The 72,089-nt window shown below is 34.2% G+C and overlaps 2 protein-coding genes across 4 annotated transcripts; one reads left to right on the forward strand and one right to left on the reverse strand.

The window, feature by feature from the left end:
* The first annotated feature begins 6,879 nt into the window (after window positions 1-6,879).
* Window positions 6,880-11,774, forward strand: LOC131646663 (protein Brevis radix-like 1). Its single transcript, XM_058916646.1, has 6 exons — window positions 6,880-7,217; window positions 7,933-8,059; window positions 10,289-10,635; window positions 10,757-10,886; window positions 10,968-11,290; window positions 11,483-11,774. The coding sequence occupies exons 2-6, from the start codon at window positions 7,946-7,948 to the stop codon at window positions 11,559-11,561; spliced, it is 993 nt and encodes a 330-aa protein (XP_058772629.1). The 5' UTR covers window positions 6,880-7,217; window positions 7,933-7,945; the 3' UTR covers window positions 11,562-11,774.
* Window positions 11,775-16,539: 4,765 nt separating this feature from the next.
* On the reverse strand, window positions 16,540-22,704 carry LOC131651843 (cyclin-dependent kinase F-4-like). 3 transcript variants are annotated; one of them, XM_058921555.1, is made up of 18 exons: window positions 22,568-22,704; window positions 21,825-22,081; window positions 21,698-21,748; window positions 21,083-21,612; window positions 20,904-20,982; window positions 20,755-20,823; window positions 20,538-20,627; window positions 20,308-20,446; window positions 19,852-19,954; window positions 19,709-19,761; window positions 19,525-19,591; window positions 18,934-19,042; window positions 18,700-18,765; window positions 18,543-18,611; window positions 18,270-18,438; window positions 17,634-17,665; window positions 17,364-17,448; window positions 16,540-17,096 (listed from the first exon to the last, which is right to left on the reverse strand). In XM_058921555.1, exons 4-18 carry the CDS (start codon window positions 21,088-21,090, stop codon window positions 16,849-16,851), a joined length of 1,386 nt encoding a protein of 461 aa, XP_058777538.1. In that variant the 5' UTR covers window positions 21,091-21,612; window positions 21,698-21,748; window positions 21,825-22,081; window positions 22,568-22,704; the 3' UTR covers window positions 16,540-16,848. The 3 variants fall into 3 exon arrangements, with proteins under 3 accessions (XP_058777538.1, XP_058777537.1, XP_058777536.1); XM_058921554.1 differs by lacking the exon at window positions 22,568-22,704 and adding an exon at window positions 22,397-22,561 and having other exon boundaries at window positions 21,878-22,081; XM_058921553.1 differs by lacking the exon at window positions 22,568-22,704 and adding an exon at window positions 22,397-22,561.
* Window positions 22,705-72,089: the final 49,385 nt, after the last annotated feature.

The raw sequence follows: 72,089 nt of genomic DNA on the forward strand, positions 1-72,089 counted from the left end.
TTTTATCATTTAAAATTTATTGTAATTTAAAATAAAATAAATATATTTTTGTTGTATAAATAAAAATTCAAATTTTTCATTAAAATAATTATGAATTGTGCAACTTTTTTCCATTCTTTTCCACCCAACCTTCCTCCATTCTCTTCCTCAGCCGATTTTAATGCTCTTTATTGTTGTTTACTCATATTCCATCGTTTGTTATCTACTATCAAAATTTATATATGTGTAGAATATATTTTAATATTATATTAATTTTATATATATACAGTGGCGGAGTCAGAAATTTTAAAGAGCCTGGGCAAAAATTTTACACTTTATTTTTACTAATTTTATACCCTGTTTCTACTAATTTTGCCCTTGATTTTGTCTAAAAAATTTGTCATTGATTTTGTCTAAAAATTTTGCCTCCTGTTTTTACTAATTTTGCCCTATATTTTGTCTAAAAAATATTAATTTTGCCCTTGGTATTGTCTAAAAATCGACTATTAGGTGGGGGAGTATACAACGAAAGGAGGGATTGAACCCGGGCGTGTGCCCGGGCTGGCTGGGCTATAGATCCGCCCTATATATATATATATATATATATATATATATATATATATATATATATATATATATATATATATATATATATATATATATATATATATATATATATATATATATATATATATATATATATATATATATATATATATATATATATAATGGCTTATATGTGTTTATTGTAATGTTTAATTTTACTAAATAAAAATTAATTTAATAACAAAAATATTGGAGTGCTAATTCACACATTTCAATTAATTGATCAATACACATCATTAAATATAAACTATCAACTATTAATCACCCGCTAATTTATAAAATATAAATTATTTATAAATATAGAGCCTAAAACAAGAGCTTTGTCCGACCCTAAATATATTATATGTATTTATCTGTATATTCTTTTAAATAATGATATTAAAATTATATATTTTCAATGCAATTTATTTTATATGTTGAAATACACGAGTCCACCAAAATATACATACTTTATATTTTATGTACTAACAATAATGTGATATATTGGATCGAACTCTAGTATGGTCGAAGGGTAGCTTCTTAGTTCGACAGGGTTAAGCATGACGTCGAAGGTTGCTCACATGCTGGTGTCGAAGTGTGCATGCTGTAGTCGAAGATGGGTCGAGCATGCAGGTGTCGGAGATGCTAGGGTTGTTAGCATGTTAAATTAGGTTTTAGTGTTTAAACCCTAATTTGTTAAGTTAGCTTGTTTATTAAGTTGGCTTGTGTAATGGGCCTTGCTGAAAAAGCCCATTAGTTAGTATGTTAGGTTTTATTATAAATAGCATACTAGTCTCTCATCATTGTTAAAGTGCAAATCCTAATTTAGGGTGAGAGAGGTTATTTGTTATTCTTGTAAACTTATAATCTTGTTTTAAGAGAAAGTGAAAGAATAACAGTTATAACCAATTCTTGTGTTCTTCTTCTCCTCCCCAATTCCCTATTATACATTGTTATTGGTATCGTTTTTCACAACAAATTGGTGCGGTGAGCGTGGAGAAGATGCCTTCAACAAAGTATGAGATTGAAAAGTTCACCGGAGTGAATGATTTTGGTATGTGGTGCTTGAAGATGAAAGCCCTACTGGTTCAGCAAGGTTGTTTGGAAGCGTTGAAGGGAGAGGCAGCCATGAATGCTGCATTAACGGCAGCGGAGAAGACAACTATGATCGAGAAAGCACACAGCGCAATTCTGTTGAACCTTGGTGATAAGGTTCTACGATAGGTATCAAAGGAGACGACGACATCAGGGTTATGGGCGAAACTTGAAAGTTTGTATATGACCAAATCACTGGTAAATCGACTCTACCTGAAGTAGGCTTTGTATTCATTCAAGATGGTTGAAGACAAAGTGTTGGCTGAGCAGTTGGATATGTTCAACAAGCTGATTCTTGATCTTGAAAATATCGATGTAAAGATTGATGATGAAGATCAAGCGTTGTTACTATTGTGCGCTTTGCCTCGATCACATGCTCACTTCAAAGAAACTCTCTTGTATGGAAGGGAGTCCCTGACGTTTGAAGAAGTTCAATCAGCCTTGTATTCTAAGGACTTGAATGAACGAAAAGAGCATAAACCTTCGACAATTGGTGAAGGTTTGGCCGTTAAAGGAAAATTCTTGCGAAAGAATGGTAAGTTCGACAAGAAGGGAAAAAGCCAGTCGAAGTCTTACATTGGCGAAGCATCTGGAATTCGATGCTATCATTGTAAGAAGGAGGGTCACACAAGAAAGGTGTTACCTGAACGTCTGAAAGATTATGGAGGTAAGGATAATGGCAATGCACCCATTGTTCAAGATGATTTTGAATCATCTGATGTTCTTGTGGTTTCAAGCAGTGACTCGAGAAGATAGTGGATTATGGATTCAGGTTGCACTTGACATATGACTCCAAACAAAGACTTGTTCGAGGAATTATGTGATCAAGATGGTGGATCAATATTGCTGGGAAACAACAAGGCTTGCAAGATTGCAGGTGTTGGATCTTAGAGATTCAAGCTCCATGATGAGTCAATAAGGTTATTGGCTGAAGTCAGGTATGTTCCTGATTTGAAGAGAAATCTGCTTTCTCTTGTTGAATTCGACAAGAATGGATATGTTTTTCAAGGAGAGAAAAGTATCGTAAGAGTCATGAAGGTTTCGAAGGAAGTCTTGAGAGGCGTAAAGAGACAAGGCTTGTATACCCTTGAGGCTGAAGTTGTAAGTGGTTCTACAAATGTTGCATCCACGAAGCCTTTGTCGAAGACAGAAATCTGGCACATGAAATTGGGCCATGTCAGTGAAAGGGGTCTGGTCGAATTAGGGAAACAAAATCTGCTTGGTGGAGACAAAGTCGAGAAGCTGAAATTTTGTGAACCCTGTGTACTTGGAAAATCTTGCAGAGTGAAGTTCAACAAAGGCAAACATAGAACACATGGATCCCTTGATTACATCCATGCTGATCTTTGGGGGCCTGCAAGGTGTCCATCACATTCAGGAGCAAGGTATTTTCTATCCATAGTAGATGATTATTCCAGAAAATTATGGGTATTCATCCAGAAGACTAAGGATGAAACTTTTGAGAATTTCAAAAGTTGGAAGACTCTGGTTGAAAATCAGACTGGCAGAAAGGTCAAGAGGTTGAGAACCGACAATGGCCTTGAATTTTGCAATGAGGCATTCGACATATTTTGTGCTGCCTCTGGTATTGCAAGGCACAGAACTACTGCAGGTACTCCATATCAAAATGGTTTAGCTGAAAGGTTTAATCGAACTATTTTGGAGAGAGTCAGATGTATGTTGACTAGTGCGGGGTTAAAGAAGGTGTTCTAGGCTAAGGCTATTTCGACAGCAACATATCTGATAAACATATGTCCTTCGACAACGTTAGATATGAAGACACCTGAAGAAGTTTGGCCGGGACATCCACCAGATCTCGACAAACTGAGAGTATTTGGCTGCGTAGCCTATGCTCACATTAGGCAAGACAAGGTCGAACCTAGAGCTCTGAAATGCATGCTCATGGGATACCCTGAAGGAGTCAAAGCTTATAGGCTATGGTGCCTAGAAACAAAGTCGAGAAGCTAAAATTTTGTGAACCCTGTGTACTTGGAAAATCTTGCAGAGTGAAGTTCAACAAAGGCAAACATAGAACACATGGATCCCTTAATTACATCCATGCTGATCTTTGGGGTTGTTAGCATGTTAAATTAGGTTTTAGTGTTTAAACCCTAATTTGTTAAGTTAGCTTGTTTATTAAGTTGGCTTGTGTAATGGGCCTTGCTGAAAAAGCCCATTAGTTAGTATGTTAGGTTTTATTATAAATAGCATACTAGTCTCTCATCATTGCTAAGCTGCAAAATCCTAATTTAGGGTGAGAGAGGTTATTTGTTATTCTTGTAAACTTGTAATCCTGTTTTAAGAGAAAGTGAAAGAATAGCAGTTATAACCAATTCTTGTATTCTTCTTCTCCTCCATAATTCCCTATTATACTTTGTTATTGGTATCGTTTTTCACAACAAATAAAATATACATATTTTATGGATCCTAACCATAAACAATGGGATCGCAACAAAACTGTACAATTGTTTTCATCTGAGACTGCTAATAATATTTTGTAGGTTCCTCTTGTGGATTATGTAACAGAGGATTATCTTGTTTGGAAGGAAGAACGTAATGGAATATACAGTGTAAAAATAGGTTATATGCTCTGGTGGCAGGAGAAGTATAAGTTCAAAAACAGAAGGATTGATGATGAACGTGAGAGTTTATGGAGAATTAAAGCGCCCCCGAAATTTAAAAATCTTCTTTAGCATTTATGTCGGGGCTGCCTTCTTACTAGGAAAAACCTCCGGCAACATTATGTTTCGTGCCCACATAGCTGCCAATTGTGTAATGTAGAAGTAGAGCACGAGTGACACATTTTCTTTCGATGTGTGTTACCGATTAATTGTTGGAATTGTGTAGGTCTTGATCATGTTATTAGGCCGCAAATTGCAATTATGAATTAGTGGCGAGAAGTGATCCAAGACATATGTAGTAAGGAATATCCCAACATAGTTTGGGTGTTGTGGAATAACAAGAATAATTGGACATGGAATGAAGAGAAGCTGGACGCCAATCACCTAGGCTTGCATGGCTATCATTTGTGGCAGGATTGTTTTTGGCCCAAGAGCCACTAATTGACAATGCTAATAGGATCAAACATTATGACGTTTGGCAACCTCCTCCAAATGATTGGTTGATATGTAATGTGGATGCTGGGTTTAACGCCCAACTTAGCACGACTAATAGATGATCGTGTGTTTGAGATTTTGGTGGGGGCTTTAGGGTGGCAGGTACATCGTGTGATCATGGTCGGTATTCTATTGTAGAAGTGGAGGCGTTGGCTTTGAAGGAAGCTATCCAAGGGGCAAAATACTTAAACATGAACAATATCATCTTTGAAAGTGACTCCCAAATAGTGGTTCAAGCTACTCATGCAACTTCAACCGATAATTGAATATAGTATAATTATTGATAGTATTAAGAATTTTCTAGTTTCTCAACGTAAGTTTGAGGTTAAGTTTGTTAAGCGTCAAGCTAATTGTGGTGCTCATAGCTTAACTCGAGTGGCCAATTCCTGGTCTTGACGCATGGTTCTTTATTTAAGTCCTCATTGTATTGAACATTGTTTATTTAATGATATGAGTTGAATTTGTTTTTGTCTAAAAAAATGTTTATACTAATTATACAGTCATTAACAACATTTGATATCAAGATATCTCTTTGAATTTAATAAGATATTTTATGTTTGAATTTAATCTTGAAGTTAAATATTTTAAAGAATTCTTTTTTAGTTTTTGCCACTAGTATTTAGTCTATTGAACCGTCTAATTTGATTCGAGGTTAGTTCTAACATCAAATAATTTTAACTCATTCTCAACCGTAATTGCATAGATCGAACTCTAGTCTTCTCAAACAAATCCAATTTCAATCACTACTGTAAATATGCAACAACTAACCACTAATTAAAGAATAATTTTATTATTCCCTGTGCTCCTTTCCAAATTTCTCCATTTATGTAAAATGATGAACTAAATTGTGAAGCGGAGAGAGTATAAATTATAATCAATGCTCATAAAAACAAAATAAAAGTAAATTGGATTTAAAAATTTTGATGTGAAAGAATCATGCATCATAAATGTTTCGATATTCATTGTAAATTGTAGATTCGTTGGAAATGAAATTGTACTTCAAACAAATTAGATATCATGATTTTGTATGGCCCCCACAACAAAACTTACGAATAAGGTTTCTAGGAATACGAATGTTTGTTACGATGATTACGATAGAAACCCAACAGAAACAAAAACATCATCAAACAAACAACATACAATCTCCTGAGCGAATCCCAACCATCCATTTTCATCAAACCCAACTATAACCTTCACCGCTATGTAGGCCCCACTTATACTCTTGAAACATTTGTGTTTATTGACTTGTGATTTAAATGCACATTTCAAAAAATTAGAAAGAAAAAATAGTTGGAAATTACAATTTTAAATATGTGAAAATTTGAAGTACACTTTTAAAATAATTAATTTACATTTATTTTTTAATATTTGTTTACAAGATATTCATAAAATTTCTTATAATCCATATAAAATTCTTTTTTATATTAAATTGTTTTTTTTTTTGTATTCATTAAATATTTTTGTTTTATAGTAAAAAATTTGATTTTGACTAAATTGATTATGTAAAATTGATTTTAATTTAAAATAATTTGAATATAAAATGATTTATATTAATAAATTTATAGAAAATTAACTTAAACGATAAATATAAATGTTAAAATTATTTTAACTTAAAATTATAAATTTTATCTTTGCGTTTAAAGATGGTGCACCGTGTAAAATAATTGACACATACAACCAATCAAAATACTTTAATTTTCCATTTAATTTCAGTTTTTTAAAATTAAAAATGAAATTTATTCTGATGCATGTCTCTCATTGATTAACAGTATAAAAATACTTTAGACTCTCGGTGTATTTCCTTTTTTTTATATATCTTTATGTAAAATAGTTTTACATAATAAAAAATAAACATTAAGGGAAATTATCCATTTCATTCAATGTTTATGAATTAAAAGAATAGTATATTAAAAATAATATTATTAAATAAAAAACATATTTTTTCTTACCAAAATTTAGAAAGAGTATATTTAACATTTTTACACTCATTAATTATTTATTTATTTATGTTCATCTCTTTAAAGTGTGAATGTCTCGTTTAAAATTAAATCACCAAAATATCGTCTCTCACAAACATTCATTCATCTCCTCTCTATATAGTGTCAAAGTGTTTCTTTCCTTCTTCTCCTGTTAAAGTAGCATTTCCATGTAACTCTCAACCTCTAAATTTTCCTAGTATCATAAACTTGATTTTTGTACTTATATAGCAAACCAAGCATTATGCAAGTTATGGTCATATCCATAGAGCATGCAAATAACGACAACAACAACAACAACAACCTATGAAAAAACCAAACACATTGTTGTCACTGTTGTTCTTGTTTCAAATTCTGTATATACAAACCTCTCCTTAAAATGAGGTTGAGATACGGAAGAGACGTCAAGAGGAGACAAACCTGAACAACAACAACAAGAACAAGAAGAAGATTCTTTTGCAGTTTGGTAAAGTCATTTTCTATATTACTCTTATGTTCTTTTCACTGTAGCATATGTTTTTGTTTCTTGTTGTTCCTGGTTACTGTTTTTTTTTTCCATTTTTTTTATTTATCTTAAAATTAATAATATTATGCAATTTATTTAATGATACTAGTAATTAAGAACACTATACACCTTTTGTTTTTGGGAGAATGGGGATTGATTGTGATTGTGAAAAAAATCAGAATCAGAAAACTTAGCCTCATACACGCTTTGTTTCGTTTTTTTACTTTCTCTATTTATTTAATTATTTAATTTTAAATTTCACATACATGATCATCATTACATACATGACATGATAGTATGATAGTAGTAGCCATAGTCATAGCCATAAACCATAGCTATAACATACTACTAGCATTCTTCATCATTGATTCATTCTTATTCTAACGAGAATGAATGAGCCTTTTTCCTTTTTCTTCAGATTTTGTTTTATTCTTCTTTCTTTTTCTCTGCAACTCCGAACCTCATTCAATTTCAATGACTTTTCCTTTTCATATTTTAAGCTAAGGATCATTTATTCTTACTTTAATTACCATTTAAAGTAAAAAAATTAATTATTTTTCCTTCTTGCACTGCTTTAATTTTTCCTTTAAAAATTTTCATATAAAAATATATTATGCATTTATTGTACACTTTTTCTTACTGGTTTTTGTTGTGATTGTTGTTGATGATTGTGCAGTGAAGGAGTAAAGATGTTTGAATGCATAACATGTAATAGGAAGCAGACGGCGGAAGATACGGATGAGGAGGTTGGTCAGAGTGGCACGCCGACCACGAAGCAAGCCGTCAAAAGCCTGACTGCGCAGGTTTTTCTCTCTTTCTTTTATGTATGAATCATTTATGAATCAAGTTTGCTTTTGCAGCTTCTTTTTCCATCTTCATGATGAAAACAAAAACTGAGTTAAACCCTTTGAGGTTGGTTACTCCATTTGTGGGACCATCTTTCCAATCTTTTGTCTTTTACTACTTCAATGTTACTCTATGTAGCTTTGTAATCCTTCCTTTTTTTATTTGATAATAATAATCATAATATTGTTTTATTGCTTATGCTTTGAAATCCTTGTATAAATAAATGATGTTATACGCATTGCTTGCAAATCTTAACTAGAAAGGCAGAAACCGATATTGATAGGTAATTTATCACGATTCAAATTTGTGATATTGATATTTTTGTGTGAGTTTTTAGTGATAATTAATATTTTTTTACTTCAAAAAAATTTTAAACTCCTCTCGATCATTTCACTCATTTATTTTTATTTTTGAGTGAGCAAGTTTTAACCGGGTGGACATGAATGTTTTGCCACATGGCACAAACGAAGGGTGGTGAAATAGGTATAGTCTATTGACCATATTGAACATGGTCGTTTCGCCTCCATTTTTTCATAAATTAGATCAAGGTTTTAGGTTTGCGTCATTTACTATTTTTGTCATGTTTCAATTTTTGGCGATATAGACATTTATGGGTTTTGGACACATTTTTAAATTTAGAAGTGCATAGCTCGCTCATCTAAACCGCCTCACATTTGTTTGGGTTTTAGAGGGAGTGGTCCTAACAAGACGGACATGTTTGTTTTGCCACCTTGTACAAAATAAAGGTGGTAAAACAAATCTAGTTTGTCGAACATATCCGTTTTGTCCGTATTTTTTCGAGAAATTAAAGTTTTAAACTCACTCTCTATTATGTTTGTTCTGCTTTTTTTTTTTTATTGATTCAAGCATTAGGGGGATTATGAATTTTTACACTTTTAAATTTTCAAATTTTAGGAGTGCATAACTCCTCTAATCCACTCCACCTTCATTTTTTTCAGATCAAGTGAAGGTTTTAGATCTCATTTTTTATTATGTTGGTCTCGCATTATTTTCTACTAATATTTTTTAAATATATGAATAAATGTATTGGTTATAGTAACTAAGGTAGTACTTGATGTTTAATATTAATAAAAACTATGTGTCACACTCTAAAAATAAAGTGGTCACGCACACGGGTACACTAGTTATCTAGGCAGGGATTGATTTGTTATAGGATGACGTAAATGTGTTGTAGTGTTTTGGACACTTTATGTTGTTGATGGATGGTCCACTTTTTTTCTCCTTTCTTTGGACTTTGCTTCGTTATTTCTTTTTATATTTTATATGCTGATGTGACCACCATCATCATCAACCAATCAACTGACTTCCAATCCTTTATTCTTTCTTCACTTACAAGTCGAAGAACCATTTTGTTTAGAGTAGTTTTCCAGTACAATCTCTGTTTCAAGGGGACAATCTTTATAACGCTGCGCTGACACCTCTGAAAAAAATGTGTTTGTGTCTGTGTCGGTATTGTGTTTTAGCCTATTAGGTATCCGTGTTTCATAGGTCACAACATGCAATGCAATAATGCAAATACCATTTTAATTTGTCTATGTTTTAATGAAGTGTCTGATTCATGATGAGAACATGAAACAACATGTTCCACATTCATCAATTTAGTTAATGTTGAGAAAATATGTCTAGCAAAGAATAGAATGTGCCATATTGGTATCATCATGTGGTCCATCCTTGAATTCTTGTCGTTCTTATGTTTTTTCACAAGTTTTTTTTGTTGAATAGGATTGGTTTAGTAGGAAAATACACATGGATTTCACTCAAATATAGTGACGATTCAATTCTTGTTTTCATTGTAAATGCTTATTACTTACACCTCATCTTCATGCTATTCCTTGTCAGCAACTTTTGCATGAAACCTTGATTGTGATGTTCTTTCTGCTACCTATAGCAACTATTTTGAACCAAATGTTTCTCATTTATATGTGAATATGTTGACATTTCAGATTTGGATTGATATTGTTGGAACTTTCCACAAATAGGAAATGCTTTCTATTGAATATGTTGTTTCTTTTTCATCCACTTGCTAATACAATATTAGTTGTCATAATTATTTTTCTATTTCGATTCTTAGACAATATTGGTACTATGGTACATCATTAAAACTTGTAATGCATTAACGTTAATTTGAGAATCTAATGTTTTTTCCTGCACATGTGCACATGCAGATAAAAGATATAGTACTCAAGTTTACTGGTGCTTCCTGCAAACGATCCGGCTCTTACAGAAAAGGACTGAGATCTTCTCCAAACTCTGTAGAGAGCACGGAAGGGGTTCGATATCCTTATATGGGAGGTGTAACCTCAGGTTCTACTCCTCCTTGGGAGTTAGGTGCCGGCTATAATAATGGCAACCTAACTCCTAGAGTGCAAGAGCAGGTTGTAGCAGCAGCTGAAGCAGTGGTGGAGGAAGAGATTGGAAACAAAATGTGGGTGGCACAAGTGGAGCCAGGGGTTGATGTTACCTTTGTGTCTCTTCCGGGTGGTGGAAATGATCTCAGAAGAATTCGATTCAAGTATGTTAACAAATTATTTCAAACTTTGATTCTTTTTTGCAATTTTAGTTCTATGAAACACTGGCACAGTTAATATCCTAAAGGAACAATGACTCACAGTAGTTATTGATTAAATTTGAAGCCGAGAAATGTTTGATAAATGGCAAGCTCAAGTATGGTGGGGAGAGAATTATGACAGAATCAGGGAGCTGTATAATGTCCAGAGATTTAATCGTCAAGCTCTCAACACTCCTCCGCCATCTGAGGATGAGGTATACTACAAATTTTTACATTCTTATGTTATCGAGACTCGATTACATATCTTTACTTATTACATTGTTGTGTTTGAACAGCAAAGAGATTCTTCTGACCCAAGGCATCAACTAACTACAAGAGATAGCCCTGTGGCTGCATGGTTGAACAATGATTCAATGCTAAGGAATCAGAATTATAGTCCTTCAGGTTTTACTATGAGTCAAGAAAGCAGTAGCAACCAAATCATGCATGCAGCAGGGTCATCCATGGAAGCATCAAGAGCCTCTTCTAGAGATGAGCTGTTTTTCAGCAATGCGGTTGGAATTGAGTCAGAATGGATTGAGCAAGTTGAGCCCGGTGTGTTTGTTACTATCAGGCGGTTGCCTGATGGAAACAAGGAGCTTCGTCGTGTCAGATTCAGGTAACATGTTTATGTCTAAGTTATTTCTATAAGATAATTGTCCCCGAGTAACAAACACACCCGGTAATTATTTCTACCAGGTGTGTTTGTTACTCAAGACAGTTTATTGGCATGTCATAAACTGTTTTTAAGAAAATTCTACTTAAAAGAATGGTCGCATTTGTATTGATAGTTTTTTAACTCTATTTGTAGCCGACAAAGGTTTGGAGATGAAGATGCAAGGAAATGGTGGGAAGAGAACAGAGAAAGAGTTCAAGTTCAATACATGTGAAGTCTCTGTGCAATGATAATGAAAAAAATGGTTATATCTTAGTTGATTAGAATCTCCAACTTTGTATTTTATGAATTGGTGGGATATAGTTTCATAGCTTAATAAGTTATTGGGTTTAATTTGTTTATTGGGAGGTTTAAATTTTTTCCATGTACTTGCTTAGTTTCACCATCTTATCTTGTATGTATTTTTTTTTTCTCTATTGGGATTCTGTTGTGGTCATGGTTGGTATAAATCAATATATCATTTGCTAATTTTGTTTACCAAGGCCATATATCTATTTCCTTTTCATATGTCCGTTGTTATAATTTTAAAACGAAAAAGTGTGTAAATGCATATATTTAAAAAACTGATGACATTAGTTTGATATCTATTCACTAAAACTGAATAGTGAATACCTTCATCTTTTAAAGGTAGAGAAACCCAACTCAGTTGAATGAGATTGATGAAAAATAAATTTTGTGAGCCATGTGTTTTGTGATGGGTGGTCCTCCAAAGAGTCCGGGGAGCGAATCTCTAAAAGTATCAATGAGTTATGTTTGGGATCCAAGAGACCTTGACACTGCATATTTATCCAAAATTTTAAGACAATGAGTGTATAGACCCTCTTATTTATAAAGTATTCAAAATTTACTTTTTCAAATAAAGTAAAACTTATACAACTCACACTTGTTTTACAACATGGAATAACTAAGTTATGAAAGAATGAAGAGCGACTAGTAATGCTAGAAACAATTGGTATGTTTTTGATAAACGAGATCCCAAATTAAATTTAGATATCTAAGATTGTGATTTCATTTTATTGGAAAAAATATGACTCCATTGAATCTAAAAAGTTTAAAGTATAAAGTTTGTTACAAGCTTGATTTTATAATAGAGAATTGAACAGACTAGTTTTTCAGGTACAAATTCTTTTAACTAACACTATGCTAACATTATATTTAATAGAAAGTGATACTTTTGTTAAGTTTCTAATGTCTTCTAAAACTCTCCTACAAGATCATGGCCGATGATTGTCTTGATGTAACCTTGAATTAGTTTATCAGCTCAATAAAGGCATATGTGCCAAGTGGCTTTATCAAAGTGTCTGCAATATGGGGAGATGTTGGCACATGTTGGACTCTCGATTTATTGAACACAGCCTTTTTCATAATAAAGTGGATATTCAACTCAATGTGCTTACTTCTAAGCATATAATACATGATTATGAGATAAGAGAACAACACTCAAGAAAAAGAATTTCTAAAATGGTATGTACAAGGCTATGTACTTTGCTTCTGCTATTGATCTTCCTACTAACTGTTTTTTCTTAGAGCTCCATAACATGAGATTAGGACCAAAGTAAATGCACGTGTCAGATGTTGGCCTTTTCTCATCTGAATCACTAGCCTAGTTAGAATCACTATAGGCTCTGAGGGAGAATTTTTAATACAAATATATGGAGACAAAACTAAACCTGAGTTGAAGTGCCACTCAGATACTTAGAATTCGTCTTACAACAGATCAGTGAGAAGTTAGAGAAGCTGCCATGAAATAGTAGACCTTGTGGACTCTAAATTTAGTATAAGTTTTGTTAGGGTTATATATTAATGCAATGCTCCCGCAATAAACCTATACACATGAGCATCACTGAAAATATTAGATCCATGCTTACTCCATTTCCAAGTGGTTAACATAGAAGTAGGAGTGTCATTAACATATGCCATTTGAGCTCTAGCTAAGAGTTCTTTGATATTCTTAATCTGAGTGAGAAGAATGAAGCCATTGACTAGATTCTTTACTTCAATACCTAGAAAGTATTCATTTTTTCCAATTTTCTTTAAGGCAAACTTCATATTCAGCTTGTTAATAAGGTCATGAACCAGAGTAAGCATAGGCGAATCCACCATACGGCCAGCATGGGCCTATGCCCAGGCTCCATATGAAACTATGGTGACATAATACATAGTGTATTCACACAACATATGCAATGCATCAACGTGACTGACACATCAATTATGCAAGGTTTTTTTTAATACCAATGGCCTTTTCAACCTAATTATTTCTTATAAATAAATAAATAAATACAATAAAGTCATATTTAAAATTTCGATACATTGAATGCACGCGTTCCAATAAAATATTTCTATAAATATCTCGTTAACATGTGCCTTTGGGGCACATGTTAGCTTTTCCCTTAAAATAATGAAGTTTAAAACTAATGTAATGTTATGTACTATAAATTGGAAACAAATATTATCGGTAACTTCATTTTCTTAAAACTAATGTTAGGGTTTTAAATATTTTTTTATTTTAAATTTTAATAATATATGTTTTGATTTGATGAGGAAATTTTTTAGAATATTCAGGTTATTCATAAATTGGTATCATTATTAAATTGGTATATAGCACTGTTTTGTTTCGATTACACCGAGCGGGAGATATTTAAGTCACTTGATAATATTGATATTATTCGAATATTCACCACAAAGAAGTCTCATAAATGACACTTGACTCGTAATTTTATTTAGGTAAATTCTTAGGTACTCACTCGTAATTTTATTTAGCTAAATTCTTAGGTACCCATGATAAGTAATTGATTACCTGTACTCTAAGTGCAAATTAATTTAATATTTGGATTTATTTTAAAATAAAATAATTGTAAAAAATGACGAGTCATTGAATTATAGTATTTGATTGGATAAGGGTACCAATATCCAACTAAACTCAAGGGTACCGAAGTGTTCACCTTTAATTTAACCCACTATTGTAAGATTATGTTTATCTCTTTTATTTTAAACTATATTTTTACTGACAAAATGACGAGTCTCTTTTATTTTAATTGATGATTATTTATATATTATATACCACGTGAATTTGCGGTCTTTAAATTTTTGCCCAGACTTTGTAACTTTTCTGGGATGTCATGAACAAATACTAGGGCATGTAGAGTAATACCATGATTATTTTAGACAAATAAAGAATGATCACATTTGCTATAAGAGAAGACAAATTGTAGGAAAGTTTGGGTCAATTTCTCATACCAAGCTCTTGGTGTTTGCTTTAGTCCATCTAGAGCTTGCAAACTAATGATTTGTCTTCTAAAATAAAGCAAGGGGGATATTTCATACTTCCCATTGAAGAAACCATTCAATAAGGCATTATTTCTATTAACTTGTTGAAACTCCCATTTAAATATGCAAACTAAAGTTAGGATCATCCATATATTAATGCTAATGTGAATTGTGTACTCTTGGTGCATGGTATCAAACCACTATGGATGAGCTAGTGCATATTTGAGAGTGCTAGGCTGAGTGTGTGCAAGATAAACCTTTTGGTTTTGACTTTCCTACTTTAGCTCTGGTTATCATAGAAGGTTACCAACTACACATAGCTACGTGTAGAAGGTGATTCAAACTGCTTAGTGTTGTGTGACCAACTATGAATCTGCTCGTTAGCATACCTAAGGAGTGTGACAAGGTTAGAGCTCAGGTTTGTTTGACTAGAAAAATATGATATAGGACAAATTGGTGAGTTGGAAGATAAAAGTGGAGAAAGAGTGGGCAAAGTTTAAGGACCCTGTGTTTGAGACTGGGACATGTTAGAACTCACAACCTTGAATTTCCTATACACATATACTAAGGAAGGATAAAGACTCAACTTCACTGTTTATAGTAGAGTTGGATGGGGGGAGAAACATAAGGGAAAATCAGAGTCATCAATTTTGAGAAATAGTGGCGCTATCCCAGGAGAATGGTGCGACGGGGAGGTCACTAACTATGTGAAAGCAATTTGTGACCGTGGGCGTGAATGAGTGTTTAGGTCGCGGAAGCGGAGCGCTTCCTAGACAGGAGTGGTTTAAAACGCGATATCAACCTTAACGCTGAAATACCCTATTTGCCCTTAAAAAATACGTTTGAAGCCCTTTTGTGTCATTTCACCCAATGTAGTTCTAACCTCGGAACCTTCCTTATCATTCTCACTCTTCTCTCGTTCGTTGCTTCTGACCTAGCTCCTATGCCAAACTTGTAAAACCTCAAATCATATGTCTAGAATAATAATTAGAAAGAGTTTAAAGATAGTGCACTGTCAGTGTAAATCAGTTTTACACATACAACCAATCAAAATGCTTTAATTTGCCATGTAATTATAGTTTTTTAAAATTAAAAATGGGCTTTATTCCGATACATGTCTCTTATTGGTTGACAGTGTAAAAATATTTTACACTGTCAGTGCATTTCCTTTTTTCCCAATTAGAAATGTCTAACTTTGAATCTAGATATATTGCAACATCATTTTACAACTCCAAATACTTCTGTCTAGATGTACATCATACATAACACAAAATAAAAATTGTAATACACAATAGAAATGAAACAAAATATGCTAAACGAAGTTAATCACTTCCAGTTGCCTTCTGTTTGCCCTTTCCTTATACATGTTTAACATTATTTGAGAACCTCATCCTTCCTAAGATCCCAGTATTTAACATTAATTTGATTATTATCATATTTTAAACCATATATTAAATAACTCTTAAAACTCAAATTTATATTTTTTAGATCACACAATGTCATCATTAGATTATTAAAATCATAATAACCTAACAAACATTATAAATCTCATTTTTTATAATAGGTCAGCTATATAATAATAAAAATAAATCAAATAAATATAATTGAGTTTGATCAAATTTGATTACTACGAGTTTAAAATAATCATCCAAACCCAAACCCAACTAAAACAATCCGATACTACATAAATTAAACAACTGGATCAACCTAACACCCAACCAACCCGTTTGCTTTCACTCAGATAGTTTAAATTTGTCCTCCCCTAATACAGAATAAATCTTTTATATAATATACATAAAATGCATCTTTCCCATTGACAAGATTTGGCGAATAAAATAATACTTAATTTTTCTCAAATGAACTAATAATGAGGGGAAATCAAATGATGGACAACTTACTTATTTTTATAATCAGAGGAAAAACAATTAAATCACAATAACATCAACAACCACCTTTCACATTATTACTTGTAAAAAGACCTTCACAATTCAAACATTGAGTACAGGTGTAAATTATTGTACATTGACGAATAAAACACTTCATAACACACACCAAACACACCAAAGAAGTTCATAAGCTAGGAAATACTTATTGATATGTGTTTGTCCCACAACACAGTATGAAACGATTATTAATGACATGGGCAATACTAGTTTTGCAGTAAACATAACATGAGCAAAACCCAAATATATATAGTTTAAACCAGGACAGTCGCGATATAGAGGTCGTTCTTCTCATCCAGCAACTTTTCTAGGGTACGTTCTCCCAGTTGAGATCTGTGGTGCAGGCCTGAGCATGAAGTTGGGAGATTCAGAGCTCCAATTGACTCCAGCCTTCATCGGAGAACTCCAATTGACTCCAGCCTTCATGGGAGGAGCACGGGGTTGCTCCATGGACTGCCTTCGAGCGCCAATAGACATATTGGCCAACCTCTCAGCTGTTTCTAAAACACTGCGTGTAGATCTTCCCTTGTTTATAGAAGCTGCCAACAGCCAACACAACTTTCCGTAAATAAAAACATTAACTTGCAACAACAAAAAATTATAATTTATGATTTTTCAAACTTTGTTGAAATTTCATAGTAATCATGTTAGGGGGCAGATGATGTGACAGAACAGATGATCCTCTATATTTATATATTTACTCAATGTTAGAAGTGGAATTTATTAGAATTTATACTGTTCAGTATTTCCAGAATTCTCCCATGAAAGGTCAGTAATTAAAGACTAAATCAGACTGTAAAGCTTACTTTGATTGTCCTTTCCTGGTTGTCGATACTTCGATTGTGTAGTAGTCTTCATTGATTTATCATTCTTAATGTCATTCTTGTCACCCTTCAAAAGTATCAGATGTTATTCACATGACGTAGACAAGTTAAAGAAAAGAAAATCCAGGATATGTCCAGGAAAGAACAGACCCAAAAAGGATAAAGAAAAGTGTCATGGGGGTAAGAACTAAGAAGGTAAAAGGTGTGCATGAACAAGGTGTTATCAATAAGGATGCCACAAATATAACCCACCTGATTTACCATATCCAGCTTCCGTTGCACACCTGCATCATTCATAATTGGATGAGAAATCATATGAAACAAAGAAATGCCACAAGTTAAAAAAAATACAGCATTCAGAATAAAGGCCAATTTCTTGCTTAAATACAATTTTCTTGTTAGGCTTCTGAAATTAAGTATGCAACAGAAGCTTAGAATTAAGTATGAAACAGAAACTTAGAATTAACCCATAAATTTCAAACTCTAAGTTTCAAGGTTCTTTCAGAGGAGCAAATATGCAAGGGAACAGGCACAAGAAGGGTTCAACACTTTTTGTCAGCTGATGCAAAACACGGCCTATTATCAACTTTCTAATTTAGTCAAACTGTTCAAAAGGAACATACTAGCATCTTAATTTTGTAAATTGAACAATATAGAAATCTTTTACTACTAATGTTATTCACTTAGGACCCTTCTGCTTTTGATTACTATGGCCTATTTTTAAATGACATTGTAATTAGTTGTTAGAAATGTTAGAAAGGGGAGTTCAACTCAACCATACCTTTCCAACAATTATGTACATCGTCAATACACCAAACCTCCTACTTCGTTGGTAGAAATAAATCATGATAGAACTAATCAATAAGTACGAAAAATAAATGGAATCACCTGAAGAAGGCTGTAATTTTGGAGATGGAAAATAATTGGTGAGCTTTGAGTTGGGTAGAGCACCAGGATATCTCTTGACCCCTTGCTGATCCAGTGATCCCCTAATTCCAGGTGGAGGGGTTCTCGCTATAGCTCTGGAGCGAAGGGATGGAGGAATGTAAAAGCAGCTCTACAACAAATCAAGAAGTGTGAGAATAAAAGAACCTATAAGATTTTTAAAAAAGGAATTCAGAGAAAGATTAAAAAAAAAACATGAATCAGCCAAAAGACTACCTGGAAGAAAGGATGTTGAAGGGCCTCTGAAGCTGTTGGCCTCTTGCATGGATCCCAGGAGCAAAGTGACTGGCATAAATAGAAAACGTGAGAACCATCACATTATTGATTGACAAGGGGTTTAAATGGCTAAGCCATACAAAAAAAAAATACTTACTTGGATAAGGCTGATTGCATGATCACTTGCAGATGGGATCAATGCAGAAAGGTTTATGCCAGCAAGCTGTATATATTAGTAGCAAAAGGCATATATTGTTCAGTAAAAAAAAAAAAAAGAACACTGTCTCACAAGATAACATTTTACACATTAGTTAAAAAATAGCATTAAGAAGCTTAGTACAAAGCAAGATCATATGTAATAAAATAACGATCATATGTAGAGAATCTTAACCTGTGGAAACTGATAATTAATATCTCTTGCAAGTTTAAGTCCATCTGCCCATGATTCAGTGGTTGGACTGCCTATCACACCACATATTTTGTAGATCTCATCTGCCTCACTGCATGAGCACAATGAAGGAACATGTTCATTTCCCAACATCCAGGTGTTACACAGGATTCTACTCTCTTACTTTTTGCTATTACATACTCAAATAAATATGTGCAAGTAGGGAGAAATGTGGGGACCCAGAGTTGAACCCAGGATTCCACATAAAATGTCCTCACAGCAGTAACAACGAGGATGGAGCCTGATTCTTCTTAAAAAGTATATAAAAACATAAGAAGTGATCTTATTTTTTAGTGATCAGTGAGTGCACCATAAGAGATTATTTTTTAGAGTATAAGCTATTTTGCATTTGTTACAATCTATGTAGCACTGACACCTTTCAAAAAGGCGTGTCAGTGTCGGACACCTGCACCGATACTTGTGATTTTAATTCATTTTCCAAATTATTACATGTGTCGCCGTGTCAGTATTGAGGTTGTGTTCGGGAAAACGCGTCATTTGGAGAGAGTTAGAGAGTGATAGGTGAGCTAATACCTGGCTCCTGGAAAAAGAGGTCGTAGAGAGAACAGCTCAGCCATTATAGCACCCATTGCCCACATGTCTAGAAGAAAAACAAAATTCATAAATTAAACGGTAGCAAAGAAATCATCACCATTGCTGCTAAACACAAATTACCAAAGACCACAGATGACATCATTATTTGCCATCAGAGACTTACCAACTTTGGCGTTATAGATATAAGACTGAAGCAGCACTTCAGGAGCACGATACCTAATCAGAGGCAATTAATGATACAGGTTATATGTTATTCAATATCGAATACAAAAGATGATGCATTTATTGCAAGTCAAAGGTGCATACCATCTTGTGGAGACATACTCAGTGTAGGGTGGTTGTGAATTGATCTCTCGGGCTAGACCAAAATCAGCAATTTTGATGATATCCTTAGAAACCAGCAAATTTTCTGCAAAGAGCAGCACACCTTGGGTCAAACCCATAAAAAATAAGCTAGATCAAATATAAAATATATTCTTACCATGACCAATACCCTACTATTTCAATCCATATGAACTATGATAAAAAAATTATAGTGATAACTAAAGCCTCGGTTATTTTGCACAATATAGGAGTTAATGTCTTAAACCAGTCAGAAGTACAAAAGGGGCATGAAAACTACTTCATGACAGAGTCGCTAATCATAGAATGAAATGCTGGAAACACATACATAACATGCTACATATAATATAGATTAATGAATATGATCCATTATTTCAAAAAGTATAAAACATCGAGACAATAACACAAATAAGGAGGTACCAGGTTTAAGGTCGCGATGGAAATAACCACGCTGATGCATGTAAGCCAGACCTTGGAAAACTTGAAAACACCAGTTTCTAATTTCATTTTCAGAAAACAATTTTTCCCTGTCTTTCATAAGTTGGTATAGGTTGCATTCCTGTGTCACCCAAAAATTGACAGCAATTAATATATGAGATGTTTTGCATAGGACAATTCATCCTTTCTCCATAAAAAAAATAGCCACTCACCATGTACTCAAAAACAAAGTACAGAATGTCACTTTCTCGAATAACTTCCTTCAGTTTCACAATATTTGGGTGGTTCATTTTTCGTAAAGACTGCCAACAAATAAAACAAGAGATAAGAGACTAAATACAAAAGAATCTAATAATACACTGATAATACATTACTGATAATACATGATAAATAAGGCTCCAATACAGAAAGATAAGTATGATGCATCACCTTGACTTCTCTGAGATTTACACACTCTTCCCAAGAGTAATATTTCTTTTTCATTTTCTTGATCGCAACCTGCAATTTTGCAATGTGTTAGGATAAAAATGTAACTTCAAATAGAACACAACTTCATCATACAAGTAAACCATACTTACAACTTCGCCAGCTTGCTTACTAATAGCTCTCCAGACACTCCCAAATGTTCCATCACCAACTTCCTTAATTATTTTGTACCTATAGTTTTAAAGAAAATTGTTAAAATGGTCAAATACAGTAAATGAGGAAATTATTATCATCAAATTATTATTAATTTCTTTAAAAACACAATATTTACCTCTCCATTTTTTCACAGAATACAAAAACCGCTTCCTTTATTCAAGAAATGTAAACAAAAACAAGATAAATAGCATTTATCTCTAGTAGTTGATGCTCTCTGTATAAACAAGTTCCTGCTAGTCCAGAAAACCCCAACATCAATGTTCTGTCATGTCAGAAGCGGACATAGGGCAGAAACTATCTGATGGAAGGGCTGCACGGCCTTATTTAGTGATAGACCTAGGCTTTGTTCTGGTTAAGGTACAAAGGTGGTAGAAATGAATAAGAACGACAGAACATAGTGACACTTCTCAGGTCCCACCAAACTGATTGATCGATGCAATAGCTGATACCTCTGCAACCCAAGACTTCAGAACTGAAATAGCATCTATTTCATCTAATCTACTATAGGATTCATTTCAGAACCTTCAGGTAAATGATGTACTGTCACCAATAATTTCCATCAAGAGCAAAAAGGAGACAATTGCCAATGCCTACAGTTTTATACTGATTCAATGCAAATGCTTCACTCCAAACTATACTCAAGCCCTGTAAAAAAAACATAGGTCATTAAATTTAAACAAATCAAAATAGGTTACGATACTATAGAGGTTCTCATAAATAGGCTTCATACCGTGAAGAAAATTCCACAGAAGATTTAACTAAATGTTGGGTCAGCAATGCACTGTCAAAGAAAAATTTGTCAACAAACTAACTTCTCAATTGGTACTTCACATAGAAGAATAAGAATAAGTGCTTACTTGTACAAGTGCAAGATGCAGCACCTGTATCAGAATAAACTAGCATCACGTACCCTTTGTTGATCATTTAACGGGGACAGAACACTAAGTGCAATTGACAAAGGAAACCAGAAGAAAATTTCCAAGGATGAAAACTCGCCAATCAAGCACTTCTTGGAAAGCGAAAAACCGATACTGGTAACAATTTGTCGAGAAATAAACTCCCTCCATGTCTCAGGATATAATTCACAGTGCTTTAAATTCAAATCTAAACAGCCCTGCGATAATAGAACATGGCGAAAGCATGGAGGTTAGATTAATTAATTAATTAAATAATTCCATAATACAAACCCTAACTAACAACAAATTCAGAATCCAAAGGAAAATCATAAAACCTCAAAACAAGCCCTTAAAATACAAAACCAAAATCAAAATCAAAATCAAATTCAACCAATTCAAATTCCAATAACATGAAAAACAATTCAATCGATAACAGAATCAGTCAATCGAATGTAAATCTGAAGAAATTGATAAAAACAAATAAGAACAACGCAAACGAAATCGAATCGGATCTGAAACGCGGGGGAAGAGACCTGAAGAACAAGCAGCATAACCACCGCCTCGAGGGACGGGAAGAGGTGGAATCCAGAGCTTCTTGTTCGAATACGAAAAACCTAATTCGGTGTGATTTTTGTTTTCTCTGTTTTCTACGCTTGGTGGCGACTAAGAAAATGGAAACGAGAATTTAAAGGCGTGCGTTATACCTAATTTGTATGGGTTACTTTTATGCCACTGGTATATGCGTTGTGCTACATGCGTTAGTCACCGTCTTTATTTCTTTTCTTGTCTTCAACTCCAACTATCATGCCAATTCCAACGTCCTATAAATATATTAAGCTAAATATTACTTTTACCAATACCGTGTGTTTTTTATGATTTGGGTGGCGATTTTATATATACAACATATACTAATAAATATATATGAATTATAATATGGTTTGATGTGTTATGGATGTTAAAAGTCTTGGTGAAATTTTGACGATGACAATTGAATAAGAAAAATATTTTAAAAAATCAATATCCAAGAAATAATTAAAATTTAAAGTTCACTAAGTTCTAATGTTAAGAGTTAAATAAGATTAATTGATTTTAATGATCAATTATGAAAGGAATTAAAGATATGAAAGTTGTCTAATCGGGTGATTATTGTTTTAATTTTTTGATCAGTTGTATGTAAATTTTAATGTACTAAGGCTTTATTTGGCATGTCACTTTTTGAGCTTATGTCTTATAGCTTATAGCTTATAAGCTCATATAACAATAAAAGACCTGTTTGGTAACAGTCTTTTCATTACGAGCTTATAGCTTATTTTATTAGCTTATAGCTTATTTTTCAGACGCTATTTCAAATAGCGTTTTAACTTATAGCTTATAGCTTATCATTTTTTCTTCTATTTTTACCCTTATTATTGTAACTAAAATCCACTTTTACCCTCTATAAATTATTTTAATTTAAAATAAAATAATTATAAATTAAATGTCTTTTATGTCATTTTAATTAATTAGCTAGTTGAACCGCTAATTTTACCAAACACTTCAATCAGCTTATCAGCTATAAGTCATCAGTCATCAGCTATAAGCTATAAGCTATCAGTCATCAGCCATCAGCCATAAGCTATCAGCTATCAGTTAGCTTATCAGTCAACCGCTATTTTTACCAAACAGAGCCTAAGGTGATGCACATACACACTAAAACCTCTTAATTCTCTTAATATGTTTCTCATTTATTCTAAGACGCAATCCTAACTAGTGGTTGATGGATTAAGAAGCAATTTTGGTTAACCAAGAAATGTAAACTCGTTGTATGATCAATTAGGGTCTTCTCTGATTGATTAAGTAGAGTTCACCTATTAATCAGTTAGGAAGCAAATTAATCGATTAAGGTGTGAAGCTTGTTAGGGTTTTATTTTCATGCTTAGTCTAGTTGATTAACTTGTTGCTAATCGATTAGAAAGCGACCAGGCTCATGGAATGTTGCGCTTAGTAGCTACAAATTTTGTATGTAAAGGAGTGTTTTGCTCACTTCTAAAGCATGAATTTTATTTACTACTATCTTATTTCACTAAAAATTTCTTTAAGTTGAGAGAGTGAAAAGCTTATTTTGAGAGAATGAAATTGCTTTAAGTTGAGAGAGTGAAAAGCTTATTAGCTACTATCTTATTTCACTCATTCTCCTTTCAAAATCAGTTTTATTTACTAAAAATTGCTTTAAGTTAAGAGAGTGAAAAGCTTATTTTGAGAGTTGTGTATTTCTATTGGTGTGTTAAATTTGTTTACTCAAGAACTTGGGCCTCTCATGCATTTTCGAATCACTACCTTGTGTAACTCGAATCATGTTGTAATCCTGACTTGAATCAAGACTCTCCATGAAGCTAAGATTGGGTTCTACTTAATTTGACTTGAATCATGAATCTAACTTGACTCGAATCGCAACACCTTGTGACTTGCATCATGATTTCTTCTTTATTCGAATCATAGCTTCACAAATCATATTTTACACCTTAGATTTAAATAATTGTTTGTTTGATCTAATGAATATGTGTGAAACTATGTGAGTGAAACTCATAGAGACAAAATGGCAATTTGTCTTCTCTTCTCTAGTGTGTTTATTCCTAGCACCTTCAATCTTTATCTTGATTTTTAGAATGATTTCTTAAGTGTTAATACATGTCAGATTCACTTCTTTTTGTTGCACTTTGGTCTTGTGTAATTTGTTGTTATTTAAAGGAAGTTAGAGAGAGTTAATGGGTTACTTTCGCAAGTATACGGAGTGTATCAGAGTAATATAAAAGGTTGTCGAACCCACAGAGACCTAATGGTCAATCTATTATTTTCTATTGTTACGATGTTTATCTAAGGCGGTCGAAATGTGAATTAGAATAAGTAAAACAAAATAAAATAATAAACTTGAATTAATTTAGGAATGTAATACTGGAATACGGCTCTCATCGATCAAAGGTACTCTTAATATTCCTAAGTCGAACTACCTATGTGACAATATTTTCTTCCTTGAAAAAGAATTAATTAAAAAGGATTCGCCACTCTCGCGTATTCGGAACCGGATTTTACTCTCTAAATTATATAGTCCGCTCTCGCATGCCCGGTGTGCTTTGCGTTACACTGGCAAAAACACTTTTTAGAAATTAGATTATTTTACTTAGTTGAAAAGTGGTTTTGATTGGAAATTTTAACTTTAAAAGGTTCCCAACTTTCGCTCGGCCAATAGGATTTTAAACTTATAAATGCATCCGAAAATAGTTTTAAAATAACTTTCTAAAAATATCAAACTTTCCTAATTAATTAATAAAGTGCTTTTGTGGTGTTTATTAATAAAAAAAGCAATTTAATCTTAAGTGTTTGACGACTTTCGATCTTACCCGACGTAGTTATGTTTCTCCTCTCGTAGTAACCTATCAAATTACTCCTGAAAATTGAGATTAAACCACAACAGTCCCGAAAGTAATTCTAAAGGAACAACAGGTAGAGTATCGTCGACTAAGAAAATGGAAATGAGAATTTAAAGGCGTGCGTTATACCTAATTTGTATGGGTTACTTTTATGCCACTGGTATATGCGTTGTGCTACATGCGTTAGTCACCGTCTTTATTTCTTTTCTTGTCTTCAACTCTAAAACTATCATGCCAATTCCAACGTCCTATAAAAATATTACGCTAAATATTATTTTTACCAATACCGTGTGTTTTTATGATTTGGATGGCGATTATATATATACAACATATATATATATATATATATATATATATATATATATATATATATATATATATATATATATATATATATATATATATATATATATATATATATATATATGGATTATAATGTGGTTTTATGTGTTATTTATGGATGTTAAAAGTCTTCCTGAAATTTTGATGATGACAATTGAATAAGAAAAAATATTTAGAAAAATCAATTTAAAAAGCAAAGTTGACTAAGTTCTAATGTTTTAAGAGTTAAATAAGACTAATTGATTTTAATGATCAACTTTGAAAGGAATTAAAGACATGAAAGTCGTGTAATATGGTGATTATTGTTTTAATTTTTTATCAGTTCTATGTAAAATAAGTAATAGTAAGTTTTTTGACGCATTAAAGCTCATTCCTAACTAGTGGTTGATCGATTAAGAAGCAATTTTGGTCAACTATGAAATGTAAACTCGTTGTCCGATCAATTAGGGTCTTTTTCTGATTAATTAAGTAGAGTTCACCTATTAATCGGTTAGGAAGCAAATTAATCGATTAAAATGTGAAGCTAGTTAGAGTTTTATTTTCATGTTTGGTCTAATTGATTAACTTGTTGTTGCTAATGGTTAGAAAGCGACTAGGCTCGTGGATTTTTGCATTTTTTAGCTAAAAGAAATTTATGTAACTAAGTGTTTTGCTCACTTCTAAAGCATGAATTTTACGAATTATCTACTATCTTATTTCACTCATTCTCCATTCAAAATTCTACTATCTTATCTACTATATGATTAAAGCTCAAGTTGGTGATAGTGGAAATCTCGAAAGGAAACTCTTGAGGACTAAAGTAGGTTGTGGTTAAAGACCGTACCATGGTAATTCTTTGTATGATCTCTCTGAACTCTAAAAGTGCAGTCACGTCATCGTATGGTATCGTATTATTTGTTTTTTATGTTTTGTCAAATTGAGTGTATAAGATATTAATTATTCGCTTATTTGTAATTTGCTTATTATTCAAATATTCATGTGTTTTTATTTCATTCACAATTGAATTTTATTGTGTTTGCTTCAGCTATTTAGCATTGTACCTAGGGTGGCAAAACGGGCAAGGGCGAGGTTTTAGACCCGCACTCTCAAATATGCCTGCCCCGCCCCATTTTTTCGCGGGCTTTTGTGGGGCGGGCCTAAACGGGACGGGTATGCCCGTTTGTCACCCCTAATTGTACCTTTAAGACCCTTCATTATTCAATAAAATTAAAGTGTTGATCCATGACAGTTTTCTTTTTTAACCTAGTAAATTGCTTTTTGTCATTTCATCAGGTTTGGCTAGAATCACAAGTTAGAACTCTTAGATCAAGGTGAAAAGTCATTTGATTTGAATCAAGTGTTATGTGTGACTCGAAATATGGACATTGTGAAAATTGGAATTTTTCTCTTGATGATTTTACTTGAATCATAAAATTAACCTGACTGAATCACAACCTTGTGTCACTCGAATCATGTTGTAACATGAAGCTAGGATTTGGCTCTACTTAATTTGACTCGAATCATGAATCTAACTTGACTCGAATCACAACACCTTATGACTTGAATCATGATTTCTTCTTGACTTGAATCATAGCTTCACAAATCATATTTTCTACCTTATATTTAAATAGTTATTTCTTTAATTTAATGAATGCGTGTGAAACTATGTGAGTGAAACCCATAGAGACAAAATGACAATGTGTCTTCTCTTAGTGTGTTTATTCCTAGCACATTTAATCTTTATCTTGTTTAAGAACAACTTCTTAAGTGTTAATCCATGTCTGATTCACTTCTTTTTGTTGCTGTGTAATTTTGTTGTTGTTTGAGGGATTAGAGGAGCAGGATAATCAATATTGTAATGATTCATGGTTGATCAAGTTCATGGTATCCATTAAGATCCAAGACACATTTATCCAGAAATTAGAGAGAACCTTTGTGTGTGTTCTTCTTTCACATACATCTAATTCCTTGATTAACACCTTGCGAATTATGGTGTTTGTGATATTCCTTTGGCATTTTTCATCATCTGCATCCTTAGTCATCCTTCATTTTTATGGATCTTTATTTCTAAAGATTGAGTGTTCAGGGAGACTAGTGGTACATTAGGGTATCTAATATTTTTGTGTGAAGTTTGTTGTTTGTAATAGGTGCAGGTATCATTTCTTGAATGCAGTTTGGATCTTATTGGTATTTATCAAGAAGAGAATTTCATTATACTCCATGGAAGACTTTGGCGAAGTCTAGTACAAATTGTTCGTAAGGTATAGTTGGAAGTTGTCCAACTTGGGTGAGATTGTGGAAATATTGTTAACATACAAAGTTAAGAGTTGTCCAATCAACGCTTAGCTAATGGCAATCGCTCAGACAAGAAATTGGTGGTATCAAGTAGATTGTCACACACGAATACTTGGAGCAGGTTATTCTGGATAGCAAGGTTATGGATCAAAATCCTTGGGGATCTTGTTTTTGTTATCAGTTTGAGTGTATGCATCAATAGAGGGAATTATCATGTGATAGTCCGTTGCAATCAAAATGCTTGTATCAAACCTATCAAAATAGTTAAAGATCGTGATTATTTTCCGATGGTTCTTTAACACCATTGAAAAGGGGAGTAGGCAAAGTGAGGACAAACTTTGAAACACTATATATCTTTGTGTATCTTTTCTCTCTTCCCTTACCTCCTTTAATTTTCAGCATTCATTAATATTATTATGTTAATCAACATTGCATGGTTTTTTTATGTCATATGGGTTAGACCATGCTTATAGAGATTTAACGTGTAAGCTTAGTTATGCGATGCATCAATCTTATTGGATCATCATAAGTCCAATTATGTATTGAATGAATAGCTATATAAAGTGATTTTAAATCGCTTTATTTAAAGCGGCTTTAGTTATCTTGTAATTGACTTGCATTAGAAGTAACCAAGTCCTAAATGACATGTTATAATATTTCAATTGGTTTAATTCATTGAGATGCTTCAATGCTTTCTTAGTGTTGTCTTTTGCTTCCACGTTTCTTAAAATATCTGATTTTGTTTATGGGACCAAAAATATTTTTGAAATTGTCTTTTAGGGGTTAGGTCTATTCAAACCCCCTTATAGACCTTTTTGTGTCCATATTCTCACCAAACAATTGGTATCAGAGCGGAGCTTTTCATCAAAGTCTTGCGACTCCAAAAGTTGAGGATATGGTTCCTACGACCCTAGATAAGTTTTTCTATGCGATTGAAAGCTTATGCAATTCAATGAATTCGAGTTATATTACATTGATTTCTTAATGTTTGATCATTCATTGCATGCATTACATAGATTGACTTAAAATAAAACCTTACTAGTGTATTATTCAAACATTATTTCTGTTTAAGATATTCTCTAAGTTTTGATACATCCAGAATTGAACTGACAATATTTCGAGGTATGTGTCGTGTTATCGAAAACCTGATAATATGTTTTAAAGTTTGTTCTTGATTAATCCTACTTAAAGTATGAGTGTGAATTCAAATAACAACATGCTGGAAGTTTTTTTAGAGTTAAAAGAAAGAAACAAGGAGCTTCTTCTAAGTGACGTACTCTTCCAAGGTTATCGTAAAAAGAAGACGAAGGTAGTTTGTGACTATTGGCTAAGTTCTCTGAAGTTTCAACAATTACAATCAAGGATAGAAATGTGTTCCTCGAAGTGTTAATAATTGTCAAAGAGTTTAATTAGTTATTTGAGATTGACAATATGTGTCAATCAATAATAGTTGAAATAATCAAAGTTCAAGTCCATATAAAGCCTTGTGAATGAGAGTTTGATAGTTTTTTTTTTTAGACTTGCAAGAGGAGTTGTATCCAATTAGTGTATGATTTTCGCTTATGATATTCTAGTTGTTGATTACTTGCAATTTTCGTGTGTAGCAAATTAAGCCTAGGTGGTCTAATTTGGTATGATTGTTCTAACCCTCCTTTATTTCTTTTTGTGTATACATGTGATAATTATTTGTGTGTTAGATGTGTTATCTGTTTGAAATGTATATGTGTATGTTTATGTGTATGTGATATGTTTGTGCATTTCATTTCGTAATCATTCAATGCATCAATTTAAATTTTAGAGTGAAGACCCATTTTGGTCCCTCACAAATATTACAAGAGTCAAATTAGTCCCTCACAAAAAAATTGACCCAACTTAATCCCTTACAAAATTTAACCGAATCATATTAGTCCTTCTGTTAATATTTTTATCAAATCATTTTTTTCTAGTTTTAAACCGTGACTGGACTGCCACGTTGGATTTTATTTATTTTTCATTTTTTAAATACTAAATTGATTTTTATTTTTAATTTCATTTTTAAACAATTATAAATTAATAATATAAAAAAACCAAAACTGTTTCTTATAAGGAGTTGAACTCAGGCCCACGTGGTTAATTTTAAACAATTCTAAATTTAAAATAAAAAACACAAAATTTATATCAATATGGTCTCGAACCTAAGTCTCTTCAGATGATTAAATGACAGTCAATTTAATACAATAGAAATTGATTTGTCTATTTGTAAATGATAGTCACTTTACTAACAATAGAAATTGATTTGTCTAGTTGTTATTGATAGTCACTTTACTAACCGTAGGAATTGATTTGTCTAGTTGTAAATGATAATCACTTTATTAACAATAGAAATTGATTTATCTAGTTGTAAATGATAATCACTTTACTAACATTAGAAATTGATTTGTCTTGTTGTAAATAATAGTTGCTTTACTAACAATAGAAATTGATTTTTCTAGTTGTCAATGATAGTCACTTTATTAGCAATAGAAATTGATTTGTCTAGTTGTAAAGTGAAAATCATTTAACTTGAAGGGACTTGGATTTGAGACCCCATAGGTAAAAATTTATGTATAGAATTTGTTAATGTTAGTAGAAATCATGGAAATTACTTGTTTAAAAATTACTTTATAAAAAATAATTTTGGCTTTTTTGATATTATTCATTGATAACTGTTTCAAAATGAAATTAAAAATAAAAATTAATTTAGTATTTAAAAAAAATCTAACATGTTAGTCCAGTCACGGTTTAGAAGTATGAAAAGAACCGGTTTAGAAGTAGAAAAAACCGATTTGAGAAAAAATATTAGCAGAAGGACTAATATGATCCGGTTAAATTTTGTAAGCGATTAAGTTGGGTCAATTTTTTTGTGAGGGACTAATTTGACTCGTGTAATATTTGTGAGGGACTAAAATGGGTCTTCACTCTAAATTTTATTTCGCATGTTCATGGTATTTACATGTGAATCATTCATTCATGCATCACCATTTATTTCAATCATCAAAAACCATTTTGCATTAAATTGAAGTTATTTATCATTAACATGATCATTAAAACCTTTTCTCATGAATTAATTTTTCTTTAAATTTTTTTCAAAAATTTACTTCTTGATTTGAGTCAGCCTTTTAACTTGATTTGAATCACAATTCTGGAAGTTATGGCGTTTTGGGGATGTTTAATTTAATTCGAGTCAGAATTTGCTCTTGATTCGAATCAAAGTGTTTTTTCACTAAAATAAAAACCCTTGATTCGAATCATAGTTACTACTTGATTCTAATCACGAACCTAAAAATCACGTTATTTTTAATTAGTTCCATTTTTCATTTCACGTCTCTTTATTCATCTCACTTCAAAACCCTTCATCTCATAAAAACCCATTTTCACTAAAATCATATCAACACCCGTTCATCATCAATCTTCATTAACATTCATCTCATATCACCATCTCTCTCAATGATCTCCATCAAACCCTTTTTCACTCAACCTCATTCACATGTCTTCAAGCCCCCCACAAAAGAATTTTTCACAAAAGCAAAGGGGCAAAAGAAAAGTTTTATTTTCCATCCAATCTCCTCCCATTCCAAAGAAACCAAGAAGAAAATTGCAAGAGGCCGGTGACTAGGGGTGGCAAAACGGGCTCGGACCGCGGGAAAAGCCCGTTTTGCCCGCATTTTTTCGCGGGGCGGGACAAGGTTTTAGGCCCGCTCTCTTTAATGTGCCCTGTAACAGCCCGATTTTATTAGTATTTTTATTAATTATATTAGTAATTATACTATTTGGTGTTTTTAATAATTATTTATTTAGTTATTATGTGATGTAATAATCATTTGAATATTTGATTATGTATGTAATTGTGCTATTTAGGTTAATTGAGTTATTAGAATGATATAACTAATTGGGCCTAAGTGTTATAATTATGATACTAGAAAGATTGTGGGTTAAGCCCAAATAAGAAAAGAGGGATAGTAAGAGAGTTAGGGTTTTAGAGAGTTGTTTCATAACATTAATTTTGGAGAAAGAGGCAAAAGAGAAAGAGAAAAGAATAGAAGAGAGAAGAGAATAGGGGATTTGTAGATTTTCATCAAGAGGGTGGATTTGAACTAGAGGTAAGGGTTAGAATCCAAGTTCTTATAGATTATATGATTGGGTAATGTGTTGTGTATGTATTCTCTTCATTTTTGCCATTTCATGAAAACATAGAAAAGTTAGTGTTTATGCTAATTTCTATGAATTTGTATGATTAAACATGACTTTGATGATGAATGTTGTTTAATAATGATTAATACTAGTTGTATTTGATGTTTATTGATGTTTGGAAGTGATTTGGAGTGGTGGGTGTGTGATTTCGCAATTTTGTGTTTGCTGTTATTTTTCAGCATAATCGCACGTCCGCTAAGCGGATGCTGTTTGTTTTTGAAAAATAAAGAAGGCTCGCTAAGCGGACCCAACCCGCTAAGCGGAGCTCGGTTTGTATTTCGCTTCTGCCTATCGCCGCTTGAAGCGGGGTTGTTGAATTTTTATTTCCATAAGCCCGCTTGATGGCTGCTAAGCGGACATAGCTGTATGAAACTTTTCCAAACTTTGAAGTGTTGTATCTTTTGATCCGTAACTACTTTTTATGTGTCGTTTGAAGCATATTGAAGCTTAAATAATTGTCTATATGATAGAGTAGGATTGGTTGACAATTGTTTAATTTAATTATGATGTTAATTAAGAATAACATGTAATTATGTGTGTATGTTATGGATGAATTGTGTATGATCAATGTTCATGGATGCATTATGTGATGTTAATGTAATGAATTATGTAATTGATTTGCTAAATACTAGTTGATGTGGAATAGCTTAAATTTGATGTTAATATATGGATAACACGTGGTTACTTATGTGTGCATTATGAATTAATGACTTGTGGCTAATATTCATAGATGTGTTAAGTGATGTGATATCCATGATATGTTGGAACGAATATATATATATATATATATATATATACTATTTGAATGTGTCTTGTTGATAATGATCATTTAAATTTGTATGTATCGAGATGTGGATTGAATAAATGTTAATGCTAGACTTGAATACGTGATTGATTTATGTATGTTAAGTGATGCATTGTTTGGAAGTGAAATCATGTTGTGTAATGTTGTGCAAAGTTGGAAAGATGTGATTGTGTAGTTTAAGAGATAGAGAGATTGTGTTAAATGCATGAGTCTTGTTTTGTTGCACACGTACACAAGCATGAGTCTTTGAAAGTGGCAATGTTGGGTAATCTCACGAAGGTTATTTACTTGTCACAAATCTAGCGCCAAATGAGATTTGAAAGCTTAACGCAGAGTGAGGCTTTTGAGGTGGTTATCTAGTCTATAGAGGAAAGACAATCGGCATAACCGGAAATGATAACTGATGGGATCCACATGCATATTGCAATGAGTCACACTTGATTCGCACGTGTCAGTGTGAAATGTTATTGTTGGTGTGATTTATGTGATATGAATTGTGTGGAATGATGTTGTTGGATATGCATATATGTGGATTTGGTGATTCATTTGATATGAATGGTTGTTGGGTTATGAATTTGATATATGTGATTGAAACATATGTGATGTAGATGTGAATTTATATGTACTAATGATATATGTATAGATGTGGATATGTGAATCATGTTTGATCGCTTAGAATTGAATGAGCTAAGTAGTATGACATGAACATGGGAATCTTAATATATTATATATGGATTGTTATTTTGAGGAGAGTGATGAATTGTGAAATGTATGCTCGTTTATGTTTGCATTTCCCATTATTATGTTTTCTATAATAATTTGAATTCTCACCCTTCTGTTTGAATGTTATCCTTTGTTGGTAACGCGCGGGTTTTCGAGGACAGTGGTGCTTCAAAGGAGGCTTAGCTTAGAGATTTAGATCTCTTGTAGAGTGTCGTGACTAAGTAGTCATTTGTGCTTTGGTCATATGTAACACATCGGATTTGGGTTTATACTTTTATGACTCGATGTTATGAGATATTTGTTTACTCATATTATATTCCGTATTTGATTATGTTATTTTGTTGATGAGTGGCCTTGAGCCGAGATGTTGAGACATGGTGGATGATGTATGGGAATCATCCGATTTTACCATTTATTTGATGAGATGATTATTCCGCTGTGGTTTTGCATGTTGTTAAAATCCCGTGTTATTTGGAAATGACCATTGCATGTTTAAAGATAAAATGTTGTTTTATTTTGAAATATGTGTAACGCCCTCGTGAGATGCATGCTTCTTTACTCTAATTTATGCAAATGTATGCCTTATTTGTTTAGTATATAATTGGGGGTGTTACATGCCCGTCCCGCCCCGCCCCGTTTTTTTGCAGGCTTTTGCGGACATGAGTTTTTTCATACAATTTTACTATTTTTAGGCCAATAAGGTTCAATGCCCGCGGGCTTTTCCCGCCCCGCCCTCACTTTTTGGCGGGGCGGGGCAAGGTTTTAGACTCACACTCTCAAATATGCCCGCCCCGTCCCGTTTTTTCGCGGGCTTTTGCATGACAGGCCTAAACGGGGCGGACATGTCCGTTTGCCACCCAAACTAGTGACTCATCTGATACAAGAATTAAGAAAAAGCATTACTACAAATAACGCTTCTAACGTCGAACACGAAATGCATTTTACCTCGGCAATAGAATCGAGGTAAATAAGGTCGTCATAAAAAGTAAAGCCTTATCACCTCGGTGATTAAAACACCGAGGTAAAGGTTCATTATCGTATGGGTTTGAACCTCAGTTTCTGCACTTTTATTATTTACAAAAACTAGCGCATTTTTTATCTCGATTTATCATAAAAATCGAGGCGTCCTTAGTTTTTTTTTAATAAATCTCATTACAGTGTTTACCATAATATTACATTTTTTAATAAAATTCATTATAGTGTTTACCCAGAATGTTACATTAATTATCCATGAAGATCATATGTTGGATCTACAATTCCTTGATATCATGGGGAAGATAAAATACTAGGAAACTATTTTTTCAAATCAAAACAAAATGGGTTTTTAAAGAATATTCTCTACAGATCTTGCATGTATTTGTTTCTGATGAAAAAAGGGTAAGAAAATTAATATCAATAATAAAAAAAATTGGTACAAATAAAAATTTAATGTAACAAACCTTGAACTTAGAGGATTTTCTGCTCTTGCAATCCATCGTAAAGAACTTTTCCAAGTTTCCTTAGGTTTCAAGCGCTTCATATGTTTCATTTAGATTTCCAATATCGTAAGATAACTTATATAATGGACGTCCCTTAAGTTTCACGCGGATCACTAATGGTGGATTCTTGAGCGTTGATAACCTTTAAATGAACGACAAAGATTTGGTTAAGGCCATTGATTGAAAATAGTGAGAAAAAAACACTTAACTATCATCTCGATTTTTAAAATAACTGAGGAGTTATAGTAAAAAATATTTCACAAAAATGGTGACAGTATTTACCCAAAATATTAAAAATACATTGTATGCAACAAATCTTCGCAGAATATCAAGATTGTTTACCCAGAATATTCAAATTGTAGCATGAGAAAGTCTCATACAATATTTGTTTCATACAATGTATTTTTAATATTCTGAATAAACAATGTAACCATTTTTGTAAGAAAATATTATCTTACTCTAACCCCTCGGTTTAAAAAAAACGAGGGGTTGGAGTATTTTTTTATTAAAAAATGGTTACATTATTTACCCAGAATATCAAAAATACATTGCATGCAACAAATCTTCGCAGAATATCAAGATTGTTTACCTAGAATATTAAAAATACAACATGTCCAGGTCCCATACAAGATGCTAGGGATCTGCACTTGAATGTCAGACATGCCTTTACCAAGATTGATTGTTGATGCTATCATTATCACTACCTTCACTAGCATATACAATTTTCATGCTTTGAATGCATCCAACTTCTAATTAGGTGTTTGTTCCAAAAATTGGAAAATGTTTTTTGTGCACTTGCAATCCATCAGTAAAGACTTTTAGGAATAAATCATAGTTGTTCAAAACCTTCAACAACAACAACATCGACATCATTGTTTGAGATGAATTGCAAAAGCTGAAAAATGTTTTGTTCGAGGTAGAAGAACATTTTTTCAATTTTGCAATCCATCCTAAAAAAAATGATGCATTAGATGGTGGGGCAGTTACAAATAAGATAGCATTAGGGAGAAATCTGGTCAGCAAGTATTTTATAGTAAAATCTGATTATTTTATCCCTCGGTTTATCAAAGAAACTGAAGGGTTAAATCATTTATTTTACAATTGTTAACAAACAAAAACATAAAGTGCATTAGCTGAGATTCGAAGCATGTCCTGAATGGTATATCACCTCGGTTTTTAAAAAAATCGAGGCAACGAGTTATTAAATATATATATATATATATGTGTGTGTGTGTGTGTGTGTGTGTGTGTGTGTGTGTGTGTGTGTGTGTGTGTGTATGTGTGTGTGTGTGTGTGTGTGTGTGTGTGTGTGTGTGTGTTGTAGTGAAGTCAGGTAAGCCCTCTACTAAAAACTAACATATTTCTGTTGTCTAGCACAAAGTTAAGCATTTGTTGCCCGAGGAAGATTTGAGATTATACTCTAAGAAGTTTTTGAATAAACCAATTGAACCTAAGTATTTTGTTTACAAAACCTCTAAAGTTGAGTTAAGAACAAAGTTCCTTAAACCTTTTGCGAACCATGAGTTATTGAAGTTTATTGGTTTGAACAAAAAATTCAACCCCTCTCCATGTCAAGGCATTCTACTGCAACCTTCAACAAACTACTTCTGAAATTGAAAGTAGGTTTAAAGATTGTGTAGTTAAATTCAATTATCTTGATCTTATTGCATATTTTGATTTGAAGTATGAGGGGTCGAGTGCCATTGTTGCTGGATCGCCTGATTATGATAGGATTTCTCTTGTTCAGTCAATCTCTAAGTCTGTTTTTATCAACTTGGCATGGCAAATTTTCACATTAGCCAAGTTAGGTTTAACATGCATATTCTACACAAGATTATTGTTAAAAGGGTTATACAGGAAGCCAAAGAATTGGGTAAAATTCACCATTGAAAGGATGTTTATTTCCTTATGTGGGCACTTATTTCCTACACAAATTTTAATTGGGTAAAATTTATCATTGAAATGATGTTTCATTGCAAATAAAACCCAGTCAGGTCCTTATTTTTAACATCATTGTGCAGCTGATTCTGGAGCTTAATGGAGTTGTCTCTAAGGAAGAAGATATGTTGGAAGCTCCAAAGATTCTAGAGGAATCTGGAGTGTCTATGATGAGAAATTATCGTGATACTGACTATGTTTATTATTATTTGGAGAAGTCGGACAGGAAAGTGTATGATGATCAGATTGTGGAGCTAGAGAAGGATTCTACTATTGAGGCTGGTTCATTTGATGTTGGTGTGTTGTCTGTTGATGCTAGAGCTTATTTTGATGAGTTTTTTTTTTTTTTGAAAAATCATGGTAGATAATCAGGTTCGTGAAGATCGGATCTTGAGCTGCATTGAAGTTGTGGCCTAGGAAGTTGAAGAGGACTGGGAAAAGTTGAAGGAAGAGATCAAGGCTGAGATGAAAGCAAGTGAAGCTCGTGTCCTAGCTGAAGTGGAATATGTGAAAGGTGTTGTAGACCATCTTCATTGTTCCACTTATCTTTTTTTCTATTGATCCTTCAGTTGTTGATTCCGAGCATACTAGTGTTGCTTGAGATCCTATTGATGTCGTCCCTCCTACTGACTTTGTACGCTCATTTGAAGTGCACTAAGGAAACTCATCAAATTCATTTTATCTTCAAATTCTAAATAATTGCTCAAATAAATTGATCAACAATAATATCTCCAAATTCGCCAAACATAAAAAAGGGAGAGACTGAAAGTACAGTCACGTTATCATCTGGTATCATATTATTTGTTTTTATGTTTTTGTCGATTTAAGTGTATATGATATTGATTGTTTGCTTATTTGTAATTGGTTTATTATTCAGATATTTGTGTGTTTGTATTTCATTTGCAACTGAGTTGTATTATGTTATCTTCGACTATTTAGCGTTGTACCATTGACACCCTTCATTATTCAATAAAATTAAAGTGTTGATCCATGATAGTGTTCCTTTTTTATACTAGAAAATTTCTTTTTGTCGTTTCATCAGGCATGGCTTGAATCACAAGTTAGAACTTTTAGATTAAGGTGAAAAGTCATTTTATTCGAATCAAGTGTTATATGTTACTCGAATCATGGACATGGTGAAAATTAGAATTTTCCTCTGGATGATTTGACTCGAATCATAAAATTAAATTGACTCGAATCATAACCTTGTGTGAGTCGAATCATGTTGTAATCCTGACTCGAATCAAGACTCTCCATGAAGCTAAGATTGAGCTCTGCTTAATTTGACTTGAAACATGAATCTAACTTGACTCGAATCACAACATCTTGTAACTTGAATTATGATTTTTTTTCTTGACTCGAATCATTTATTCACAAATCCTAATTTCCACCTTATATTTAAATAGTTGTTTCTTTGATCCAATGAATGCGTGTGAAACTATATCGGTGAAACCCATAGAGACAAAATGACAAATTGTCTTCTCTTCTCTAGTGTGTTTATTCCCAACACCTTCAATCTTTCTCTTGTTTTCTAAAACAACTTCTTGAGTGTCAATCCATGTCAAATTCACTTATTTTTGTTGCACTTTGTTCTTGTGTAATTTATTGTTGTTTAAGGGAAGTTAGAAAGAGTGAGTTGATCAATCTTGTAGTGATTCATGGTTGATTAAGCTCATGATATCCATCAAGATCTAAGACTGATTTATCTAGAAATTAAAGGGAATATTTGTGTGTATTCTTCTTTTACCAACATATAATTCCTTGATTAACACCTTGTGAATTAGAGTGTTTGTGATTTTCCTTTGGGATTTTTCATCATCTTCATCCTTAGTCATCCTCTGTTGTTATGGATCTTCCTTTCTAAAGATTTAGTATTGAGGGAGACTAGTGATACATTAGGATATCTAATTTTTTATGTGAAGTTTGTTGTTTGTAATAGGTACATGTATCACCTATTGAATAATGAAGTAGGGGAAGCGAAGACGAACTTTGAACCACTATATATATTTGTGTGTCTTTCCTTTCTTCCCTTACCTCCTTTGATTTTCAGCATTAATTAATATTGTTATTGCGTTAGTGCATCATTGCATCGTTTGTATGTCATTTAGGTTAAAGCGTGCTTATAGATGTAAGTTTAGGTCTACGATGCATCAATCTTATTGGATCATCATAATTCCAATTATGTCTTGAATGAACGTCTTTGTAAAGTGTTTTTAAATTGCTTTGTTTAAAGAGACTTTGATTGTCTTGTAATTGACTTGCATTAGAAGTAATCAAGTCCTTAGTGATATCTTGTAATATTTCAACTGGTTCAATTTATTGAGATGCTTTCTAGCTATCTTAGTGTTGTGTTTTGCTTCCACATTTCTTAAAATCTTTGATTTTATTTATGGGACATGAAATGTTTTTGAAATTGTTTTTTATGGTATAAGTATATTTAGTCCCCCTTCTAGACCTCTTTGTGTCCATATTCTCACCCAACAAACTCTATCTCTTTATTTTTAGTATTTTATTTTTTCTAGTATTTAATATCTTCTTCTACCCTCTTTTTAAAACCAATCTTTTTCTAAAAAAATTTTGGAAATCAAATATTACACCCCCTCCCCCCCGGCATTTTCTTGTGTTTGGAATTGCTTATTCAACAAGTGACATTAGAGTCTAACTTTTTTTTATAAGATTAACAGCCTCGAGAGGTAGAAATGACTTCAAACAATTCACTAAATAGGCCATCATTATTCAATGGAGTGAGGTATTCGTATTAGAAAGAGAATATGGGAATCTTTGTAAAGGGGATGGATTATGATATCTGGATAGCTGTAAAAAGTGGTCCCTTTGTTCCCACATATCTAGTTGATAGTTTTTAAAAAAATAAATATAGAGAAATCTAGACCAAAGAGGACAAGGAAAAAGTGCAGCATGATTTAAAATCAAAAACCATTATCACAATCACGCTTGGTATTGATAATTTTTTACATATTTCTCTCTTGGAATCATTTAAAGAAATGTGGGATACCCTTTAAGTTACTCATGAAGGTACAATAGAGTTAAAAAGGCTAGAATGAACACATTGACCCATGAGTACGAGCTTTTTAGAATGAAACTCGAGGAAAACATTTAAGATATGGAAAACATTTTATTCACATTGTGATTCATATGAGAATTATGGGTAAAAAAATTAAATGAAGATTTAGTTAACAAAGTTCATAGATGCTTAAATCGCAATTAGCAACCTAATGTCAATGTGATTTATAAATTTAAGGTCTTGTCTTCTATAGATTTGGATACGATGTTTGGAAAATTGCACGAACAAGAAAATAAACTAAAAAGGCTATTTGAGGATGAAGAGGGCGACAATAGGAAGAAAAATCTTGCTGTTAAGGTTGAAGAAGAAAAAGATTCAAATATTGATGAAGACATGACTTTGTTAGTTTGAAATTTTAAAATGTTCATAAAGCATGACAAGCAACAAACTTTCAACACAAAAATGAAGAAGGATCTTCTTTCGTCCCAACATGTTATCAATGTGAAGAGAAATGTCATATAAAAATTGAATTTCCATTAGAACTAGTGTTGAAGTATGCCTTAAAGCTTTGAGTAATGAAGAGAAAGAAAAATTCTTTTAAGATTACAGAAAAACAAAAAATCGTAAAAGTGGTCGAGAGGTTGATAAAAGGTATTAAAACCGCAAGTAAGAGCTCCAGCGGAGGTGGTCGGGAGGTGTCGATCTATCCTTAATGGGTTATGTTTGGACTTGTAATGGATCTGTTGGGTTTTAGCAATTATAAATATGTATCCCTTGCATTCATGTTGTCACTACCTTTGTAACTTTACAACTAAAGACAAGGAAGAGGTGACAATCCTAGTGAGGGAAAACATAGATAGGCATGGTTGAAGGAAATCTTTGGGGTATCTAAGGGGATTGATAAATGCTTCTAAACACATTGGGCTTGTGTGGTTCATATATACAGAGTTGGAGAGATTGAGAATCACATGGGTAGAAAATAAGGTTTATTCTTGGGAACTTGGGTATCTATTTTTTTTGTAACTCATCTATAATCTTCTGCAATAACTCTTGGAAGTATATGAAGCTTCATATCCCTAGGGGATATTAAAGTTGAATGTCCTTAACACAATCAGGGAGAGTATCCCCAATACATTTATTTTGTTGTTTGTGTTATCGCTTTCGTTTAGTATCGTTTATTGAGTCTCCTTCATGATTGCACATCTTTGAATATAGTTCGAATCAATTCATTTTTAGCATGCATAAATCATTGGTTGCATTTGAGCTTGATCATGATGCTTTTAGTCAATAGCATGAGTCAGTGGAATAAGAATCATGTGTTATATTGGTTTAAGTTAGGTGCAAAGAAAAATCTCAAAGTATTTTGAAAATTATGAAAAATTGAGATTTTGTGCAATTGATTTGAATCAAGCACACATCCTGACTGAGGTCAAATTGAACAGAATCAAACCAAAATTTTCAAACACCTTGATTCGAATAAGACTTTTAACCTGATTCGAATAAGACAGTTCTGGGTCAACTGAACTTCATTTGATTCGAATCAAACTTTACACATGATTTGAATCAGTCAATTTTTAACACATTTCTCTTTTGGTTCTGTTTGAATTTATTTGAATCAGACTTTACACTTGATTCGAATCACGGGTTTTCTGATTCGAATCAGCCTTTACACTTGATTCGAATCAAACGATAAACGAGTCAAAGATATTTATGTTTTCTTGTTCCACTTCACTTGCCCCATTACTGAAACCATGAAATGATTTTGATTTTAATCTAACTAACTTTTTCCATCCATTTTTGTGCTTAACCTTAAGAACCTATAAAATCATTTTGTCATCATTTTTTACACAACTTTACAACATTTTGCACTATAATTTTGTGAAATCAACACCGTCTCATTTCTTAATGTTCAAAGACCCTTGCAACTAAATTCTATCATATTTAATATCTAGTTTGATTTCAAATATTGATAATAAGAGATTTGTAATTGATTGAGGGAGACATCATCTTGAAACTATTCATTCTTGAATATTTGGTTAAGATTTTCAGGTAGCTTGCAAGATTGAGGTTGTCATTGGTGCTGATAAATTCCGGTGAAAAGAAGCAGTTTCTTCTCTTAAGATTATCCTGGTAGTGATTGTGTGGAAGGCTACGTACAAAATGGAGTTCTTTTCAAATCTTGGTAGTTATTAGTATGATCAAGGGGTGATTGCTACATATGAAGTCTTGGAGAAAATTGGCGAAGCTGGAAGATTCAAGAAGCATTAATCGAGTAAAGATTATGCAGAAGATTTTGAAATTACGTCGTATACTCGTAAAGATCCACATGGGAGATTTATTTATTTCATCATTATTGTGGAATATTAATTATATGAATTATTGCAATATTTGTCAAAATAAAAAGGAACAAAGCAGGTTCCAATGGGAAACCATTGAAGAGTGGAGTATGCAAAGCGAGGACGAACGTTAAACCACTATATATCTCGGTGTACTCACTCTCTCTCCCTCTCTCTCTCTCTCTCTCTCACACTCACTCTTGCATATAATTTTTTGTAGGATATTGCATGCTTAGATTTTCAATTCTTAGCGTAGTTTATAGTTTATTCAATTGGTAGTAATTTATTAAGTAAGGTTAGGTTTTGTTAAATTTGTGCCTAATTGAGCTTTAGTGGTGATTAAATTCTGGAAAATTAGTACTATTAGAATCTGATCATAATTAAAATATTGTATATGACACATTTCGATTAATATACAATCATTCAATTATTCATTGTTGAACAATCTGAGAGTTTTGTGAATTATGTATTTGTTAACGTGATCAAAATCCAATAAAATTGTAATTCTCATATTTTCATTTTAAACTTTCCATCCACAATTTTGAAAAACTTCTTATATTCTATTTTTGAAAACTCTGTTAGAGAATCTTTTTTCTCACTATTCGCCCCCTCTAGACTGTTTTCCTACTCCATATTCTCACCCAACAGTATAGTGAATGAGATATATGTTTTTTCTCCCCTAAAGTATATTTTTTTTATCTAATTAGGTAAACAATAATTGTGTTTATTGTCTTTACTTTATCTTCTTATATACTATTTCATACAGAGTTATTTTTGCTGGAGGGAATTTATTTTGGTTGTCATTGTTATTTGTCCCTGTTGTAGCAACCTGCCCTAAAAATTTAGATTTTAGAGTCGCCACCTATTCTGCCAGGGCGAATAGGAAACCCTACGAAGTTTAGAGATCTGGATAAGTTATTATAATCAGGTCAAGGGAAGGTGTTAGGCACCCTTAACCCTTTCCTAAGGTTTTGTCTAAGGTAATGGTTTATGGCTAATAAAGAAAGGTGACAGAAAGTTAAATAGGGCAAACTTTAAACCTATTGAAGTTTTGGGGAAGGGGACTCGCCTTGTTACCAAGTGCCTACGTACCTCCTTATGGAGGATCAGAGTCTACGTAGTTCGGGATATGTTGGTGTTTTTTAGAGGTTGTATGCATTTAAAATTTGTATGTTAGAGGTGTGTTTTAAATCAATTGCAGTATGCAGTTTGCAATCAATCGCAGTTTTTGTGTAATTCGTAGTTTGTGAAAATGTTAAAGGTTTATTATACGGCATACAACCCCATTTAATATTGTTTTGAAGTTTTGTTAATCGCATTGATCAATAGATTTGATCAACATAATTAACAAATTAAATAAAGAATTAACCCTATTACTAATTATCATAACCAATTGAATCGGTTAAAACCCTTTGTAAATTGAACCCGTTTTGGATATATTATTTTAATTAAAGTAAAATAGAACAATTTACTATTAATCATCGCAATCGACTAATTCGATCAAAACAATTAATGAATTGACCCTAACCTAAATTAGCTAAATTAAATTAATTGACTAAAATAAATTAAAAGGGAAGCCTAATCCTAATTTTACTAATTATATCAATTTACCTAAAAAAACTAAGTCATTGTTTTATTTAAAAAGAAAAAGGGTTTGATTTTATTTTAAAAAAGTAAAACAAGTTTTATAAATAAATAAATAAATAAAATTATTAAAAAAACCTGGGCGCTGGATTTGGTGTTATTGGCTTGTGAGTGTCCATGGTGGGGACTGCATACCAGGTCCTTTAGATCTGGCTGGAGGATGATCCAGTGGTGGAGAGATGAGGACGCGGTGTGGACTTGTATTGATTGCGTGCATGGGATCCTGTGGAAATAAGGTGCAAAATAATATTGTCTGGCCCGGGTATCGAACCCAGGCTCTCTCGCTCGCAATAGTACCCAAAACGTGCCTTACCATCCGCGTTAGCGTTGTTAGTTGATAATACTACGCTTAATAAACAAGATATTAAAAAACAAGGCGCTAAATGCAAATCCAAAATTGAGTCAAACCAGGCCCCACTATCATCGCTTGCATCCAATGAGGGAGGGAGAGAGAGTACTGCAACTTTGACCAACCAATCATATCTCTGCGCGCGCTCTCCATAAATCCTGAAATTCGAATGGACGAACCACGTCGTGCCACGTCAGGATCGCCATGGTCAAAGGGAGAGCCTCGCCTCCGGAACAGTAATTTTGTTGTCTTCTTCAGTGAGGCAATAAAGGTAACCTGCGAATCTCAACCAAAACAAAAAGGAAAATAACCTAGATCCACTAAACTAGACCTTGTGAGTTCAATGGAATAACTTTTAAGTCCTGAAAACGCTTGGAACATAGATTTCAAAGCTTAACTGTTTTGTGAACCCTATCAATTGTACCTCATGATTCAAATGTTCTAAGCCCCATGCGATTGATCCAATCTGCTCTATACCGTCTTAGAAACTCATCACTACGGTTAGTTCACATTAAAACATGGATGAAATAAAAACGATGTTCATGAATGGCATGTAATGGGAGTTCGTGATACCTGTGATTCACACTCATCTGGCCATGGTTGAAGACCTGTACTTACCCCTGAAGCCTTCAGGAACAAGAAAAATCGCTTAAAATTGGTTGAGAATCACTGTAAATAGGAATCCGATGGTGTAACTTTTTTTGAATTTTCGGAACCCCGAACCCTATTTTCTTGGCTGCACAAAACGTCCCCCTTCCCCTTCTGAATGTATTGCCTTTATATAGAGGGCCTTACTAGGGTTAATACTTGGCTTGGTTTGCAAGAGAAAAGATTGGAGGAGATTTGATTGATTTTCATAAAATATTTCCAAATATGGCTAATTCTATTTTCATGCTCTTTTCTCACATGTGATGTGGATTCATGGCCAATTTAGAATCAATTTGAATCTATAAGGATTAGTCATATGATCTTTGAACTTTTAATCATGATTTTATTTATTTATTTTTGTATTTAAATGAATAAATCCAAAATTAAATTAAATAAATCACAAAATAAGTGGAAATTGGTTTATGGGCTCTCAAAAGGCTTAATAGCATGTGGATGATCCAAAGTTAAAGGCCCATTACTTAAAAATTAGATTTTGTTCACTTAGGGCTTCAAGCAATTTCCAATTTTTACCCAACTTGTGCAAGCCATAACTCATTCAATATTTATCATATGGAGATGATATAGGACTTTTTGGAAAGCCCAAGACGTCCTTTACAAGCCACTTTGGAACAATTTTTGCATTTGGAGATTTTATCTTGATGATATGGGCTTTGACAAAAAACAGCTTTTTGCGAGTTTCTAGAAGGACCTATAATGTTTTGACTGATATCCCTTAAATGGTGCACTTCTTGGCTTTGGGCCCAACATCAAAGTTGTAGAGAATGATATTTCCTTGAGAATAGGCTTTGGTTGGGGAATTTCTGATAAATTATGAAAGAGATATGATTAGTGATCCGCTGTCGCGCGCAGATCAAAACGAGTTATTTTTAAAACGTAGTACAGCGACAATGGCTCGAGTCGTATCGCAAGGATTCTTGATTTTATTAACTAAATGCAAAATCGAAATAAGGGGGGGTTGGTTTGGTGATCGAAAAAGTGATTATCAAAAGCAATTATTGAAATAAGCTGTTTTGTGAAATAAGTGATTATGGGATAAGTCAATCTACCGATCCAGTTCCTACCAATCATCGATTATTATAAGATCACTATCCTAAGCGGATTCCAATCCCGTTCGATTAGAATATAATTGACAAGCGCAACAATATTATATGAATTATATTACCCGTTTGCCGAATTAAGCATTCGGTTAAACATACAACGGATTAACGATTAAGCATACGGTAAAACGCGAATAAATTGGGAACATAGATCAATCGAACCAAACAATCTACTCTATGAATAATCAGATTAAGCAAATGATAAACATACAGTCGAATTAAAGGAATAGGAATTAAGCAAAATTATATTAATCTCATAGTAAATTGGAACCTGAATACGGCAGATTAACCAAAAGTGATTAGTTCGCCATGGATGGTTCGTACAAGCTTCCAGAATAAAATCGTGAATAGTGACAGTGAATAGTGTTTCGGCTGCTGCCCTAGGAGAAACTAAGACAACCCGTTTTACAATCCAACTGGGTCAAACATACGACCCAGGCCCATAACCAAATTGACCCGAAACTAAATTAAAAACTAGTGCTGCAACTTCAACGAGATTTCTGGCCCTGCTACAGTCCGATTCTGACTTCGACTCCAACATAAGAAATGTAGCCCTTTCTCTTAGCTTTCCGTCGATTATTAGAACGCCTCAATCGGACTCCCGGAACTCCAGTTATGATCGTTTCCGTGCAGACTACTAAAGCTGAAAAATAAATACGAAAATCAAATAACAATAAAAATAAATTAAAATATAAAAACCTAATAAAATAGAAAAATAAACAAACCAAACCATAGAAATGCCTAAGTACAAACATAAAGGAATGTGCATCAAAATGCACTGATCAAATTCCCCCACACTTGAACTTTTGCACTCCGAGCAAAATGAAAAGAAAGCAGAAGTACATCAACAGTTACTCATCCTAGGCTACAAATCTTCTTCGGTTAAGTTTGCATCGACAGGTACTAATCTTGCACACTAAGGACATCGTAAGAACACTAACCACAGATATGCAGACATAAGGCTCCTAAATACACAAACCAATTCAAATCATATTATTATACCATAGCCTAACTTACTCATCCTTTTTGCTCTTTTTCATTCAGGCGCAATCACATTAAGCCCGTTATCTCCACACACTTATAGCAGGACAACCGGTTAGTGACTCTGATCCTTTTTCACGGGGTTCCGGTACTTGCGTGGCATAACCCTTTGCTTACTCAGATGTAGTTGCGGGGGATCGGACCGTAATCCTCCCTACCAAGTTCAGCACCAGAAACCGCTGAACCAACTAACAAAGAGTTTTGAAAACTTTTTTTTTGAAGATTACACAACCGTTGGGTTAAGTGACCGGGTGAGGGTCACCAAACTTAGAAGGTGTATTACCTTTTTCTTTTCTTTTTTTTTTTCTTTTCTTTTCGGAACATTCACTTATATTCATCGGCTTCCTGCGTAAAGTGTGAGAGATGGTGCCGACTGCTGAAATAAACTACTCAAGAGCTGTCAAAGAATGAGAAATTAAGGCTAAAACATAATAACAAATTCAAATCGATTTCCGTATGCAGGAGACTTACGGTGTTAGAACGATACCGATCTTGTGAATTTTTCCCAAGTCTCGCAAACCCGACTCAAATCAGTGTGTAGCCTAAAACTTTCAAGAAGATGCATTTTTTATTGAAATTAAACAAAATACTAACAAACAAAAAACAAATAAAACACACGATTTCCTCCCCCACACTTAAACTAAGCATTGTCCTCAATGAAAGGACATTACTAATAAAGTAGAGAGAAGGAAAGAAGGACTCCCTGATCAAGTTGCAGTGTAGTCAGGTGCTTCTAAAGAAAGCTCCTCTATGCTGACATTTTCAGGCACCGAACTTTCATGGAATAACTTCAGCCGCTGCCCGTTAACCTTGAAGACTTTGTCAGTACCTGCACTTTTTATTTCTACTGCACCATGAGGGAAAACATTAGTAACAACAAAGGGGCCAATCCATTTGGATCGAAGTTTCCCAGCCATTAGCTTAAGGCGGGAGTTAAACAGTAAAACCTGTTGGCCCACAGAAAATTCCTTCCTAGAAATCATTTTATCATGGAAGTGCTTAGTTTTTTCTTTATAAATCCTAGAGCTCTCATAAGCCTCTAATCTAAGCTCTTCCAACTGTTGCAATTGGAGTTTTCTTTCAATACCTGCTTGTTGCATCTCCAAATTACAACTCTTCACCGCCCAAAAAGCACGGTGTTCTATCTCAACAGGAAGATGACATGCCTTACCAAAAACAAGTCGATAAGGAGACATCCCAATGGGTGTCTTGAAAGCTGTCCTTTGAGCCCAAAGTGCGTCTTCTAGACGACGGCTCCAGTCTTTCCTGTTTGGCTGCACCATTTTCTCTAAAACCTGTTTGATCTCCCTGTTGGAGATCTCAGCTTGCCCATTAGTCTGTGGGTGATATGCAGTAGAGACTCTGTGCACAACTCCATACTTTCGGAGTAAGGCTTCCATGGTGCGGTTAGAGAAATGAGTGCCTTGGTCACTTATGATAGCTCGCGGTATTCCAAACCTGCAAAAGATATTAGACCTGACAAACTCTGCAACAACTTTAGAATCATTAGTCCTAGTGGGGATAGCTTCCACCCACTTTGAAACATAATCGACAGCAAGTAAAATGTAAAGGAAACCAAATGATACAGGAAAAGGACCCATGAAATCAATTCCCCATACATCAAATACCTCACAGAAAAGCATAGGCTGCTGAGGCATTTCACTCTTGCGAGTGATGTTGGTACCTGCTATCTGGCACTCTTTACAAGTGCGATAAATCTCAAAAGCGTCCTTAAAAATAGTTGGCCAATAGAAGCCTGAATCAAGGACTTTTCTTGCAGTCCTTTGAGGACCGAAGTGTCCGCCGACTTGAGATGCATGAGAAAATTTTAAAATAGATTCAATCTCATTGTCGGGGACACATCTCCTGATTACCTGATCACTACCAAACTTCCATAGATATGGATCATCCCAAACATAATATTTGGCATCACTCTTGAGCTTGTGAACCTGTGATCTAGATGCACCTGTAGGAAAAACACCAGCAACAAGAAAATTAACAATGTCAGCAAACCAAGGTGTAATCCCATGCAAAAGAAACAACTGCTCATCAGGAAAGTCATCCTTAATAGGAAAAGGTTCTTCATCTCTCTCTATCCTGCTCAAGTGGTCAGCCACTAAGTTCTCAGCTCCACTTTTGTCTTTAATCTCAACATTAAACTCTTGGAGCAGCAACATCCACCGAATCAATCTCGGATTTGCATCCGGCTTCTTCAGCAAGTACTTTAAAGCTGCATGGTCAGTAAAAACAACAACCTTGGAACCTAGCAAATAAGATCTGAATTTATCAAGAGCAAAAACAATAGCTAGCAGTTCTTTTTCAGTGGTGGTGTAATTAGACTGTGCAGGATCTAAAGTCCTAGAAGCATAGTAAATAACATGGGCAGCCTTGTCAACTCTTTGTGCAAGGACAACCCCAACTGCATAATTGGAAGCATCACACATAAGCTCAAAAGGAAGTGTCCAATCAGGTGGCTGAATGATGGGAGCGGAGGTCAATGCTTTCTTCAAGAAGTCAAACGCTTGTTTGCATTTGTCATCAAAATCAAAAGTGACGTCATTCTTCAACAAGTTCGACAGCGGAAGAGCTATCTTGCTGAAATCCTTGATGAAACGCCTGTAAAAACCTGCATGACCAAGAAAAGAACGAATCTCGCGAATGCAAGAAGGGTAAGGCAATGTAGAAATCACATCAATCTTAGCAGGGTCAACAGAAATTCCTTTTTCAGAAATAATATGACCAAGAACAATTCCCTGCTCAACCATAAAATGACACTTTTCATAATTCAACACAAGGTTAGTCTCGATGCATCTTTCTAAAATCAAGCTTAAACTGTTCAAGCATGCATCAAAAGAAGAACCATAAACAGTAAAGTCATCCATAAACACTTCCATGCAATTTTCAATAAAATCAGAGAAAATACTCATCATGCATCGTTGGAAAGTGCCAGGAGCATTGCAAAGGCCAAAAGGCATCTTCCTGTAAGCAAATGTACCGAATGGGCACGTGAAAGTGGTCTTTTCTTGATCTTCAGGTGCAATATGAATCTTAAAGTAACCTGAAAAACCATCAAGAAAACAATAATGTGATTTACCAGCTAGCCGTTCAAGCATCTGGTCAATGAACGGCAAAGGAAAGTGATCCTTTCTAGTAGCCTGGTTCAGTCTCCTGTAATCAATACAAACTCTCCAGCTGTTCTGGACTCTAGTGGGAACAAGTTCATTCTTTTCATTTTTTACCACTGTGAGTCCAGATTTCTTAGGTACAACCTGCACTGGACTTACCCACTTACTGTCAGAGATAGGATAAATGATACCTGCTTGCAAGAGTTTGGTTACCTCTTTCTTTACAACATCAAGAATCAAAGGATTAAGCCTCCTTTGGGGCTGCCTTATTGTTTTCGCTCCATCCTCAAGTAAAATCCTGTGCATGCACATCGAAGGACTAATACCTGGAAGGTCGGCTAATGTCCACCCGATTGCTTTCTTGTGCTTCTTCAATACCTGCAAAAGTCTGTCCTCTTGATTGAAATCAAGGTTAGAAGAGATAATAACAGGAAGTTTTTCATTATGCTCCAAGTAAGCATATTTCAGGTTCCCAGGGAGCTCTTTTAGCTCTAAGGACGGGGGCTGAATGATGGATGGAAGGCTTGGGGCAGCCGGGATGTCAAGAGCATCGACGGTAAAAACAACCTCATCGGTAACAACTTCACCTGTAGGAAATGTATCAGGCTGCAAGGAAGCATCAATCTCAGCACAAAGGACACAAACATTAGTGTCAGTGCAGTCAGGACATGAATAATTATCATCAAAATCAGAGAGAGATGGAAAATCAAGTGCAAATAATTCAGAACAACTCTCATCAACTAATTCAGAAATCAACTCAATGTTAAAAACCGAATGCTCCTCCACGGGGTGTTTCATGGCATCAAAGATATTAAATTTTGCGACGATGTCACCAAATTCCATGGACATGGTTCCATCATCAACATCAACTTTTGTCTTCGCCGTTTTCATGAACGGTCTGCCTAAGATGATGGGAGCTCTGCTTGATTTAGTTTCTCCTTCCATGTCCAGAATGTAGAAATCTGCAGGAAAGATTAAATCGTTAACTTGAACGAGGACGTCTTCCACTATGCCGGTGGGACGTGCATTGCTCCTGTTCGCCAGTTGAACGATTAAACCTGTATGCTGCATGGGACCAACGCAAAGGTTATTATAAATAGAAGTAGGCATAACATTAATGCCCGCTCCTAAATCAAGCAAACAATTATCAAATTTCTTATCCCCGATGGTACAAGGAATAGTAAAAGTTCCCGGGTCCTTGCACTTTTGTGGCAAGACCTGAGAGATGGCTGAAACACTTTGTTCGGGCTGAATGAAAGCAGAGATGCTTCTTCCCAAGTTTACTCTGTCACTTCCTTTTACTTTTCTCTTGTTTGTACATAGATCCTTCAGAAACTTTGCATACCTTGGAACTTGCTTAATCACATCAAGAAGCGGAATGTTTACCGCTACTTTCCTAAACATATCCAGAATTTCTTTTTCTTTGTCTCCCTCCTCAATTCTTTTATTTTTCATAACTCTATGTGGGAAAGGAACTGGTGGCACATACTCCTTTTCTTTATTTTTTTCAGTTCCGACCACAACAGAAGAAGGAGAAGAAAGTGCAGCAGGGGAAGGTTCAGATGGAGAAAGTTCAGAAGTTACCTCAATGACTTTTTTATTTTTTTTAGGGGCTGGTTCTGTAACCTTTCCGGATCTCAAAGAAATAGCGCTCACATTAGCATTACCATTCGGATTGACAAAAGTTTGTGCTGGAAGTTGGTTCGAACCTTGAGCTTGCATATTATTTATTTGAGTAGCAAGTTGTCCCATCTGTGTGGTCAAGGTCTGAATGCTAGTGTCGGTTCTTTGTTGAAACTGAAGGTTGTTCACGGCCATTTGTTTAACAAGATCTTCAAGGGATGGTCCGGAAGTAGTGGCTGGAGGAGTGTGATGTGGCTGGGGTAATGGAACAGTGAGTTGTTGTTGGGAAGGCTGCTGATTTCCATATCGAAGGTTGGGATGATTCCTCCAATTGGGGTGATATTTGTTGGTGGACAAGTCAGGAGTGTTGTTGTACCTGTTCTGGTTGTAAAGGTTGGCTGCATAAGCTTGAGGCAGCTCGGTAACAGTATCATCTTTCAGAAGAGGACAAGTATCAGTGGGATGATCATGAGCTGTACAAATGCCACATACAGTTGCTGTTTGAGGTTTCGCTACTGCAAGTTGTTTGACTAAAGCGGTCAGCTCATCAAGTCTGGTTTCTAAAGCTCTGTTCGAGGAACCTTGAATTTGATGTACACCCTTGGTTTGGACAGAATTGGTTCGAGTGGTGAACTGCTGGGAATTTAGGGACATATTTTCAATGAGGGCCCTGGCAGCAGCTGGAGTTTTGTCAACAAGTGCTCCACCACTAGCAGCATCAAGAATGTTTCTATCCATAGGTAACAACCCCTCATAAAAGTACTGAATGAGAAGTTGCTCGGTAATCTGATGTTGAGGGCAGCTTGAAACCAACTTCTTGAACCTATCCCAGTATTCAGCCAATGACTCGTTGTCTTGTCTAATGCCACAAATCTCTTTTCGGATTGAAGCAGCTCTAGAGGCAGGAAAGTATCGCTCCAAGAACACTCTCTTCAGAGCATTCCAGCTTGTGATTGAATTCGGTTCAAGATCATATATCCAGTCCTTCGCTGCACCCTGCAAAGAAAAAGGAAAAGCACGAAGTTTGATATGATCTTCAGTGATCCCTTCAGGCTTCAATGGTGTAGAGCACACCACCTGGAATTCCTTCAAATGTTTGTGTGGATCTTCACCTGCAAGACCATTAAACTTTGGCAACAAGTGTATTAAACCCGATTTTAATTCAAAAGGAACAGCAACAGCATCATATTCAATACACAAGCCATTATAATTAACATCAGGGGCAGCAAGTTGCCTTAGAGTTCTATTTTCAGCCATTTCAAAAGCAAGTTCAGAATCAGAATCAAACAAATTATGCAAATAATCAGACTCAGAATCTGACTCAGCTATGGTCGGTGAAGGTGAACTATTGCTAGCCTGGCCTGCTCTACGAAGTGTGTGCAAGGTTCTCTCTACCTCAGGATCAAGAGCAACAAGTTCAGGACAGGAAGACCTAGTAGCCAGGACTAGTGCACAGCAAACGCAGCAACAATCGTGAAAATGCCAACTATGTCCCTAAAACAAACACAATGAAGCAAATCGATTAAAAATAATTCAAAAAAAATAAACTGACACCGAAAATAATCTAATGACGTAAAAATAGAATTTTGGTATTTTTTTCGGAATTTTTCGACTCTATGAAAACAGAAAATAAATCATTAAAAATAGTAAAAAGGCTTTTTTCGCGATTTGAAAAATTTATCACGTAACTACTCTGTAGTACGTGTTTTTTGATCAGGGATTTTTTTCACACCTAACTGTCGGGACAGATTTTTGAAACGGTGAAATTTTCCCAAAAACCGATTTTTTCGACTCTAGAGGCGTTATGGCCGAAACCGCGAGGAACCTATGGCCAAAACGCACAAACACTACACCTAAGACTCTAATATCAGTTAATATTCACAAGAATCCCCGGCAACGACGCCAATTTGATCCGCTGTCGCGCGCGGATCAAAACGAGTTATTTTTAAAACGTAGTACAGCGACAATGGCTCGAGTCGTATCGCAAGGATTCTTGATTTTATTAACTAAATGCAAAATCGAAATAAGGGGGGTTGGTTTGGTGATAGAAAAAGTGATTATCAAAAGCAACTATTGAAATAAGCTGTTTTGTGAAATAAGTGATTATGGGATAAGTCAATCTACCGATCCAGTTCCTACCAATCATCGATTATTATAAGATCACTATCCTAAGCGGATTCCAATCCCGTTCGATTACAATATAATTGACAAGCGCAACAATATTATATGAATTATATTACCTGTTTGCCGAATTAAGCATTCGGTTAAACATACAACGGATTAACGATTAAGCATACGGTAAAACGCGAATAAATTGGGAACATAGATCAATCGAACCAAACAATCTACTCTATGAATAATCAGATTAAGCAAATGATAAACATACAGTCGAATTAAAGGAATAGGAATTAAGCAAAATTATATTAATCTCATAGTAAATTGGAACCTGAATACGGCAGATTAACCAAAAGTGATTAGTTCGCCATGGATGGTTCGTACAAGCTTCCAGAATAAAATCGTGAATAGTGACAGTGAATAGTGTTTCGGCTGCTGCCCTAGGAGAAACTAAGACAACCCGTTTTACAATCCAACTGGGTCAAACATACGACCCAGGCCCATAACCAAATTGACCCGAAACTAAATTAAAAACTAGTGCTGCAACTTCAACGAGATTTCTGGCCCTGCTACAGTCCGATTCTGACTTCGACTCCAACATAAGAAATGTAGCCCTTTCTCTTAGCTTTCCGTCGATTATTAGAACGCCTCAATCGGACTCCCGGAACTCCAGTTATGATCGTTTCCGTGCAGACTACTAAAGCTGAAAAATAAATACGAAAATCAAATAACAATAAAAATAAATTAAAATATAAAAACTTAATAAAATAGAAAAATAAACAAACCAAACCATAGAAATGCCTAAGTACAAACATAAAGGAATGTGCATCAAAATGCACTGATCAATTAGTCAAAGTTGGGTTGACTTTCTCCTAGAAACCCTAATTTAGTAACTTGAACTTTTGTTGATTTCTGAACTTTTGACTGAGCAATCTTGTGAGTCAGAGCTTGAAACTTGATGTGAGGATTCTTTGAGGCATACGAGAGGCCATGAGGTCCACTTGAGGTGTCATAACTTGATTTGGCCTTGAGAGAAGCACAACCCTAGTTGTGGGCTTGTTGCTTAGGAGAGAGATAGTCAGGCTTATTTCTTAGTGCTTGAGCCAAAATATTTTAAAATATGATGGGCAAATTTTGGGGTATGACACTCGCACATCAAATTTCTTACTCTGATTGAACCTTTCAATTTCACCACAACTGGTGCCCACCATGGGGTAAATGGATTTTGTTTACAAGTAAGCACCGTGAATTCTAAATGACAGATCGAGAGGTTTTCCAAAGACAATAATTTTGGGTTGTGTAAAGTGAATATGTAAGCAGTCTTAACTCAATAGAAGTGTATTAAAACATTGAAGGGCGATAAATCTATGCATGCTCTCCTAAGAGAAATGTATAAGATCGAGATGGTAGATAAGGTTAGACGTGTCATTATCTTGTACCCCAGGAAGAAAGTTATGAAAGAAGTCACCAAGGAGAAGACTACGACTTCAAAGTGGGAAAAAAATCAAATAGTTGTATATGACCAGGTCTTGGTTCTCGAGTTGTGTCTGAAACAACAAATTTATTCATTATGAATGGTATAAAACAAATTCATAGTGGAGTAGTTGACATAATTTCACAAGGTTATTGATGATCTTGAGAATATTAAAGTGTAGATTGCAGACGAAGACAAGGCTCTACTCTTGTTGAACTCATTACACAAATACTTTAAGCTCTTTAAGGATGCCCTTATTTATGGTAAGGAATGTACTATTACTTTGGTTGAAGTCCAGACAACCATGAGATCCAAAGAATTTTCAAGGGTGAAAGATTTGAATATTGACGTTAGTAGTGAAGGCTTGTGTGTCTCAGGAGGAAGAAGTGAGTGTAGCAGGATGCCCAAGAGGTTTGACAAGTCAAGAGTAAAATGCTTCACTTGTGAGAAAAACCAGTCACTTTATGAGGGATTGTCTCAGGAAGAGAGGTGGTGATGATTATGTTAAAATTGCAATTTCCTTCTATGAGGATAGTTATGTGAGTGTGTGCATTAGTGGTGCCAAGTTGGGAGACTAGATAGGGTTGGTGTTGTAATACAAAAGAAAGTGTATTGGATAGGAAATGCCTACTTGATATTGAGATACCTAAACAAAGGCTTCTGCAAAAGTCACCTCATAGGGAAGGCATTGTTCACAAATTAGCAAGGATTGATTATTACTAGCAAACATTATAAAAGACAGTGTAGACTATGTCAACATATATGACAAATGCCAAAGACACTCAAACCAACATCACACCCTAATTAAAGTTTTCCATTTCGTAACCTCACCCTAGTCATTTTATCAATGTGGCATAGACACGCTAGGTCCATTCCATTTTGCATCAAAATAATTGAAATTCCTACTCGTAGGCGTGAATTATTTCACCAAATGGATCGGGAGCGTGATGAAGGCCGTGTGGGATAGTGATACTTACAAAAGTACATGCTTAGAAGGGGTCAATTTTTATTTCATTTTAGACAAATCTTAAATTTGATTTCATGAGTTTGTGAGAGTTCTATACAAATGGAAAATTGGATTTTGTAACCTATGCAAATATAAATTTTCACTTTTAATTCTTGTAAACATTTTTATTTATTTTTATTTTAGTCTTTAAAATATATATAAAAACATGCTTTTGTTTTTTATTTTAGTCCCTGCAATACTTACGTAAGTTTGAACTAGTCTTTATACACTCATTTGTTAGTGTCTATAATTAATATGGTCCACATAGTTAAGAGATCAAAATCAACATTAACAAATCTTTGTTTGGTAAATGATAGTAAACTTATAGATAAAAGGATGAATATGGAGATGTCATTTGGATATATTAGAATTTGTAATGTTTCTATAGGAAAATATTTCGATGATCTTTATTGATTATCAACATGTAATATATACAGGAATTACAAATGTATAATAGGAAAACTAGTTATGTCTAATTATGCCTAATGAATGTAAATATTCTTTGACTATTATCTCATAAGTGTACAATATTTGTTCCAAATATAGAGTGTATGCTGTCATGTTCTGTCACACCCCCGTAGTTGAAGCGGGAGGTTGGCGTACGCTTAAACTGTCTTGGAAATCTTGAAAGAGTACTAAGGGAAGCCCCTTGGTGAATATATCTGCAATTTGATAGCGCGGGGGAACATGCAAGACACGTATTTGTCCACGAGCTACTTTTTCACGTACAAAGTGAATATCCATCTCGATGTGTTTTGTACGTTGATGTTGAACAGGATTCCCAGAAAGATATATGGCACTAATGTTGTCACAGTACACCATAGTAGCTTTGTGTATCGGACAATGTAGTTCGAGAAGTAGGTTACGTAACTAACATGACTCAGAGACGACATTGGCAACTCCACGATACTCAGCTTCAGCACTGGATCGAGACAACGTGGGTTGACGTTTGGACGACCATGATAGCAAGTTGTCTCCAAGGAAAACACAATATCCGAAGGTAGAGCGTCTAGTGTCGGGGCATCCTCCCCAATCAGCATCTGTGTAAGAGATCAACGATGTAGTGGATGATGGATAGAGATGTAAACCATAGTGACTTGTTCCCTGAATGTAACGCAAAATGCGTCGAAGAGAGTGCATGTGATCGTCCATGGGGTCATGCATAAAAAGACATATTTGTTGTACCGCTTATGTAATGTCGGGTCTCGTGAAAGTGAGGTATTGGAGAGCACCGGCAAGGCTACGGTATAATGATGGGTCTTCATGGGGAGTGCTAGTCTTGGCGCTAAGCTTCGGTTTAGTGTCAATTGGAGTGGGACATGATTTGCATGATGACATGCCTGCTCGCTCAAGAATTTCATCTGCATACTTTTTCTAAGATAAGAACAAACCACCATCATGTCGAGTAACTGCAATACCCAAAAAATAACTTAGTGGTCCCAAGTCTTTCATAGCAAATTCAGAACTGAGTTTTGATATTATAGACTTGCGAAGATCATCAGAAGACGCAGTGAGAATAATGTCGTCCACATAAAGAAGAAGATAGGCCATGTGTGTATCTTTCCGGTAGATAAAAAGAGAGTTGTCTGACTTGCTTTGAGAGAATCCGATAGAATATACATAATCTGCAAATCGTTTGTACCATGCTCTTGGAGCTTGCTTGAGCCCATACAAAGATTTCCGCAGACGGCAAACATGATGAGGAAGATTTGGATCCTTAAAGCCCAAAGGTTGATGCATATACACTGTTTCTTTGAGTTCACCATGTAAAAAGGCATTCTTGACGTCTAACTGATGAATTTTACATGCTTTAGATAAGGAAATACTGAGTACTGTTCGGATGGTGGCTGGTTTGACAACCGGACTAAAAGTCTCTCCACAATCTATGCCAACCTGTTGACCTGCACCGTTACCTACAAGTCGGGCTTTATGCCTCTCAAAAGAACCATCAGATTTTTCTTTATGCCTAAAAATCTACATAGAACGAATAATATTTGCATCAGGTGGACGGGGCACTAAATCCCACATCTTATTTTGAATCAGAGCATTGTATTAATCATCCATAGCCATTTTCCAATTCGGGTCTTTTTGTGCTAACACAGGGTTACGAGGGAGAGGAGATTTTGTGACTTTGGTGTGGAGATTTATGTATTTTTGGTTGGGTTTAAAAATGCCATGTTGGCTCCTCGTAACTGGTTTGTTGTCAGAGCTAACGGTGAATTGGTAAATGGCTGGAATTGGTATATTTAGTGGAGTAGATGTGGAAGGCAAAGTTTGGGCCGGTTGAGGGGGAGTTGGGGCCGGTCCTAGTTGAGCAGGCAGTGGAGAGTTTTGTTGAGTGATGTTTGGTGTTGTTGGATCTGGTCTAGTTTGTGTGATAAAGTGGTGTATGTAAGGTGACACTTCATCATCAAGAAATTGGTAATTGGTTGGTTTGAGAGTGTGCATCTTTGAAAAAGGAAATTCTGATTCATCAAATACGACATGGCGACAGACAATGATTTTTTTTAGGGATAAGTCATAGCATTTGTACCCACGATGATTTGAAGGATATCCTAAGAAGACACATGGGGTGGAACGAGATTGGAGTTTATTTATAGTGGTTGATGGAAAAAGAGGGTAACATAAACAACCGAAAACTCGTAGATGAGTGTAGGATGGATCTTTTTGAAAAAGAATTTTGAGAGGTGATTGATATTTTAACTTTTTATTTGGTAAAATATTAAGTAAATATGTTGCCATTTGTAGAGCATGGTGCCAAAAATTTGGAGGTAAAGAAGCATGAATTAGTAAAGTCCGAATTATATTATTAATAGAACGGATTTTTCGTTCAGCTTTGCCATTTTAAGAAGAAGTATGAGGACACGAGAAACGAAATGAAATTCCATTTGCTTCACAGAGTTTTTGAAAGGGGCCATTGACATATTCTCTACCATTATCACATTGAATATTTTTAACTTCCCGATGAAATTGAGTTTTAATATATGCTCTTAAATTTTCAAAAGTTGGAAAAACTTGCGATTTGTGTGAAATTGGGAAAGTCCACAAGAAATTCGAATAATCATCTAAATAGAGCACATAATATTTATGACCAGAAGTACTCAATACGGGAGATGTCCATACATCACTGTGTAATATATCAAATGGCATAAAAGTAGAGTTATGTGAATCAATAAATGGCATTTTAACATGTTTACCAAGCGGACAAGAGTGACAAAAAGTAGAGTTTATTTTTGAATTAGGAATACAATCAATCATTTTATTTTTTTCTAAGAGAATCTAAAATAGATGCTCCCGGGTGACCCAAACGGTCGTGCCAAACAGAAGTAGATAAAGCTGCAAACTCGAAAGGCAAAATAGTCTTATTTTTGGTGATGTTGGTGATAGGATAAAGCTGGCCTTGACTTTCACATCTCATTAGAACCATCCCCGTCTGATAATCCTTCACAGAAAAACCAAACAGATCAAATTCAACGGAAACATGGTTATCGGTAGTGAATTTACGAACGGAAATTAAATTTTTAATTAATTTCGGTGCATGAAGGACATTTGATAAAGCTAGAGGAGGATGAGGGGGAGGTAAGTTAGCACTTCCAAAACCATGAATCGGAACAGAATGGCCATTTCCTACGATAATACTATTATTTTTGCTCAAATTAAAATAAGAAGAGAGATTACCAGTTGTAGCTGTCATGTGCGATGTTGCTCCAGTGTCCATATACCAGGATGGGTCAGACTGAGCAAGATGTAGAGTGTGAAGAGCCGCTTCAATATCTGTCGGGCTTGGTCCAGTGGCAGCAAAGGCAGCAGGTAGGGGTTTTGGTCCAAGAATACCAAATTGTTGTTGTTTTGGGCCAGCATTGGGTTTAGCCCAATAAGATGGGTAAGGGCATGGAGGAGGAGCCCAAGGGTATTGTTGCCATTGTTGTTGCCAAGGAAATTGTTGCTGCCATTGAGGATACTGACTACGTCCACCACTTGAGCTACCGCCGCCGTTGTTACCACTACCACCTCTACCAAAGTTCCTCCCCTTGTTACCGCGGTTACCGTTTCTACCGCGATTGTTGTTGTTGCCGCGATTGCTATTGTTGTTGTTGAGAGGGTATCGCGCATGATTGGCAGGAGGGGCGGAGGGAGATGCGTTCGTATCTTCTGATTTCATGAGTAAGGCCGTCGGAGATGATTGATTTCCGGATTCGTGTGCAACGCGTTGAATCATGGTGGATTCTTCTAATTCCAACCGGGATTTTGCCGTTTCAAACGTCGGCAAGGGATCGTGTTGCTGGATGTATGTAACGAATCCAGCATACGAATCTGTCAGTCCAGAAATCATCTTCAACACAAGACGAGTGTTGTTGACGGGAGAATCAACATTTGCAATATGCTTTTGTTGACGGGAAATCTTCCAAGTGCGTGTTGGCGAATTGATGTTCAAGGTGGACTGCTCTCGAATGTTTGTTATCTTGAAACATAGCAGCAATTCTGTTCCAACATCTTTCAGCAGTATCATTGATAACTAGAATGGAACTAAGAATATCTTGAGTTACGGTGGCATACATCCACTGCAAAACGATCGCGTCGAGACGTTTCCAGAGACCAGGATCGTTTTTCTTTGTTGCTTCTGCTGTTTGTTTTTCTTTTTCATCGGTGGGAGGGATGATATGATCAAGCACGTTATGAACACACACTTGAACTTGAAACATCGCAGACCATGAGAGATAGAGGCTTGAATCGTTGTCCAACGTGATTGGAATGATGGATTTCACGTTGGTGATTCCAAAAGCAGTGTGGAATTTGGGTTGTTGGGTTGTTGTTTCAGATGTTGGGGCTGTCATGGCTGCAGGTAAGGGATAGTTTAGGTGGTGCGGAAGAGTTTGAATGGTGGCTAGAAAAGAAGGCTGATCGAAAAACTAGCTGCTAATACCATATAGGAAAATATTTCGATGATCTTTATTGATTATCAACATGTAATATATACAGGAATTACAAATGTATAATAGGAAAACTAGTTATGTCTAATTATGCCTAATGAATGTAAATATTCTTTGACTATTATCTCATAAGTATACAATATTTTTTCCAAATATAGAGTGTATGCCGTCATGTTCTGTCAGTTTCTAGCAAGAGTATTGGATATTAAAACTAATGTAAATTTTTTTTTTTTGTGTGGTAAGATTAGGTATACAACTTTTAACATATAAAAGTTCACACAAATTTATGCAATATACGAGTCATCTATAGGTTATATATCGTTGTTTTAAGCATTTCACATACATCCAATAACTTATAAAAAAGAATTACTTCTAGATACGGCAAAGTTTCAAGTCTTTTTACTAAAAAAAAATATTTTTGACCACAACATGTATTAATTTTAAAGAATAGCTCATTGCAACTATTTGGATTGTTTTGGAATTAGTGGTCAATTTCCACCAGTAGTGTTAAGCCTTGAGAATTCTACAATAGTGTAAAACATTGTTAATCAATTATACCTCATATGATAGTAGGTTGAGAAAAAAACTAGAACTCCATTGAAAAAATAATTTGGTCTAAATTCTTCTTTTATCATCATTTTAGAACTTGTGCTTAAATTAACAAACATATATAGTGGAGTTTTGGTCAATATACTATGAAATGATTTTAGATTTAATCTATGAAAAAAATTATTTAGTTTTATCTTATGTTCTGTTTTACTTTTTTTTGTACTTTTTTATATTGAGATGGTTTTTTAAAACTCGAATACATTTGATTTCTTCAAAAATAATATATTTATGGGTGATTTATAATATATCGGTGTTCCATGAGAGTAAACAATATATATTAGGTATATACAATTTCCAATTAAATTCCTATTTTCATGCTAAAATTACCAACTTAATATTAATCAATTTGTCGACGCTAATATTAATTTTATAATATACTAATTTTGAAGTTAGCATTTTCACTCTTCTAATGTTAAATTTATGACCTGTTTGATTCAGCTTTAAAAAAATAAATTTTTTCTTTTATTTTTGAAAATAGATTTTTCAAAATCGTTTTTTAAAATATTACAAATTTTTTTATATTCGTTTTTCTAAAATGAAACACTAATTTTGACATCGTATAACATAAACATACATTATTGAAGACCAAAATTTAGTCAAAATTGCAATTTTTTTAAAAAATATTTTTTAAAAAACGATTTTTATGAAAATCTATTTGAAATAGCTACAAAATTAAGCGATTTTTTGAAATTTTGATATCCAATTTTTTTCTATAAATAGATGAAATATCTAAAATCACCTTTTAAGAATAAATATTCGAACAAAATTTTCATTTAAGTTTTTATAAAAAGTTTCTTTGTAAAATTTTTTTACATAAAATTATATAACACTATAAAAATCATTTTAGAAAAAGTCAAAACAAACGGACCCTTAATATCATCAGCTAACTAACACTAACTAACATTTTTAGCGGCATAAACTAACAAATACGAGATAACATCTATTTTTGGATCAATATTTAGATTCAATTTTAGTGTCCATTTCCACAAATGATAATCTACGTCCGTATATAAGCTAATGTTTAACTTAAAGATTTTATTACTGTCACTGTTTTGGACGCTAAACTAAAGCTAAATTGTTGTTAGCGTGCATTTTCTGACTAATACTGTCCTCTTTGCAAAGGTTCTAAAACAAAGTTTTCTTTTAGTCTTTATGGTTTATAATTTAACATGATAGTAGAATTTGAAAATGCTTGAGTTAGATATTGTTGCCCTTCATAGTCTACATATAGTTGAGAAACCTTGAAATCAATATAATTTATTATAAACATAAGTTTAATTGTCATGTTAAATTCAGGAAGATAGTATGGGTTGTTTTAAGATTAAATGTTTAACCGCTAATACACTAGGACCAAACGCTCTTGGAAATTGGTAACACCATAAATAATTAGTTTAAGCTGCATAATCAAATTAATAATATCAAATTAGTAACTAAATAATACTCATTTTTGACCTCTTAATTAATTATACTCCCTCCATCTTACAATGTGTTATTCTTTTTATTTGTCTCAAATTATTTGTCCCTTTACAATATCAATGTAATATTTATTATTTCTTTCCACTAACTTATCCTTATTTATTATATTTTAAATCATATAATTACTTAACTACTTATTATTAATAAGATTATTTTAGTAAATGACGTCATTTTAGCATTGAAATCAATACAATTAATCATTATTTTAAAAAGTGTGAAAATCTCAAAGAGAGTATTATTTTATAGGAAAATTTTTTAATTTAGTTTTTTATCTTGCTAATAACCACAACCGAAAACTTTTGTTCAATTAAGTTATAAATTTTGATTCAATATAATTTTTGGGTTCGATACTCAATATTTTTAACCTATCAGGTATTATTGATGTTCTATGTGTTGTCCAAGTTATGATGTTACTATGTGTGGTCTTGATGATGACAAAATAAAAAAAATTGAAATAATCACGAGCATCAATAGAGTAGAAAAATATTAGAAAAATATTGATGTTATCGAAAAACAAACCTAAGAAGATTCTAGCATTAAGAGAAAAATTAGTCAAATGCAAATATCAATATAAAAAAGAACTCAAGTTGTGAAAATGATCTTGTGCCTTAATTTATATTTATTTATTTTAGATCAATATTGTATAGTTAAGCAAGAATAGCTCTCAAGGTACCCACTCAATGATTTTACAAACTTCATATATTTCAAAACTGTTCTAAAAATCAATTTTGGCCATTTACTAATAGATTAGGAAGCGTCCTAAACAATTAAGAAAGTGAAATATATCTCTCAAATTGGTTAGAACTAGGTTCTAAACTATTAAGGAGTGAATTTTCCACCTAATTGATTAGGAACCCCTTTAATCAATTAGGCTTCCTATTTGGCTAAATTGTTTCTGAGTTCTTTAGGTTTAATTGATTAACGTCACAAACTAATCGATTAGAGAACTACCTCATCCGATTTACTATTTCCTTTTTTTACCAAATGTTTTCTCCTATGTAAAAATGTTTATGTGCACTCTCCGAAACCGAAAAAAATGATTTTATAATATTCTCTCATACTCATTCTCTTCCTAGATTTTTTTATTCATTATCCATTATTTTAGTGTTGAGAGGACAAAAGACTTAAAGTTAGAGTTATATAATTCTATTGTTTAAATCAGTTTGTGGTATAGTTGTAATTTAAGAGCTTAGTTCACTTGTAATGTTATATGTGATATAAAAGTTGTAAGCTATGTAACACCCTAATTTTTCCGGCGTTTATTAATATAAAATCAGAGTAAATTTTTCCAAAATTAAACATGCAATTAGGATGTCACACTTCTAAAAACATATTAAATTTGCTCAATTATTTAAATAGATACATAACACATTATGCGGATGAACCAAAACAAAGCTTCATAATTCTCAACTTCTCATTTTATTTCGCAGCGGAAAAGAATCACATATAATGTTATCAAAATAATTTCCACCCGGCATAAGCAATATTTATTCAAATAATACAAAGTTCATAAGACTCCAAACAATCATCACAGGCAACAAAAGTAACTAAGCATTCATCCGCCTGGTGTTACGTATGATCGGTGGTTTTTACACGTTTATTTATCGATTGATTTTTGTTATCTTTGAATTATTTAGTAAAACATTTTATCTCTTTCTTCTGCATTTTATGCGTGGTTGTGTGCTTTAATATTTTTAGGCTCATATGGAGAAATCGGAATAAATCAGTGCAAAACTCGGAGTTTCGAAGGAAGTTTAGAAAGCATGTTTCAGGAGGCCTGACACGGGTGGCCGTGTTGCTCAACACGTGTCGTGTCAGGAAGAGAGCTGGGTACGGAGTTTTCAAAGAAAGGAAGTCAGTGGTGTAACACGGGTACCCGTGTTGCCCAACACGACCCGTGTTGCCCAACACGATCCGTGTTGCCCAACACGACCCGTGTTGCAAGTCTTGGGACCAAAACAGGAAAATAGAGAGAATAGAGGGCCAACACGGGTGACTGTGTTGCTTAACACGGCCTGTGTTGGGTGATGACGCTGATTTAAGTGATTTCTCCTATTTCGGTCAGTAGTTGGCCTGTAAGGGTTTTTTGGTATTTCCAACCAACTTAAGTGAGTTTTCACTATTTAGAAGAGTTGTCACGAGGAATTAGGGAACTTTTGGCCGGGAGAAGAATACACGATTGAAGATTGGAGAAAATAAGGGTTTGGGAGAGAAGAAGGTTTTCATAAACGAAAGCGTTTGAAGATCAACTTTCATCTCAATTATTGTAATCTCTCTATTTTATATTTTGTTTTCTTTGAACTATATGAGTAGCTAAACCACCCAATACTAGGGGTGTCCCTGGTTAACATTTGTGATGATTTTGAATTCCGAATTTCAATAATATATTTATCTTTCACGTTAAATTTAATGGTATAAGATTTTTAACGCTTTCCTCGTCGGACCAACTTGATTGATATATAACTAACAATTAGGATGAACCTCCATTGTTAGGGTTTTTATACCATTATACTATAGTAGATATCACCTAGGACTAGGGATACCCTATAGTAACCGGAATATTCTTGATAATTCAAAGGCTTGATTTCATCATAATTCTCTAAGGAATTAGGCTTTAGGATGAATGTTCAAAGGTTTGCCCACTAAGGACTTAGGAGCAAACACCCTTAAGAACCAATAATTGATAAGTTGGATTTTGTTATGAAACAAGGGTTCAGAATTGTTACATGCTAATGCACACACCTACTCTGGCATGTTACTGATATTTGGCCAAGTTCATCTTTTACTTTTATTTGCAATTTAATTCCTAATTTCCAAACCAAAAACCGCCAAGGCTTTTTGTTTAATTTAATTAAAACACAACTCTATATCACCACGCAGTCCTTGAGATCGATACTTTAGGATTTCCCATTATTACTACATTGGAAGATTAGTACACCTGCTAATTTATCGATCAACGTATCAGAGCATAACCCGAATCGACATAACCAACAGGAAGATCAACATCTTCCAAGCTACTCCAAAAGTGCACTAATCATCTATAACTGCATGTTACCCACGTAGAGGCAACATTCAAATAGAAGCGGTGAGATATCATAACAATATAAACGAAAATATGAAAATCTTTAGATAAAGTATGACTCTCATAATCATAATATTCATACTTCATGCATCAACGCCAAAACACATCACAAATTCAACAATCAAACCCAACAATCATATAATTCACATCTTATTCATCAGCAACATCACGAATGCAATGAAACTGACTCCACTGATTATATGCATGTGATACTGTCATACCCCAATTTTTGACCTAAGATACCACCTCATATCATTTGCATATGCATCATTTGCATCTCTAACAAATTGCATAGCTTGTGTTTGCTACTTGTGACTCAGCAGGATTTAATCAGGAAATCACTCATCAGTACAAGTAACAATCAATTAGGGTTTTGTTCTCCCTTCATCTCAAATGAATCATCTTCATCAACAATCAACATTTGGTCCTCAAAGATTCACTTCAACAAGCTCAAAGGCTCTGAATCGACTGAATTAGGGTTTTGACTGAAGATAGCATACTCCTGACTTTTGCTCAGGATGTGACCCAATGACTTGGGACATGACCTCAAGACCCCAAGTACATCATTTTGACCTAATCCATTGGCTCAATACATCTCCTACACAAGGATTGATCAACAGAGAAATTTCAAATCATCAGATTAGGGTTTTGAACTATCAGGGACTAAAATCAGGGATCACATTTGGGAAACCCTAAAAATCCCCAGGAAGTCAATCAAAGGTTTCAATCATCCTCAAATAATCCCTATAACAACATACAATGGAAATTGTATCTCAATTCAAGATCCACAGTCATCAATTTCATCAGGTCGACAATTAGGGTTTTGACCTAATTCACTGAACAACTGACTTTTTAATCAGGACATGGTGCCACAACTCAAACCATGGCTCAATATCCTCTAATGCTTCAATGTGATCCATTCATACCATTCATTTGATGAGGATAGCCTGTTTCATTTGAAATCTCCAGAAATGCGATTCGTCTGAAAAAGTCAACTGTACAAGATCACCATTGACTTTTGGGGAATTTTGGTCAACCATAACTTTTGAAGTTTCAAATCATCAATATATGATATGAGAAGTCATTTGATCAAGAAAAATCAAGAAAATCAATCAAGAATCAAAAAGTCAAAAGTTTGACTTTCATACTTAGAAAAATTTCTAAGTGTTTTTCAATGGTTTTTTCCAAACTTTGGAAGGGAATTTCTCAAAATTTCACCTACAAACTGAAAAAACTTCCAACATGAAAGTTGTAGATTTTGATCCAATAAACAACTTTGACACATATAAATTTTTTCCATAAGATCAACCATTTAAGAGATATGGAGCTTCAAAGTTGGTATCTTTTGAAAATTTCACTTGAAACTTCATTTTTCTCAAAGTTCATTGATCTTTTTCACACATTTCCTTAAAGAGCTTGAAGAAACTTTCAACTAGGGTTTTGAAGTATGCAACATGAGCTTTCCAAAATGTCCAAGAGCATGAAAAAATATGGAGTATAACCATGGCTTTGAATTTTGACATTAGTGAACTTTTCACTTAGAATTTCATGCCATTTTCACTAAGTTATGAACCAATTTGCCAAATGATCCAAATAATGATGCATAGAGGCAATAATTGAAGATATTTTTCTGATTTGAGATCAGAATGGAATAGGATAAGAAGCTTGAGATTTAACCATGGTTTAGTTACTTTTAACCTAATGCATTTAATGGTAAGATTCCATTTTATCTCCAAATGCCAAATCACCAATTCTTGATCAACTTGCAAAGCTCTTCATTCTGAAACCTTGGCCTATAAATAGAGATCATTTCCTCATTCAAAAACACACCAAATTCTCACAAATTATAGGCTTTCTCTTTCTTTCTTGAATTGCAAGTTTCTTAAGTTTCAAAGAGGTAAAATGCTCAACCTCTAAACCTTTGAAGTTCTGAGCAAAATGATGCTTCCCACAACTCATAAACATCATTTGAAACTTGTTTGAACCACTCATACACCCCAAAAACACCTCAAGCTCAAAATCACTACCTCACTTCTCAAATATGCATAACCATGGCCTTATCATGCCAAAATCCATTCAAGATCATTTCTGTCCAAACTAACACTTCCAACACCTCATATATATCACACATGAACTATCCAAACACTCACATATGATCTGAAACATCTCCATCTTCAAATTCGATTCATACTTGAAGCAACTGCAGATCGGGTGCCATGGCCATGCTCAGATGAATTCAACTTGTTCCAGACATCCAGACACCTTCCATAATCATCATAGAAGCTATTCAGATTGATACAAAGCATCTGTAACACCTCCAGATCAAAATCCAATTCTCAGTTTGGCCGTTTTTGAGGTAAGTACACTTGAACTTCAAACTCTACTCTCCACGCATCATAAATGAAATATGAACATACCATCTCATTTCTGCACACATGAGGATCATTAACCCTCAATCAATTGCATCATAACTTGCACATACACGATTTCAGATTGAATCATAGAATTAGGGTTCTTCGTGTTCATCAGAAAATTGATAGCCTTAGAGTGAAAATAAATGCAATTAAAGACCACCATCATGATCCTTATGAAAAAACGAGTGAGTTAGACCCTTCACTTGATCAATTTGGTTCAGTTTTCAGAAAATTCAAATTCAAATTGGGATTGTGTTCTTGGCGCGTTTTTTGGTTCATAAGTTTTGAAATTCAGTTGAGTAATATATTCTACCAAGCGCGTATTACTAACAAGCCACAAGCGTGGCTCAGCTGGTTATTGTTTTGGTTGGTGACCTTAGGGTCACGAGTTCAAGTCCTCTAGGGACCAAACCATTTTTTTTAACACTTGTTTTTCTTCATTTTTTTTACAACTTCATTTAATTATTTAACACATCAAATTAATTCATTTTTCATTCATTTTTTGTACACTCTTTATTTAACACATATATTTTATGAATACCAAAAAAAAAAATCATCAAAAAAGATTTATTTAATACATTTTTAAATAGGTTTAAAATGACATGTTTTAAGTGTTTTTTAATACTTTAAAATATTGTTTTTCATTTGATTCTTAACCTAATCACTTGTAAATATTTTTTGTGATCAAACCCTAATCACTTAGGCCTTAATTAAGCATTAAAATTTGATTTTTTTTACTTAATTAAGTTGACTTTTGTCAAATTCAAATTGTTTTAACAACAAATCACACATCTTTTTCAAACCATCCACCCTGTTTTATGAAAATAAAACAGGGGCCTCTCGAATATTAGAGAGTATAAGACCCACTCTTTTTTTCTTTTATACAGTTTTTCTTTGTACAGAAAACTCTTTCAAAACAATACTTTCCAAACTGTTTTCAAAACAACAAACGACGCGTCTGTAAATAAAACAATCAACCATGTTTTAAAAATATACCATGGGCCTCCATGTAGGTATAAGTCCCGAAGCCCTTTTGTACATACCCATTCCAGTACATGAAATTAGGTATTTCATTGTACGCCTTTTTGTACATACACTTTTTTTTGTACATACCTTGATCAGTTTGTTTTTTAACTTTGAACAACAAATCAAAAATGAAGGTTTCTTTAAATCTTCCCGACAAATACCATGGGCCTCCATGTAGGTATAAGTCCCGAGCCCTTTTGTAAATACTTGTTTACATAGCTTTTGAATAAACTCAAGTGGGCCTCTCCCCGAGTATGAGTCCCGAGCCCTCGTGTATACAAATGGATCATGCTTACAGGTATATTTCCTTCATAAACTCCATTATATACACACACTTTGTCATATATATAATTGTTCATACCTGTTCATGTTTGTTCATACTTGTTCATGTTTGTTCATATGTGTGATATGTGTGCTTGTTCAACTTAGTACAACACTAGGTTCCCCATAGCCTCCTATTGGGCTTCGTGCAAAGAATCTCCCTAGTTTAGGTTAGGACATAGAGTATGGTTTCCCGGTGAAATCGCTCTAAGAGCTCAAACCAACTATACCATGCCTCCCCTTGGGCTTTGTACAAACGAGTGACCCTCCCATAGCCTCCTCTTGGGCTTACAATGCAAGGACCCTGGATTGTCCCTCCCATAGCCTCCTCTTGGGCTTACAATGCAAGGACCCTCGGATAGCCTCCTCTTGGGCTTCGTACAAGGACCCACGGGCTTCTTATAAGCATCCCCAATATCCAAATCAAATACCCTAGGAGACTAGACATTTTTCATCTCTATGCTAGGAGTATCTCTTCTATATCATCACAAACAATCAATCAATCAAAATCAAACTTTTTTTGCCACAAGGCTGGCTAATCAATCAAACTGTTTTACCACCGTACTGGCTGATTAATCAAAGTTTTTGTCACAAGGCTGACTTCATTGAAACTTTTGCCACAAGGCTGGCTGATTAATCAAAGTTTTTGTCACAAGGCTGACTTCATTGAAACTTTTGCCACAAGGCTGGTTAAACAACAAAAACATCTTTATCATTCTAAGCACCCTAAGTGGCATGACCCCGGGCTTATAATGAAAAGATTTTCAAACAAAAATCAAACAGATGTATGTGATGATATAGATTAGATACATCTAGCATTTAGACGACATTTGTCTATTTTCCTTTGCTTCCACTAGCATAAGTGGGAACTACGATTGCTCTGACTTTCTCAACATCCCTTTGAGAATACGTAGGCACAAGGTCGATCCTTGGCGAGCAAAACAAAACAAAACCATTCAAACCTTAGCACCCGTAGACCCCGAGCTACAGATGCTCTGATTCCCGCTAAGGGATATGTATGCAGAGGATCGCGATGATCTTTGCGAGCATAATCAAACAAACACCTTAGGTCCCACCTATTTCACAAGAACCTCTCAATAACATGGAATGAAAAACAAAGCAAAGAAACCTATAGAGTACTATAGATACGTTGGGTGCTAATACCTTCCCTTCGTATAATCAACCCTCTTACCCAAAGATCTCTCCCCCCACTTTTTAGGTTATTGCAGCTTTTTTCCTTTTCCTCCTTTGGAAATAATAAAAAGTTTGGTCGAAACAAAAGAAAAATCATTTTTTGAGCACTCGAGCCCAAAGAAGGCATCAGGTGTCTCATCCCACAAAAAAGAGGAACAAAACGATTTTTCGCCCGCGACAGAAAAATGGCGACTTCACTGGGGACCATCTTTTTATTGTTTCCAAAGGAAGGGTTAATTCTATTTGCTTTATTTTTTCATTTTTTGTTATATGTGTGGTTTTGGTTCTATTACATGTGTGGTTCTGTTACAAGTGATACATTATGGACAAATCCTAACCCGGATTAAGTACACATAAGAAATTAGGTGGAGGGTATAGTCATGTGCAGGCGCACGTGAGAATCCTTCCGCTCAGTGGAGGTTCCTTGTTGGTAATATATGTTTAGCATGTTTCGTAGCGAAGACATTATTACTTTCATTGAACTGTAGAAGCTGAG

This window comes from Vicia villosa, linkage group LG2 (assembly GCF_029867415.1).
Source record: "Vicia villosa cultivar HV-30 ecotype Madison, WI linkage group LG2, Vvil1.0, whole genome shotgun sequence".
In the NCBI taxonomy this organism is placed as follows: Eukaryota; Viridiplantae; Streptophyta; class Magnoliopsida; order Fabales; family Fabaceae; genus Vicia; species Vicia villosa.

Bases quoted from the DNA above. Each gene is read 5' to 3' on its own strand.
- LOC131651843 (XM_058921555.1), bottom strand. The intron at 20,628-20,754 runs GTGATGCATCAT...ATTTGTTGGCAG, and splicing joins TAAATCTCAGAGAAGTCAAG to TCTTTACGAAAAATGAACCA. The intron at 20,447-20,537 runs GTGAGTGGCTAT...TGGGTGACACAG, and splicing joins ACTTTGTTTTTGAGTACATG to GAATGCAACCTATACCAACT.
- LOC131646663 (XM_058916646.1), top strand. From the start codon at position 7,946: ATGTTTGAATGCATAACATGTAATAGGAAGCAGACGGCGGAAGATACG. The intron at 8,060-10,288 runs GTTTTTCTCTCT...GTGCACATGCAG, and splicing joins TCAAAAGCCTGACTGCGCAG to ATAAAAGATATAGTACTCAA. The intron at 10,636-10,756 runs GTATGTTAACAA...TTAAATTTGAAG, and splicing joins CTCAGAAGAATTCGATTCAA to CCGAGAAATGTTTGATAAAT.